At 38.9% G+C, this 72,089-nt stretch overlaps 2 protein-coding genes and 1 non-coding gene across 4 annotated transcripts; 2 read left to right on the top strand and 1 right to left on the bottom strand.

Annotated features, from left to right (window-relative positions):
* The first annotated feature begins 25,485 nt into the window (after positions 1 to 25,485).
* Positions 25,486 to 25,592, top strand: LOC145123068 (small nucleolar RNA R71). The gene has a single exon (XR_013714948.1). It is a non-coding gene; the product is annotated as a small nucleolar RNA R71 (small nucleolar RNA).
* A 17,078-nt stretch (positions 25,593 to 42,670) lies between these two features.
* LOC145121903 (uncharacterized) lies at positions 42,671 to 43,024 on the bottom strand. The gene has a single exon (XM_079057586.1). It carries the CDS (start codon positions 43,022 to 43,024, stop codon positions 42,671 to 42,673), a length of 354 nt encoding a protein of 117 aa, XP_078913712.1.
* A 4,478-nt stretch (positions 43,025 to 47,502) lies between these two features.
* On the top strand, positions 47,503 to 49,284 carry GRP4 (glycine-rich RNA-binding protein 4). Of its 2 annotated transcripts, none has more exons than XM_079054429.1 (5): positions 47,503 to 47,648; positions 48,339 to 48,495; positions 48,574 to 48,642; positions 48,789 to 48,895; positions 49,004 to 49,284. In XM_079054429.1, the coding sequence occupies exons 2-5, from the start codon at positions 48,363 to 48,365 to the stop codon at positions 49,115 to 49,117; spliced, it is 423 nt and encodes a 140-aa protein (XP_078910555.1). In that variant the 5' UTR covers positions 47,503 to 47,648; positions 48,339 to 48,362; the 3' UTR covers positions 49,118 to 49,284. The 2 variants fall into 2 exon arrangements, with proteins under 2 accessions (XP_078910555.1, XP_078910556.1); XM_079054430.1 differs by having other exon boundaries at positions 47,517 to 47,648; positions 48,358 to 48,495.
* The last annotated feature ends 22,805 nt before the right edge of the window (positions 49,285 to 72,089 follow it).

Genomic DNA, 72,089 nt, shown 5'->3' with positions numbered 1-72,089 from the left:
TTATGACCAATCGAAGATCCGCGACAAAACCGGCACGGCGCCGAATGACGTAAAAAGTGAGTTTTTGATAAGCTACTTTTTAGCCTTGGTGATCTAAATGAAAGTCGTTGTATTTGTTAAACCGAGAATTTTCATAAAAAGAACGCCAAAATCTGACTTCGTATGAGGAAGTTATGATTTTTCTAAGTTTCAGCTTAGCAGTAGACAGCTAAAAACTCGAATTTTAGATCGAGTGATTTTTAGCCGACACAACCTAAACGAGAATCGAAGGTCTCGTCATTAGCAGTACAACGGTAAAAAGTCTGACGAAAACGGACGTCGGATGAAGAAGTTATGAATTTTTAACGGATTTACCAGACCCGGTCTGTTAAAAATAATAATAATAATAATAAAGTCAAAATTTTCCGACGAAGTCTAAACGAACGTTGTAAAGCATAATTTTCCCTACGCGTGCATATAAAGAACGTCAAAAACGGAGCTCGTATGAGAAAGTTATGGATTTTACAAGTTTGGGCACAATTTCCGAGAATTTTCGCATGGATAAGATCCGGAATAGGCCACGTCATCCGATTTCGGTGAGTCATGCGCGCCACGTGTCCGAGCTGAAGACCCAGCTGATGACGCGTCGCCTTCTGATTCGTCCGAACAGCGGTCCAATGTGCGTCCGACGCGCCTCGCACCAGATGCCTCGCATCCGAACTTGCTTCCGTGACTCCCGCATCCGAGCCATCTGTTTCGCTCCGCGGTCACCACCTGGCCTTCGCTGCTGCCTACCACGTGCCTTCGCTGCCACCTCCTTCTCGGCCAAACCTTCGGATCTCACCCTATAAATAGGAGGGCTGCGAACCCTCCCGAGAGAAATGGGAAATTGGCCATTTTCACCCCCCTTTTTAATATTTTCATTATTTTGATATCCCCCGAAGCCCCGATATCATTTTTAGCACCCGAAACACGCCCCGAAGTGCCCGTGAAGCCCGAGAAATTTATCTTTTCGGTTTGAAGCTCTACTTTCACAAGGCCCGGTTTTTCAATAAATCTCCCGGTTTTCAACGAATAAAGTCATATTTAGAGCCGAAATGCTGCACAAATTATTATTTTGACCCCCGGTTATTTCAAGGTGAGTTTAATAAATAGTAACAATTGTATGTTATGTGTTATATGTGCTATGTGCTTTTCCATGTTATCATCTCGTGTTATTATTTCTGCTATTTTTATAGCAATGCTATACCTCTGACCACGAAGTGTATGACATAGGCATCACTTGGGTGTTGGTATGTACCGTTGACCATGAAGTGTATGACATAGGCATCACTTTGGCTTCGGCAGTATGCTAAGATAAGGCTGAAAGCCTGAATATTCTAGCAAAATGATATTCCTGAGTATTTTCTGTGCCACTTGTGCTGAAACTTTATTGATTGTATATCAAGTATGAAAATTGTTATGTCTCATTGATTGTATATTTTTGAATCAAATCAATGATTGATATGGAAAGTTTGTCACATGATTCACATATGCCTTGTTGTTGTTCGTTCCTCTTTGCTTCTGCCATATTGAAGTATATATATGGCATAACATTATATTGTATCTATTATTGAACTCACTAAGCGTCACCGCTTACCCTCTCAATGTTTAACAAATTTGCAGGAGATAAGTAACCAGTATAGTCATATACTGTTGAAAGGTTTAGAATAGTGTAATATTACTTTTGTATTTAGGGATCATGTATGTATAAAAGTATAGTATCCTGGGTAGTTGTGTAATATATAACACTTTGTAATAGTCGGTTTGTATCCAGTCGTTTGTAATCACTTTATCAATGTAAAATATTGTTTTTATGAATATGCAAATAGCATGTTTTGGAGTAACTATATTGTCAAGTATGAAAGTTTGGGTCTTTCAGAAATACGAAAGTGAGGGTCTTTCAATCATGGTATCAGAGCGGTGGTTTAAATGGACTAAATTCCATGGATTGGTATTTAGACTTAAGCTATTGGAAGTTCAATATATGAACTGAATCATTGTAAATATATGGATACAAACCATAGGAAATACTTAAGTGGGGTATTGGGTAGTGATAAACCCTAGTATTCTAAGATATTAAGTTACTTCAAAATTTTTAGAGAATTAGTTTATGTGAACTAGGAATTTTGAGAATTTCTAGATTTAAACATGGACTGTTAAGTAAAGATGATACGATATGTATCTAGTATACTTTAGGTTGAATATCTAATGGGGACAAGCACTAGAATATTAAGAGGAGATATGCCTTATATTCTATTAAGTGCTAAGTAAATATAACATGCTTTAGGTTTCATAGCTATATTGTTATTATTTGAGAATGTTTAAGGTCTGTTGCCGACCTTGGTTTAGAAAATTTTATGTTCAGAATTCTAAGAATTTTCGTAATAGAATTTACATGAAACTTTTCGAAGTGATAAAGAGTCTTATGATAGTTGACATCGATAAGTTTATAAATAAACGATCACGGGATATCGTAAAATAATAAATATGAAGTGTTATCGTAAATAGTGTATTAATACCAATAGAGTGGTAATATACATTTAAAGTATGTTTGATATATAATAACATCTTTGGAAGAAATATGTGCGTTTGAAACACGTTTGGGTGAGATAAATGTGTTGGTACAAATCCATGAAGTTGTTCCATCGCTGTTCCGATTGAAGCAGTGATTGTTTATAGAGTCGGAAGAACCGAAGCTGGTGATAAATACTTCGACAGTATCGAAATTTATGTGGTACAAGATTTAGAAGAATTAAATGAAGATCAAAGGAAAGGCTAATGAAGTTTTCAGTCTCAATAAGCCAAGACTTTGTGATGTAGTATGTAGTTCAAGTAGTAACTTTATACAGGATGCTCAGACTTAGTATTTAATAATATTGAGTGATGATTGACTTCTATCACATCCTCATGGAAGTTCCATTGTGTGTTAAGCCGACTTTAACATACATGATTAGGATGGTGAATTAAGTCATTTAGTAATAAAAGGTTAAGTAACTTACTTGTTTAAGTAAGGTAGAATGCTTAGTTGAAGAAACAATACACCCATAGTATTGTATGAGAAGAAATGTTGTAGTTAGGAATGGTAGAGAACCAAGTTGAAGCTAGTAGAGCTTGCTGAGATGCAGCTATAATGCAGACTTCTTAGGATAGACTCCTATGAAGTAGACTTAGACTTACTCAGATACAAGAATAATGACGTCATGGAAGGATAATGAAACCAACAAATGTGCATGGTGAATTACATAAGTTAGAAGATGATGCAAGTAGTTGAAAACCGTTTGTCTCTACACTGGTAGAGTAAATTTAGGGTGTAGTATGTCTTGCAGAGTAGACACTACCCGAGAAAGAATTTATATGAAGAATTGGAAGTAAAATTCTATCGACCTATGAAAAAGTGAATATGCTAGATCGAGCATATGTGTGAGAAGAATCTTAGAAGACGAGTATAAGTAATCCAAGATATGTTTGATAGAAACGCGAAAACCCTAGTTAAGTCTAGGAGGAATTGTTGTATGTACTTGTTTGAACACACTCAGGTGTGAAAACTTTTGAATGGTGACTTGGGAACTGCGAGACAATACTTGGACGAGTATGAGTAGGTGTGAATAGTAGTAGAGGCCTATACTACTGGAAGCACAAGACTCACGCTTGGATCAGGAAAAGTCACAAGGTTACCAAGAAGCTAGTAAATGATTCCGTTTTATTCATGTGTGTCGTTACCTTTGTTTCGGTAATGACAAAAAAGATAATTATCGTTCAAATCTTAATGTCATAAAGAGTGGAGTCCGATTAATATAAATCCACAAAGATAAAGTTGATTGGTTTAGAAAGCCATGTATTGAGTAATGACGAAACTTCAGTCAAGAAGGAGATGGTCGATAGAAATATAACGATCTTTATTAAAGAATTGAGCAACCATTAACTAGAGATGTTACCTGTTATGAAGGCGATGAAGAATTTAGTTATTCATGGAAGGATTACAGTATGAAATCTGTGATTTAGTAATCAATCGAAATATTCTGTCATTTGACAAAATTGATGTGTATGTCCGAAAGCACGAATTAGAGATACGTGGTGCTATTCTTTCTGTTCCGAAGCATCCACGTGTTGATCAACCTCTTTTTGTTTTCTTTATTCCATCAGCTCGATTTATTCGATCTGATTCTAATACAAGAGTTTGGTTCGTTATGTGTCTTATGCGTTATAAAATCAAAGGTCATTAGAATAAGACCATCCGAGTTGTTGTTATAGCAAAAGTAAAGGCCTTATCTTGGGTTTAGTCTATAAACCAAGAAGGAGCAGGAGTCTGCAATGAGAATTGAGTTTTAACTCAAAGATTAGGATCGAAGGCCCAATAGAGAATGATGAGCAGGTGCAGATTTGAGCACCGCTGGTAACTAAGAAGTTTGAAGAGTTTGACAATCGTTTGGCAAACCAAAAGTTAAATATCGTACGTTTTAGATTACCACAGAAGAAGTAAGTTAGGACTCGAATGTTGTAACTAGTAATTTTCTCGTAAACTTTAGATCTGCTCACATCTTATTTGATTGTGATGCCTCAGATTCTTTCGTGCCTTATAAATCCGCACATTCTTTTCAAATTGCTTGTTACGCAATTGTCCAATCATTTCATATAGATAACATAGGAAATATATCATTACTTGCTGATAAAGTCTATAGAGATAGTGTCATAGGAATTGAAAGTTATAATCTTCTTGCTAACCTAATTCCTATCTTCTTTCCCAACTTTTATATTATTCTCGACATGAATCGATTGTCAAAGAACTACGCAGAACTCTTGTGCTACGAAGAGATGATATGCATCCCTATCGAAAGGAAGGATTCTATTTAGGTCTATGGTGAAAATAATAAATTTTTTTCTTAAAAACTCGTAAATTTATATCGAAGGGATACTCTACTTATCCGGCTTATACAGTTAATACCTTGAAAGAGGAGAAGAAAACTGTGAATGATAGCATTTGGATATTTATCGACCGGCTGATTAATAGTGCATATATTCTCGCCATACGTGAAACGGCTCCATTGGAGAAATACGCATAAGTTTACTTAGACGAAATCATCGCGAGACATGGTGTGCCACTAAAGATTATTTTCGATCGTGATACTCGCTTCACTCCTCACTTTTGGGCGAGTATGAAATGTGAATTGGGATCTCGAGTTGCTCTCAACACAGCTTATGATCCCCAGACAGATGGTTAGACGGAGAGAACAATCCAAACAGTAGAAGATATGCTTCGTGCATGTGTCTTAGAGTTCGGTAGTAACTGTGAACATCATTATGTTGGCATAATGTAGGACAGAAAATACTTGGAGGCCCTCGATTGATTTAATATACCACTGATAAGATTCAATTGGTATGAGAAAGAATGAAAGTGGCCCAGGATCGACGAAAGTTCTATGCAGAAAAGAGAAGATGACCCATAGAATTCCAAGTGGGTGATACTGAAGGTATCCCCGTGGAAAGGTATTATGAAATTTGAGAAGAAAAGGAGATTGAGTCCTAGATTTGTTGGACTTTTCAAAATTATCTAGAGAATTGGTCAACAAGCATACCGCTTGGAAATTGCTTGAAGATTTGGCAGGTATTCATGATGTATTTCATGTGAGTTATTTGTGCAAATGCTTGAGCGTATATGATGAAAATATTCCGTTATCCTAAGAGAAATTGGATAATAAGTTAAGATATGTAGAAAAACCTGAAAATATCGTAAATGAAAGAACGACTAATCTACGTAATAAAGAAGTGAAGTTGGTGCTTGTCAAGTGGAAACACCATCGAGGCCCAAACTATACTTAGGAAAATCAGAATGAGATAAGAGCGAAATATCCTCATTTGTCCAAATCGTTGTGATTTCGGGGACGAAATCCTCAAAAGGAGGAGTTATTTGTAACATACACGTTTTGAAATCGTGTTATGTAATTTGAAAATTTAATAATATTATGAAATATTATGTGAAATTGAGTGTTGAGTTCTAATGGATAGTTTTTACTAGAAATGAAGTAAAACTATGTTTAGAATCACTCATAAAATATTGGAAGTCTTATGATATTCCAATTAAAAGCCAAATAGTGAAATTTAGCGAAAATACAAAATTTGAAATAAGTAAAATTTTATTATTTAAAGTTGTAAATAATCTCGTTAGAAACATTTAGGCGAAAACCTCGTCGAAATCCGAGTTATAACGAAGAAGTTATGACCAATCGAAGATCCGCGACAAAACCGGCACGGCGCCGAATGACGTAAAAAGTGAGTTTTTGATAAGCTACTTTTTAGCCTTGGTGATCTAAATGAAAGTCTTAGTATTTGTTAAGCTGAGAATTTTCATAAAAAGAACGCCAAAATCTAACTTCGTATGAGGAAGTTATGATTTTTCTAAGTTTCAGCTTAGCAGTAGACAGCTAAAAAATCGAATTTTAGATCGAGTGATTTTTAGCAGACACAACCTAAACGAGAATCGAAGGTCTCGTCATTAGCAGTACAATGGTAAAAAGTCTGACGAAAACGGACGTCAGATGAAGAAGTTATGAATTTTTAACGGATTTACCAGTCCCTGTCTGTTAAAAATAATAATAATAATAATAAATTCAAAATTTTCCGACGAAGTCTAAACGAAAGTTGTAGAGCATAATTTTCCCTACGCATGCATATAAAGAACGTCAAAAACGGAGTCAGTATGAGAAAGTTATGGATTTTACAAGTTTGGGCACAATTTCCGAGAATTTTCGCATGGATAAGATCCGGAATAGGCCACGTCATCCGATTTCGGTGAGTCATGCGCGCCACGTGTCCGAGCCGAAGACCCAGCTGATGACGCGTCGCCTTCTGATTCGTCCGAACAGCGGTCCAATGTGCGTCCGACGCGCCTCGCACCAGATGCCTCGCATCCGAACTTGCTTCCGTGACTCCCGCATCCGAGCCATCTGTTTCGCTCCGCGGTCACCACCTGGCCTTCGCTGCTGCCTACCACGTGCCTTCGCTGCCACCTCCTTCTCGGCCAAACCTTCGGATCTCACCCTATAAATAGGAGGGCTGCGAACCCTCCCGAGAGAAATGGGAAATTGGCCATTTTCACCCCCCTTTTTAATATTTTCATTATTTTGATATCCCCCGAAGCCCCGATATCATTTTTAGCACCCGAAACACGCCCCGAAGTGCCCGTGAAGCCCGAGAAATTTATCTTTTCGGTTTGAAGCTCTACTTTCACAAGGCCCGGTTTTTCAATAAATCTCCCGGTTTTCAACGAATAAAGTCATATTTAGAGCCGAAATGCTGCACAAATTATTATTTTGACCCCCGGTTATTTCAAGGTGAGTTTAATAAATAGTAACAATTGTATGTTATGTGTTATATGTGCTATGTGCTTTTCCATTTTATCATCTCGTATTATTATTTCTGCTATTTTTATAGCAAGGCTATACCTCTGACCACGAAGTGTATGACATAGGCATCACTTGGGTATTGGTATGTACCGTTGACCATGAAGTGTATGACATAGGCATCACTTTGGCTTCGGCAGTATGCTAAGGTAAGGCTGAAAGCCTGAATATTCTAGCAAAATGATATTCCTGAGTATTTTTTGTGCCACTTGTGCTGAAACTTTATTGATTGTATATCAAGTATGAAAATTGTTATGTCTCATTGATTGTATATTTTTGAATCAAATCAATGATTGATATGGAAAGTTTGTCACATGATTCACATATGCCTTGTTGTTGTTCGTTCCTCTTTGCTTCTGCCATATTGAAGTATATATATGGCATAACGTTATATTGTATTTATTATTGAACTCACTAAGCGTCACCGCTTACCCTCTCAATGTTTAACAAATTTGCAGGAGATAAGTAACCAGTATAGTCATATACTGTTGAAAGGTTTAGAATAGTGTAATATTACTTTTGTATTTAGGGATCATGTATGTATAAAAGTATAGTATCCTGGGTAGTTGTGTAATATATAACACTTTGTAATAGTCGGTTTGTATCCAGTCGTTTGTAATCACTTTATCAATGTAAAATATTGTTTTTATGAATATGCAAATAGCATGTTTTGGAGTAACTATATTGTCAAGTATGAAAGTTTGGGTCTTTCAAAAATACGAAAGTGAGGGTCTTTCACTAGTATTTTAAAAGTATAAAATACACCCTTATACTATATAAAATTAAAAGTCTAATATATTATATCTGTATAAGTAAATGTCAGTCTTACCGTTAGTAGGCCTCATTCACGAAGCTGGTCTATAAGGGGTGTTTAAGGAAGCGGCCTGTAAAATGACCTCCATTGGGTATCCACTCTTACCCACCGCACCCTTGACTAGTGGAGGGTCGTTAGCCGAACGGGTAGGATATGACACAACCTTCAATTATAAGTATAATGAAATGCAAGTAGCTAAACACTTTTATAAATTCCCAAATATTAGTTACTTTAGGAAAAATCTGGTGTTGGTGCTAATCCATGAAATTGCACATTGCACCGTGTTGGTCGTTAGTGGAGTGTGTGTGGTTAACCGGCACACTAATATGGGAACAATGAAGGATGGAAATGGGTAGCTCGTAGATTATCATAGATCAATGGAGTGTGTGTGGTTAACCGACACATTGATTAGGTGATAGACATCTTCGAGAGTACCAAGCTATTTTGCATGGTAATCCACACCTTGTTTGTGATCCTTGGCATCCCAGTCACAAACATGAAGGGCATAATCGAGATTAAACATGCCATTGAAAAGTTCAATGAATCTCAAAAGATCTAGGAGTTTCAATTCATTTAAAATCTAATTTTCTTTTTCGTTTCTCATGGTGGAAATTGGTAAATCGTCATTTACCTACCTTCAAATATTCTGCAATTGGATTAAGACATCCTCTTCCGAATTGTATAATATTGTGTTGGATCCTAGCCTTAATATTTCATTTGGGTGTTATATTAAGGATTGAATCAACTAACTTGGATTTCTCCCGTTTTGTAGATGTCAAATTCTAACAACTATGGTCTTCCTGAATCCTTTGGAAAAAGTTTTCCACATGAAGATGATGTTCCACGATTCGATTGTGGAAATAGTAATCATGCTTCACTTCCTCCACCTCCTCCAATAATTCTCCCTGACCCACGTGTTCGAAGACTTGAAAAGTTCAAGGTCACTCAAGCCCTATTGGCAAACAAACACGAAGATGGAAAGTATGTATGTGCTCATGTCTTGGATATGAAGTTGCATATTGATAGGTTGGGAATGTTGGGTGTCGATGTCTCAAGGAAGTTGGTTGTTGACTTGGTTCTTCAATCACTTCCCGAATCATATGGTGAGTTCATTATAGAGTACTATATGATGGAACACGACATGACCCTCATTGATCTTACCTATTTGCTTATTGATGCTGAATCAGCAATGATTTGGCGCACTGGTCAAGCAAATTTGTTGGGTAGATCAATCTCCCAAACTTCCATGGACAATGGCAACATTGGAAGTCCATAAAAGTCTTCTCTTCCCACTGGAAAGGGATTGGCCAAGGTCAAACCGTTTGACCGGATGGTAAAGAGAAAGGCTGAATTTGATATTGTCCCATGTGCTATTCCGAAAGAGTCTGTTTGTTTCTACTGCCAAGAGAATGGGCATTGCTTATGAAGCTGCCATACTTACCTGAAATATCGCGACGATGGGAGAGTCAAGATGTATGACTCTGCTTCAGGTAAATCCACTATCTAATTCTATTAAGTTCCTATTTGTAGATTCTTAATACATGATGTGATAGGATTGCATTTTGATGTTTTGTAGGATCGAAGAAAAGAAAGGAAGCTTAAAAGAAAGAGTGAGCTGAGTCTGATCACAAAGAAATGGATTTCGATCGCATGGTTCGAAGATCGAATTTTTGAGTTGCTACTTAGAAGAGTTAGGATAGATTGTTTAGGAATATTTAGTAACATAGTTTTCATTTGATATTGCATTGTAAGGACAAGTTGTTACCTCATTTTTATAAATAAAATAAATTTTGTTTTGTCTTATTTCCTTGCAATGACTTTTTGTGAAAATTGATGTTTGTATGTTTTTATTGTTAGCAATATTGAGAAATGGATGTGATTGTTAGTTATGTTATTTGTGGTATTGTCAGAAATTTTCCAAATAAGGAAAGATTCTCATCACCCAAGTTTCAATTGGACAGAAACTTGGAATCATACGACTTGCATTGTGTGATGAATGAGAACATTAGTATTTGGGAAATTAAGACTAATTCCTTGTTCACACAAGCATGTGAATCAAGTGAATGACTAAAGGGTCTAGTATACATTGTTGTGTATTGGTCAAGTCCACCACAAAGAACGATAAGACTTTTCGTCATGACTTACTAAAAGTTTAGTAAATGTGGTTATGCTTAAAAGATTAAGTATGATTTTGAATCATTGGAAAAGTTTCAATAGCAGAACGAAAAGAAGAATCAATTAGGCAGAAAGATAAAAGTTTCTCCAATCTAAAAAGAAGGGAGAGCACTTTTGTATCGTGTTTTATGATCATCCTAGTGATTATGAAACCATATCGCAATTGATCCTCCAAGGACAACTTAGTGCACTAGTATGGCTAAGAAGAGGAATCGGGAATTGTTGAAATGGTTAAATCAAAAGGATGAGTCATACTTCGTTCCAAAATCGAGTCTTAGAGTCATACTCTAAGATTGCGCGTTGAGTGACACATCTTTAGTAGGTTTATAATGCTCATCAAACGTGGAGTATAAAGGTTTCTTACTCTTGTACATTTGAAGTTGGTAAGAATATGAAGTGTTTGTCTTGATAAGAATCCGCACTAACTCTTGAGTATTTGTTTGTCGAGAAATGTGACTTGACAAGAGAATCTTATATGTCAAGAGGTCAGTGGGAGTCTTAATGATCTTGAAAGGTTTCAAGAACTGATCAAGGGTAAACCTATTGGTAATTACTAGCACACGACTTGAGGTTCGTAACCTATCGTGTTGACAGATTCTTGTTTATGTGCCATTCCAATTATATTAGCTATGCATGTGAGTTCTATGAGTTCTCATTTGACTGCAAAGCACCTTGATCAATGAAAGTACATTGATCTGTAAAGGTGAGCTGATGAACAACTCTGAAGCAATGGTGGGCACTCATGCTGCCATGTGGCAAGAAATTAAGATTGAACAAGGTTCAGTCCATATGAGTTTGGATTTGCCACAAACATTGTATTGTGATTATGGTTATGACAAATTCACATGGATAGGAACACATACACCATAAAATCTAAGTGGCAAGGTTTCTCTCCGCTTCAAGGAAATGATTGTGAGGAAACGCTTTCACTAAGAAGATTTTAAGGAGATAGCGATTGTGTAAATTGCATTCTCAAATTCGATTATGATTACGGCATCCCTCTTTATAGTTCGAATTGTGAGATTTGGCAATTAGTTTGAACATTCGAGACTTATTGCTATAGGTTCTAGAATTGTTTAGACACGCATATGAGTTATCTAAGGAAAGGTGTGTGAGTTTGAGAAGCTTAGATAAAATCATATCGAAGCATCTCGTATCAGAAATATGAACTTTGGTAAAGAAAGTCAATAAGTATTGATTTCTAGAAGTTCAGTTGTTTTCTGAATACATGTCAAAGCTAGTGGGAGCATGAGTGTTATGCTGGTAAAGGAATAATCATCATGTTAGTGGGATCATGATTATTATGTTAAGTATTGTGAGTTAGCAATATTAATTATAGAAAACAAAAGTTTCAATTCGCAAAGTTGTAGAGGTTGAAAGGTTGTTTTGCTATAATTAAGGGAGAGAACATTATATTTTATTTCAAATCTAAAAGCTTAGATCGAGAAATTTAAATCAAATTTAGTAATATTATAGCAAGAGACTATTAAAGTACCATGTCTTTATGTAAGACATTATGTATCGTATCCCATACGCTTGGGGTATAGGATCAATTGCATATGTTGTAATATTCAACCGTTCTAATTTTTCCAAATGCCTAGGACATTATGAGGGGAAAATGACCAAAACCGGATATGACTAAAATAATTAAACAACTGTCAAGGACAATCTAAGGTTCGCTGAGAATTGGTCTGTCACATCCAAAATTTTACACCAAATTTAAACTTTTCAAGCATAATAAAACCAAATAGTAATTGTTTACAAAAGTGTTTTCAATTCATTATTCAATCAAAGTGTCCCAAAAGCCAGATCATAAGGATGAGGAGTGGTACGGTCACGCCTTCGCCTTGCCATGAACTCCTGAAGTACCTGAAACAATAAACTGAAAACTGTAAGCCCGAGGGCTTAGTGAGCTACCCCCAAAATACCAATACCACACTGATAATACCATATCTGTAATAATCAATCAATCATCATGCATACTGGGCCATCGGCCAGACTGGACTGCCCTATAGGGCCTTCAGTTCAACTGAATCTATATCGAGCCTTCGGCATGAATGGACCGCCACGTAGGCCTACAGTCTCCCCAGACCGCTCATAGGGTGTGTTGGCCTTCAGCACAAAGAAGGACCGCCTCAACCCAAGCAACAAACAAATAACCATGTGCGCATAACTAACATCTACTGGCATATACAAACAACGAACATATTTATCTCACTGATTACCAACATATCAATTTCTCATAACTAGAGCACTGACCTAACAGGTCACTAACATATCAATCCCTACGGATCATAAAAGCATAACGTACTGTCTTTCCTAATTCCGATCTAACAGATCATATCCACATGTAGCATACCATAACGATAACAACTAAAAGGGCCGGCCTTGGTGCCTTAGACCCTATCGATATAGTGAGGATAACTCACCTTGCAGATGCCGACTCGGTAGATAAACTTCAACCCTCGGATCACTTGACACAGGCTCCACCACCTATTACCATAGTACAATATACTCATAAGTCCTTAACCTTATAAGGTATTCCATAACCCACTAGTCAACCCCTGGTCAAAGTAAAAGTCCTCAGTCAAGGTCAACAGTCCATGTTGACCTTAACTCGCCGAGTTCCTTGAAGCACTTTCCAACTCGCCGAGTCATCGAGGTGACTCGTCGAGTTCCTCCGATTCTCGATCAAACTTTAAGGTCACCCGTCGAGTTTCCTTCTTGCAACTCGACGGATACACACGCATACATATCCTGTAGAAAACTCATCCGACTCGCCGAGTTGTTCATACAACTCGCCGAGTCTATGGCAATCTTCATCGGACTCGCCGAATTGCTCATACAACTCGCCGAGTCTATGGCAATCTTCATACGACTCGCCAAGTCAACCTTGCGACTCGCCGAGTTCCTTCAGCCCTTAAGCCATACAGACTCATTTAAGCCATGCAATGGCTCCAAATTACAGATCCAAGCTTCTAGAGCATGCTTTTCACGTAAAGTTGCAAACTTTACATGTATGCATGGCTAAAAAGGCTCTTAATGGCAATTCTAAGCTCTTAATGGGGTTTCATGCATAAGAAGGGTCTCAATCACCCCCAAACCCACAACTTTATAACTTTAGGACTTAGAAGGGTCCAGATCTGAAGTTACAACTTCGGATCTAGCCCATAGCTCCCCATATCAACTCAAAACCCATAAAACCCTAAAACTCATCCAAAAGAAAAGAGATCTAGAAGGAAAGGGAAGTAAAGATTGCAACTTGATACCTCCAAAAGATGCTAGCTGAGGTAAGTTCTGCTTCCCACACCTTCCTTGCTTCAACTCCTTTGCTCTTCAATCTTTTCCCTCCTAGCCAACCTTCTTTCCAAGGCTTAAATCACACCAAGAAGAGTACCACACGAATTAGGGTTTTCACTGAGCTCTCAAAGACTGTAAAGAGGCCAAAGGAGGCTGAGGCTCCTTTAAATAGGGTGCAAAACCCCGGGATTTAGGGTTTCCTCTGCCAGCTCCTACTCGTCGAGTCCCTTCATGGACTCGGCGAGTAGGTCACTAAACATGCGTATCAAACCCGTTGCTACTCGACGAGTACGGCAACCAACTCGTCGAGTAGGCCTTGAAACCAATTAAATTCTTATTTAAACAATACCTGGGAATCGGGGCGTTACAATTCTCCCCCACTTGAACTAGACTTCGCCCTTGAAGTCCGCTGGAATAAACAATGCCGGGTAATGCTCCCGCATTTCCGCCTCCGGCTCCCACGTCCACTCGGATCCTCTCCGATGCTCCCACTGCACTTTTACCAAAGGTATCTCTTTATTCCGCAAAATCTTCTTCTTCCTTTCCAAGATGGCTACAGGCCTCTCTACGTAATTCAGGCGCTCATCGACCTGAATATCATCCATCGATACTACTGCCTCCTGGTCCATAATACACTTCCGCAATTGCGAAACATGGAATGTACTATGAATTCGGCTGAGCTCCTCCGGTAGCTCAAGCCTATAAGCCACCTTGCCCACCCTGGCAATAATCCTGAATGGCCCAATATAACGGGGACCTAATTTTCCCCTCTTCCTGAAGCGGATCACACCCTTCCAGGGTGAGACCTTCAGAAGTACCATGTCACCAACCTGAAACTCTAAATCTGATCGGCGTCTATCAGCGTAACTCTTTTGCCGACTCTGAGCGGTCTGCAGCCGCTGTCTGATCTACTGGATCTTTTTGGTAGTCTGCAAGACTACCTCTGTTCGACCCATCACTCTGTGTCCAACTTCACCCCAAAAGACCGGGGTTCTACATCTCCGACCATACAACAGCTCAAAAGGTGCGGCGCCAATGCTGGAATGATAGCTGTTGTTGTAGGCGAACTCTGCCAACGGTAGGTGAGAATCCCAGCTCCCACCGAAATCAATAACACACGCCCTCAACATATCCTCGAGGGTTTGAATGGTCCGCTCGCTCTGACCGTCGGTCTGCTGGTGGAAAGCTGTACTAAAGTGCAGCCGCGTACCCAGTTCCTCGTGGAACTTCTGCCAAAAACGGGAAGTAAACCTGACATCCCGATCGGATACAATGGAGACTGGAACCCCATGGCGAGAGACAATCTCGCTGACGTACATATCGGGCAATTTCTCGGCCGACGAACTCTCCCGTATGGCCAAGAAATGGGCACTCTTGGTCAATCGATCCACGATGACCCATATAGCATCAAGCCCCTTCGCCGTTCTCGGCAACTTGGTAATAAAGTCCATCGTGATCTGTTCCCATTTCCACATGGGAATCTCCAGGGGATGCAGTTTTCCATGCGGCCTCTGATGCTCGACCTTGACCATCCTACAAGTCAAGCACCTCTCGACGTACCAGGCGATTTCTCGCTTCATGCACGACCACCAGTAGCTCAAACTCAAATCCCGGTACATCTTGGTGGCCCCCGGGTGTATAGAAAAGTGAGACTTATGAGCCTCCTCCATCACTGTCTGCCGGATCCCTCCGGTCATCGGAACCCAAACCCGACCGTGTCGGGTCAATAATCTGCGGCTATCCTGAACAAACCGGGCATTCTCGCCCTTAATCCGCTCCATCTTCCAGTTCTCTGGTCTCATGCCCTCGACCTGGGCATCCTTAATCAAGCTCATAAGCAGGGAATCCACCGCTATCCTCATACAACTTGCCGGGGTAGAAGACCCAGCTGACTTGCGGCTCAAAGCGTCCGCAACCACATTCGCTTTACCAGGATGGTAAAGGATCTCACAATCATAGTCCTTGACTACATCCAGCCACCTGCGCTGCCTCATATTCAGGTTCGGCTGATCCATGATGTGCCTCAAACTCTTGTGATCCGTGTAAATAGTACATCGGACCCCGTACAGATAATGCCTCCAAATCTTGAGAGCGAAAACCACCGCTCCCAACTCAAGATCGTGCGTAGGGTATCTCGTCTCATGCGGCTTCAGCTGCCGCGATGCATAGGCTATCACCCGTCCCCTCTGCGTGAGGACTGCCCCCAGACCTGTGATGGACGCATCACAAAATACTACGAAATCCTCGACTCCCTCGGGGAGCGTCAACATTGGCGCCTCGCACAAACATCGCCGGAGGGTCTCAAACGCCCTCTGCTGCTCAGGGCCCCACCGGAAATCCACCCCCTTCCTCGTAAGACGAGTGAGGGGTACTGCGATCTTGGAGAAATCTCGAATAAATCTCTGGTAGTACCCTGCTAAACCCAAGAAACTCCTGATGTCTGAGGGAGATTTCGGAGTCTCCCACTGCATAACCGCCTCCACCTTGGCCGGATCGAGCAAAATCCCCTCCTCGTTAACAAGATGTCCGAGGAACTGGACCTCTCGTAACCAAAACTCACACTTCGAGAACTTGGCATACAGCCGTTCTCACCGCAGAACCTCCAGCAGCTCCCTGAGATGCTCCTCATGCTGCTCTCGGGTCTTGGAATACACCAATATATCGTCTATGAACACAATGACCGAGCGATCGAGCATCGGTCTGCAGACCCGGTTCATCAAATCCATGAACACTGCCGGCGCGTTGGTGAGCCCAAACGGCATCACCATGAACTCGTAATAACCATAACGAGTCCGAAACGCGGTCTTCTCCACGTCTTCCTCCCTCACCCTGACCTGGTGATATACGGACCTCAAATCGATCTTGGAAAACCAAGATGCACCCTGCAGTTAATCAAAAAGATCATCTATCCTCGGGAGTGGATAACGGTTCTTCACCGTTAACTTATTCAACTCCCTATAGTCAATGCACATCCTGTGCGAACCGTCCTTCTTCCTTACGAAAAGGATCGGTGCTCCCCAAGGTGAACTACTCGGACGAATAAACTGCTTACCCAATAGTTCCTGCAACTGAGATGACAACTCCTGCATCTCTGGCAGTGCCAGTCGGTACGGCCCCTTAGCGATAGGGGCCGCCCCTGGCACCAGATCAATCCTGAACTCCACCTGCCTCTCCGGAGACACTCCAGGTAACTCCTCCGGAAACACGTCAGCAAACTCTCTAACCACCGAGACCTCTGAAACTGAAGTCTGATCCCTGACCCGCGTGTCCACCACACACGCTAAATAACCTGCACATCTGTGCTGAATATACTGTCGTGCCCTGGCGGCCGAACAAAACCCTGATCCTACTCTGGTGCCCTCGCCATATACCACCAGTTCTCCCCCACTTGGGGTTCGAACTACTACTCGTTGTCCCTCACAGTCGATCATGGCGCCAAACCGGCTGAGCCAATCCATCCCTACAATCACACACACTTCCCCCATAGGAATAGGAATCAAATCTATTGGGAATGATACCCCAAAAATCTCCAGCTCGCATCTCCGGTAAACTGAAGAAGCAGAAATCCCGTGCTCGTTGGCGATCGCAACTCGCAACGGACACTCAAGCTCATCTACCGACACACTGAACTCTCTACTGAAAGTCTGAGATACAAACGACCGACTCGCCCCCGAGTCAAATAAAACCAAAGCAGGCAAAGAGTTTACTAAAAACGTACCTAAACACAGGCACCAATGATAAGCACAACATAGATAAAATGACTAAAACAGAAAATAGAAACATACCAGCAACCACATCCGGTGCTGCCTTGGCCTCCTCGGCCGTGAGCTGGAAGGCGTGCCCCTAAGCCTTCGGAGGCTCCGCCTTGACTGGCCTCCCATCCCCAATCCTCAAAGTAGTCGGTGCGGATCCCTACGCTGGCTTGGCGGCGAGCTGCGGACAGTTGGTCTTCACATGACCAACCTGATGACAATGGTAACAAATCCTCATATCTGCTGGAGGGGCGGACTGACGGCAGTCCCTGGCATAGTGCCCCTCCTTGCCACATTTGTGGCACCCACCTCCTGCTCGACAAATCCCCGAATGACCCTTGCCACACTTTCCACAAGTGCGGCTCTGCTGATTCCCAGTCCGAGTATCAGCGGTCTTAGATCGCTTAGGCGCCGGCTGAGACTGTGCCGGTGCCTGACGCTGCTCCTTCAACAGCAGCTCTATCTCCAACTCACTCCGCCTCGCGGCTTCCTGGAGATCCAGGAGGGTATCACACCGCTGTGTAGACACAAACTGTCGAATATCAGTCTTGAGCATACTCAGATAACGAGTCATCTGGGACTGCTCTGAAGCAAACTCCGGGCAAAACATAGCCCTCTCCGTGAACATACGGGTAATCTCCATCACAGACTCCCCATCCTGTCTCAATGTCAAAAACTCCTGAGCAAGCCGCTCCCGCTCAACGCGCGGAACGTAGCGGGTGCGGAACATATCCCTAAACTGCTCCCAAGTAACAGCAGCTTGCTGATCATCCGTGTACGGCCCTGTCGTCAATCTCCACCAGTCCTTTGCCCCAAGCCTCAGCAGGTTCAGGGCACACCTGACCTTCTGGTCCGCGGGACATGAACACGTGAAGAAACATCCCTCCACGTCAAATAACCACCTCATAGCCCTCATCGCATCCTGCGTACCATCAAACGTCGGGGGCTTCGTATTATCGAAGTCCCAGTACTGGAAAGCCCTGCTGGCTCCTCCTCCAACCCCTGCCGCAGTTACAGCCGAAGTGGCTGCAACGGCAGTTGTCTCTGCTAGAGCTGCATATCGCTCATCAAAGTACTCGACCATCACGGTCTTAATCAACCCAAACATCTCTGGCAGCTGCGCTCGGAACACTGCAGCAATCTCTTCGTGCAAAATCTCCCGGATCCTGGCATCCAACTCCTCGGTCCCTATCTGTACCACGGGCTCAGGTGCTATCGGCACCTCTGACCCTCCGTCTCCCGATCCTGATCCTGATCCTGATCCGGATCCAGAAGCAACACGTCTCGTCACCACCATACTAAAATATATATATTCAAGTCATCAGATTAATAACATAATATCGGGAGACCAAAACCCACAAACCCTAGGGGTTGTGACTTCCTTGCTACGCGTATGGGCCCTGTGCTTTCAGTAGTACGGGCCCATACTACCTTCCACACCTACCCATATTTGTCTCAAGTATCACCACACCACCCTAACACTATCATCAACATAATATGCGCTCAACCCTTAATCCTAGGGAAACATCGCCTATCCCCCAACTGATCTCACAGCTCCTCACAACCCACACATCCATGAAACTTTCATCATCCCCTGCAGCGCTAGTGTATGCTAGCTGCACATAACGCCGGACCCAATAGACTTTCCAATATCCAATCCTACCCGAAGGCCGAATCAACATTCTCAGGCTATAAGGTCTTTATTATGCACAGCCGTGATGCATACACTAAACATCTACAGTTATGATGTCAATTCCATATACAAGAAACCCTAGGCTAATAGGCATCATATAATCAGTCAAATCTATCATGCGATTCCTGAAGATCCCTAGCCTAGCACTAGCATGCTGTTCTAACATATCAAAATATCAAATAACTGTATGGTATTTTGGGGTTCACTTACAGGCTCTTGCTGATCGTACCCTCTGCATCCTCCATCCTTTACTTTGAAAACCATTTTAAATATTTTACTTTCCGAAAATATCCTTGATTTGAGACTGGATTCACACGAGTGTTCCTCCAATTCGCTCAAACCAAGGCTCTGATACCAACTTGTCACATCCAAAATTTTACACCAAATTTAAACTTTTCAAGCATAATAAAACCAAATAGTAATTGTTTACAAAAGTGTTTTCAATTCATTATTCAATCAGAGTGTCCCAAAAGCCAGATCATAAGGATGGGGAGCGATACGGTCACGCCTTCGCCTTGCCATGAACTCCTGAAGTATCTGAAACAATAAACTGAAAACTGTAAGCCCGAGGGCTTAGTGAGCTACCCCCAAAATACCAATACCACACTGATAATACCATATCTGTAATAATCAATCAATCATCATGCATACTGGGCCATCGGCCTGACTGGACTGCCCTACAGGGCCTTCAGTTCAACTGAATCTATACCGAGCCTTCGGTATGACTGGACCGCCACGTGGGCCTACAGTCTCCCCGGACCGCTCATAGGGTGTGTTGGCCTTCAGCATAAAGAAGGACCGCCTCAACCCAAGCAACAAACAAATAACCATGTGCGTATAACTAACATCTACTGGCATATACAAACAACGAACATATTTATCTCACTGATTACCAACATATCAATTTCTCATAACTAGAGCACTGACCTAACAGGTCACTAACATATCAATCCCTACGGATCATAAAAGCATAACATACTGTCTTTCCTGATTCCGATCTAACAGATCATATCCACATGTAGCATACCATAGCGATAACAACTAAAAGGGCCGACCTTGGTGCCTTAGACCCTATCGATATAGTGAGGATAACTCACCTTGCAGATGCCGACTCGGTAGATAAACTTCAACCCTCGGATCACTTGACACAGGCTCCACCACCTATTACCATAGTAAAATATACTCATAAGTCCTTAACCTTATAAGGTATTCCATAACCTACTAGTCAACCCCTGGTCAAAGTAAAAGTCCTCAGTCAAGGTCAACAGTCCATGTTGACCTTAACTCGCCGAGTTCCTTGAAGCACTTTCCAACTCGCCGAGTCATCGAGGTGACTCGTCGAGTTCCTCCGATTCTCGATCAAACTTTAAGGCCACCCGTCGAGTTTCCTTCTTGCAACTCGACGGATACACACGCATACATATCCTGTAGAAAACTCATCCGACTCGCCGAGTTGTTCATACAACTCGCCGAGTCTATGGCAATCTTCATCGGACTCGCCGAGTTGCTCATACAACTCGCCGAGTCTATGGCAATCTTCATACGACTCGCCGAGTCAACCTTGCGACTCGCCGAGTTCCTTCAGCCCTTAAGCCATACAGACTCATTTAAGCCATGCAATGGCTCCAAATTACAGATCCAAGCTTCTAGAGCATGCTTTTCACGTAAAGTTGCAAACTTTACGTGTATGCATGGCTAAAAAGGCTCTTAATGGCAATTCTAAGCTCTTAATGGGGTTTCATGCATAAGGAGGGTCTCAATCACCCCCAAACCCGCAACTTTATGACTCTAGGACTTAGAAGGGTCCAGATCCGAAGTTACAACTTCAGATCTAGCCCATAGCTCCCCATATCAACTCAAAATCCATAAAACCCTAAAACTCATCCAAAAGAAAAGAGATCTAGAAGGAAAGGGAAGTAAAGATTGCAACTTGATACCTCCAGAAGATGCTAGTTGAGGTAAGTTCTGCTTCCCACACCTTCCTTGCTTCAACTCCTTTGCTCTTCAAGCTTTTCCCTCCTAGCCAACCTTCTTTCCAAGGCTTAAATCACACCAAGAAGAGTACCACATGAATTAGGGTTTTCACTGAGCTCTCAAAGACTGTAAAGAGGCCAAAGGAGGTTGAGGCTCCTTTAAATAGGGTGCAAAACCCCGAGATTTAGGGTTTCCTCTGCCAGCTCCTACTCGTCGAGTCCCTTCATGGACTCGGCGAGTAGGTCACTAAACATGCGTATCAAACCCGTTGCTACTCGACGAGTAGGGCAACCAACTCGTCGAGTAGGCCTTGAAACCAATTAAATTCTTATTTAAACAATACCTGGGAATCGGGGCGTTACATGGTCGCTTGTGAGCAGTTGGAAGTATAGTAAAGGATGGACCATATCGACATTATTATGAATAGATAGGTATCTATTTGGAATGAGTTGTTATATGGAAAATATGGAAATGTTTCCATAATGGGAGTTGGATATTAATAATCTATGTAGATTAGAAACTTTTATGCAAGAAGGATGTTCAAAAGAATCTACTTTGAATGTGAGACTTCATATCTATGGAGTTGTCTTGTAACAATCTCCAATAGAGCACTTTGTGATTTCATTGGCAAAGTCTTAGTGACCTTGGTGCTATGACGTTACAAAATGATCATTGCATAAAATGTTTGAATATAACATATTCTAATAGTGGCAAGAATTTGGTATTCTTACACTTATGATAATGATTGGGAAATGTGAAATGAGTGTCATTGGAAATGTGTTCAAGTGATCTGTTTCACAATGTAAGGACCATAGGTAAACATAGTGTGTTTGCTTGGAGCATGGGATAACTATTGTTATAATTCAAGTATTAAGTTGATTATCTGAAACATTATACAATGAATAATGTGTAATCAATATGGTGATTCAATAAAAGGAGTTTTATTTATACTCAAGAGTCTGAGGCCGTATTGGATTCGATTATTGTTGTGTTTCATTTTGCATGTTTTGACTTCCCGAGTGACTAGGTTATTCTAACTTTCCACAATCGATCATACTTTGGAGGTAGGTATGAATGAAGATTGTCATGAATCCGACTGTAGATTGTCTAAAGCGTTTAGACATAGCAAAAGTCTGTTGCAGTGCTCATGAGTGCTCCTGAAATAAAATTTAAGTATTAGATTAAACCCACGCTCACTTGAATCACTTCATGGATTTTATCATGAGTGATTAGTGAGACAATAATATCTTATATTCTTCAAACGGAGACATATAGTTTCAGTTTACGAGTCGGTTGCTCATTGATAATATGTAAACGCACCAGTAACTTGGTGTTATAAAACATATTATTGTGTGTGATTTGATGAGTAAATAGAGCAAGCATATGAGTCGAAGTTTATCCGTTCCTTTTATCCAAAGTGGATAAAAGCGATATCTGTGGGCCCCTCGATGATTTAGTGAAGACACCCTAAAGCGCTTGGCCAAGCGTGGACTAAGTTGATGTGTTCAACTGAAGTCTATTGTCATTCATCTTAAATCGGAAATCGGGAAACAACACATGAATAGAGAGTATGATTAAAATCCATGTCTCAGTTCATACGATATCTAGAATGGAGGAATATATGATTCCTTATCTAAATGACGCGTTGCTGATAACATCAGAGTTCAACATCGGCTTTTGAAAGCTACGATTGCTAATCAGGTTCTGAAGTCGTACTTGCAAAATAGTTATTAGACTTATCCAAGTGGGAGACTGTTGGATTAGGTGTCTAAGCCCATAACTATTTTGGTATGTACTTGACCCGATTATGAGCATGGTCCTTTTGGGTTGCCTTCACCTTAGCAACTGATAGGATGAATTATGGAGAAAGAGGATTAATTATGATTTATTAATATATTATGTGAATAATATATTAAAAGAGAAATCATATTGTTTAATTAATATTGATCAAGAATTAATTTAGAATTAGTTTTGTGGTCAAAAGAGATTAATTAAATTAAGGGGACTGATATTGTAATTATAAGATAGTTACAAAGTTGGGCTTAGGATCCATAAGGAAGCAATGGACGAATTCTATATGGGAGTCCATATAGAAATCATCCAAGGGGCCTTCTAGAAGGATCCTTTGGGCTGCTTAAGGAATAAGCAATTGGATTAGGGTTTCCTAGTTGATAAGCCTAGAAGCCTAACTATAAAAGGAACCCTAGGGCTCCCAAAAATCGTCCCTAACCCTTCTAAGAGTGCCTTGGACGATTCTTGTGCTTCCTCCTATCTCTCTTGTTCTTCCTTGTTACTGGTGGTGTTTGTGACTCCATTAGAGGTGCAACACTTGGGGCACTAAGCTTTCAAGAGTCAATGACTTTGTGGATTGTGATTGTTATTGCTACATAACAATCAATGTAAGATCTAAACCCTAAATCAGATGTGATTTCGAATTTGTATGATGGACATTAGGGTTATTGCTTTGGTATTCAATGTTGTTATGTTCATAGTTGAAAACATAGATCAAAGCAATTAGGGTTGCATGAACACCATAGGATTGATGTTATGCTCATAACCCATCATAAACAAGTTTAGGGTAATATTAAGATCAAGAACAGCGTCAACAGTTGAGTAAACAATGATGACGGCTAAAGCAAGATCCAATAATAGCGGAAACCCTAAAAGCTCTTTTAACAGAAGAGATACGTTAATACACAGTCTCCTGCTCTAATACCAATTGTTAGGATTGAATCCTTATAAGATGGATTATATTCAAACAGGTAATAAAAATAAGAACACAGAATATGGATCAGGATGTGCTTAATGATTAAAAGCCACAGCCTCAGAAGAGCTCGATGAACAACTGCTACTATAGAGGCATGTAGGGGTTACAAGAATGAACGATTTACTTCGGTACAAAACATGGTGCATGCATGCACCTTAAATAGTAAAACCCAAGAAATAAATAATGGATGGACAGGCCCAACCCGGTTACAAAATAGACTATACAAAAAGCCTAATGACGCAACACCTTAATAACCCAACACATATGAATCGTCATTCTAGTAGCCTTCAAATTTGGAAGATTGAGCTTTTGATAAAACGAATAAGGCATCAATTTATACTTGCTCCAGAATCGACTAAAACAAAAATCTTCATATCATTTCCAAATTCACATGGAAGTGTAAGGCGTCCAGGATCTCCCATCTTCTTTGGTATTTCTCCCATAATAACCATGGAACTTTGTTCACTAAGGACAACCTTGGAGGTCTTCTCTAGTTGTTGGAGAGTGTCGAATAAGTCTTGAAGAAATTTGGCATATTCGGGCACTTGTGCCAAAGATTCAATAAAAGGAGTATTGATAGGAATACCCTTAACTTGCTTCATAAACTTGATATGCTCTTGCTCCAATGGGTGAAATCTAGCTCGAGAAGGAAACAGTAGCGGAGGACGAAAAGCTTGAGTATCAGTAAAATTTTCCTGTTCAGACCGAGCACACGTCGTGAGGATTGAATCATCACGTTGTGAAAACGGTGGTTCAACAATAATTTTATCTTCGACTTTTGAACTCTTTGGTTATGGTTCAGGCTGCCTTGGCTCTTCTTCTAAGGCTTCTAAGAAATCAGAAATAGTGTCTTCTTTAGTCTCGATGGCCATGACATGCGGTTGTGGTTTATCATCAAGAATTTATGGAGGTAATCGTTCGTTAACCAATGTAGTTAGTTGACCAAGTTGAGCTTCAATATTTTGGATTGATGTTTGATGATTTCTAAGTAAAGCTTGCTAGTCTCTTATTGCTACATCGATTTCACCATGTCGTTTTTCCGAAGACTCCATAAATCTAGTCAGTATGGACTCAAAATCAACTTTCTTTTCAGGTTGTGTTTGTTCTTTTTGGTTTAAGCATCTCCATGTTTGCCTATACTTCTCTTCTTTTTTCTTTTTGTACTCATCGTAAGGAAACCATTATTTCTTTGGCTCCCTCCAATCTTCATCATAGGGGTCTCCACTTGAGTAGCATATTTGAGATTTCATATTCCCGTTTTCGTCCAAATGACAATCTTTCGTCAAATGTGGACCATTGCACTTTTCACAACCCATACGTATAGCATGTATGGATTGATCCATCTTCGTCCTTCTTCGATCAATATTATTTAACATAACCAAAACAGCCTCCATGCAGAAGTGTCATTCCTAATTCTTTTTGCTCCATCATTTCGAGGATTGTGATACTCACGCGAATGCTTAGAAAACTCTTTGATTAGCTCCTTAATTCCAGTGAGATTTTTCTTCGTTAAAGGTCCTTGAGAATCAAGGATTTGCCTTGTCATTACATTTACCCCATCGTAGAAGATTGAGACTTCTTGTTCCACATTAAGATCATTTTGGGGGCAATTTCGATGTAATACTTTGTAGCGCTCCCATGCTTCATAAAGTGACTCTCCCGGTTGTTGCTCAAAGTTAGCTATTGCCTTCTTGAGTTTGAACACTTTTGATGGTGGGAAAAATTATTATAAGAACTGTTCACGCATTTGTGCCCATTTAGTAATTGCACCGGGTGGAAGTGCCTTTAACCAATCTTTAGCAGCTCACTTGAAAGTGACTGGAAGCATTCTTAATAACACTGTCTCGCATGGAACATTCGAGATGTTGAAGTAATCAGCGATGTCATTGACTTAGTCAAGGTGTTTGTAAGCATCCTCATGATCTTTCCTGGAAAATGGAATATCCTTAAATGCGGAAAGAATATGTCCTTTTAGCTCGAATGTTGCGGTAGCGGGAATAGCGGGTTGCACTAAACCTGGATCGGTGTCCTCTCGATTTTTTTTGTACTTCTCCATCGAAATGTCGGCAATGTCTGCCATGTTGTTTCTTGGCTCGCTTTCGTGTTCACTACTTTTGTCTTTTTCATAACTAGCTTCCTTTTTATTAGTATTTTTCTTAATGCCTTTAAAAGTGCCTTCGTCTTCCAGGGTGTTGCTTGATTCTCCTACGTGCTTGCCCTTCTTTTTACGAAAAACTAATTTTAGATCCTTCAATAGTGATTTCCTTTGTGTGTTTGATTCTCCTACGCTCTTGTCCTTCTTTTTATGAAAAGCTAACTCTGGATCTTCAAGTGGTGGTGTCAAAGGTGTGTTTGATCCACGGGTTTGTAAGGGTTGAAGACCTGTTGTAATATGTCGAAGACCTAAGTTTATTTTACAAGGCACATTTGTAACGAAGCGTACTGTTTAGTCCTTGTAATTTTTTTGTGTGCTTTCTGGTTTCCTATAAATAGGAACATTACTTAGAGTTAGATAAGAGTCTTTGTACAACTTGTCTATTTTTCTCTCTGTAACAGTTGAAAGCATAATAGAGCTGAATCCAGATTATATTTACATCGTGTGTTCAATCTATATTCATATAACTCTGATTTGATTCATACTTGATTCCACAATTCATCAATTGGTATCAGAGCAGGAATCATCATCTGCGATCTGATTTTCACTCTGATTCAAAAGGTTTTTGAATCAAATTTCTGGTTCAAAAGTTCTGCACCTTTTGACGTGAAAAAGCTTTCTAGATCTTTAGTTGTGATTCGATTCTGCAACTGATTTGTTGAATCGAGTATTGTACTTGATATTTCTGATCAATTCAGCAATTTGCTTTCAAATTCTCTTTGACTTCTCAAAACTCTCAAAAATTTTCTTCCGTACAACAATGGCGAACTTCAATCTCAACTCGATGACTTCATTCTCTCACTTGCTAGGATCTTCAACTAAGATTCCTATGCTTATTCTTGAATATTATGATCAATGGGCGGATCGGATACAAGATTACTTGAATAGAATCGATGAAGAGCTTTGGTCATGTATCTCAGGGAATGTTACTCTTTCGACGAATCTTCAACCAATTGGATCGTCATCTAGTACTACGAGTGTGGAAAATCAAGGTGATCGAATGAAGAGACTTGAAAAACGATGCATAAGGGAGTTACGTGGTGTATTGCCTCCAGTTGTGTATAACTATGTTAGGAGTTGTACAACTGCAAAAGATATCTGGAATAATCTCAAAGACAAGTTTCAGGGCAGCGAGAAGACCAAAATCAATTCAGTTAAGCAATGTTTGATTGAATTGAAGGATTTCAAGCAAAAAGATGGTGAAACGATTGAAAGTTACTATGATAGGCTGAACGAACTGATTTACAAATGCAATCGTTATGGAATCACGAGGACTGCTATGGAATTCAATCTCATCTTTGTTATGGGACTCCGTAAAGAATGGAGGAGTGTTAGTATGATGGTGAAGAATCAGCAAAGTTTCGACACATCTTCTCTAAATGATTTGTACAATCAACTGAAAACACACGAAAATGAAGTAAATGAAATAGCTGAAGAGTCGAAGCTTAGTCTTGGAGGTCCATTGGCACTTGTCTCTAAAGTAACTGAAAAGGAAGCAGTGGAAAAAGGTGATTCTGATGACGAAGAAGGGTTTATCATGAATTCAGATGATGAGGCAGTAGCATCTTATTCAAACAATAGAGTCAAAAAGTTTTTTAAGAAACCGTTTGTTTCGAAGATGAAGAATGATGGAAAAGGAAATTTCGTGAATAAAGCTGCTGGAGAGGAGAAGAAGAAGTATGAGAAGAATGATGTGAAGGGTACTGGGGAGAAGAGAGAGAAGAAACTGAAAGGAGATTCTGGTATGGATTGTCATTATTGCAATGGAGCCAATCATCTAGCAAATGATTGCATGCTTCGAAAGAAAGATGAGAAAAAGAATAGAGTGAAGGATGAGGCATATTATGTAGAGAGGTTGGAAGAGGTGCGTACGAAGGCGAAAAATTTGTCTTTGGTGGCTCAAGGTGAACAAGAGGATGATGTCACGTATCAAATCTGGTCTTCGGGCTCAGCTGATGAGGAAATGCGTAATCCTACGCATGGGGCCATGTATGCAAAGCTGGAGGAAGATTCAGACGAAGAGTTCAAGGGCCGATGCTTTGTGTCGAAGTCTGCTGATAAGTCTCCAATGACAACTAAGGTACGCAATATTCTTCAATCTTTCAATATTCCTCTGAGTGCATATGATTCTGAAATTGTTGCTTTTGATGATACCGTTGCTTATTTTGATAATTTGGTTGTTTCTGCTAGCAATGAAGCTAAGAAATTAAGCAATCAGTTGTTAGAGACTCATAAGAAGTTAGATTCGAAAGTTATCAAGATAGAACGTTTAGAATTGCAAATAACAAACATTATGTGTGATCGAGATTCGTTGTCTAGTGATAGAAAACTCTTGTTAGCTCAACGAAATATCTACTACAATTCTGCTAAACGTTTATATGGCAAGTTAATTGCATTGCATCATTCGTGTGATATTAGCAAGGAAAAACATAGAAAATTATTACCTTTTCTGGCATATGAAAGAGTGAAGGTTGATAATATTTCATATGATTGTGAGAAAAATATTGTTGAGTTTGACAAAATTCCTGATGATAGATATGCTTATGGAATTGTCAAAATTGACGAATGTCTTGACACAAGTGAATTAGCTAACATTGTGAATGATACTTTAACAAAATCAGAAAAAATCAAAATTTTGAAAAAGACTGAGAATTCGACATCTGATTCTCAATCTAATTTTGCCGATATTGAAGATAACTCTGACAATATTAGTGATATTGAGGATGTTGATTGTTCTCAGTTGTTTGTCATTAATGTTGCATCAAAATCTAAAGGAAAAGAAAAACTTAAGGATCGGAAGGTTAAGATTGACACAGACAAACCTTCTACTTCGAAAGATTGTGATTTTGTGGATATCCGAGATAGTCAAACGAATAGCAGTGATGATGAAAATGATGACGAAAATTCGAACAAAAAGGTCTCATCTAACAAAGATTCGAAAGAAAATGAAATTCCACGTGTGGTTGTTGATCAAGTGTTAGGGGACACTGAGAATTTCGACAAAGTGTTGTCTGAAAAAAGAGCCCATTATTTGGAAACAAATCAAGTGGTGTATCCGATTTTCAAGTGTACTGATGATGTTGTTTTTCCAAATCAAGTGTTTGTTACCACTGGAAATGTTGAGAACATTAAACCAGAATTTAACAAAATGGTCGAAGATGACAACAAGAAAACAACAGACGAAGGGTTCTTTTCAAATCAAAGCACTGTTGAAAATAATCTAACACAAAATTCGTATGTTTTTCAAAGACAAAAACCACAACGCAAATGGGTTGAAAAATCGAAAATTGTGAAAGAAGTTACAAAAGAAGTTATTGTGGAAAATGAAACTGTTGTTAAATTCCAAAGAATTTAAAGAACAAATTGACAAGTTTTCAAAAGAAAATTCAATTTCAAAAAGACAAGCTCGAAAGAAGATTTTCTGGCAAACCGTAGAGTTACGAAAGCAACAAAATGGTTTGACATTAAAAACAACTGAAAACACAAAGACTAAATCTGTTGAGAACAAGTCTTCACATTCAACAATTTATTCAGATCAAAAGAAAAATCCCGCTCAAACAAATAAAACTAAATCTGAATTTCATCCAAAACCAAATTCATCGAAAGTTTCAAACTCATCATTTTCTAAAGATAACAAAAATACCTCAAAAAGTGTTCAAAATTAACCATCACCACAACGATTTTCTTCTAATCACCAAACAAGGTTTTCTCAAAAACAAAAATCTCAAAATCGGTTTTCTCAAAATAAAAGTGTTGGAAAAAATGATGGAAGTCGATACGCTATGGTATTTCGACCTAAATCAAATGTTGATTTCGTCCCACAAAAACCTAATTTTCCAAATCATACAGGCAAACAAACCTTAAGAGTCTCATATACAAAAGGGTTGTCTCGTGATAAAAACATCGATCATTGGCTTGAAGGAAAAGGACGAATGTATCAATCAAGGAAATATTCTCAACAAAAAATTCACGAAGCCTATGAGAAATATGTGAATACTTCGTCAACTGAGAGCTCATCTTCAAAAGACTCAAATGTTTCAGTGAAAACATGGCAACCGGTTTCGAAAGAAAAGCATGTACCAACTCAATCTAAAAAGATGAAGGCATGTGTCAGTGACAATCCCAAACTAACAAAAACTTATGTTTCTGTTCCTTTACCTAGTGATGTGGACTTAATTGATAGTCTCAAAACTAAAGTTTGTGACTGGGTTAAAAGTTATTCATTTCATTATGTTTTCAAAACTAATTTCCAAGGACCCAAACAGCCTTGGGTACCTAAGTTCTTTCATTGATCGCAGGTACTATGTGACGAGCAATATGATGAGAAATGGTATATCGATAGTGGTTGCTCACGTCACATGACAGGACGAAAGGAAAATTTGAGAGATTTTCGAAGCTTGGAAAATGCAAGTGTTGTGAAGTTTGGAAACAATCACAAGTCCCAAGTGAAAGGTTATGGCAAAGTCACGAATGGAAAGTTTACTGTTAATCGCGTAGCGTATGTCGAAGGTCTTCAACATAACTTGATAAGTGTTTCACAACTTGTTGTGGGTACTGGCAATCAAGTGGTGTTGAACGAAGAAGGCAGCATCATTTCGAATGTGGAAACTAACGAAGTTTTGCTCAAATCCAAACGACATGGTGACATGTTTACTCTTGATATCAAACCAATCATCGGCAAACCCTCAGTATGCTTACTTTCGAAAGCTTCCTCAGACATCAGCTGGCTATGGCATCGTCGTTTGTCATATTTAAATTTTCGCAATTTAAATAAGTTGGTACTTGATGATCTTGTTCGAGGTTTACCTGTATTAAAGTTTGACAATGATACCTTGTGTGCAGCTTGTGAACAAGGAAAACAACACAGGAAAGGACATCCAATTGTGATAGATTCGAAAATTGTGGAACCGTTGGAACTTCTTCACATTGACCTTTGTGGACCATCAACTGTTGAAACTCTCAACAAGAAACGACACATTTTAGTTATTGTTGATGATTTTTCACGATTCACTTGGGTGTATTTTCTCAGGATAAAATCTGAAGTCGCTCAAACAATGATTGATTTTATCAAGAAAATTGAGATGAGTCTGAAGAAAAATGTTCGAAAGATCAAAAGTGATAATGGGTCTGAGTTTAAGAACAAAGTGTTGGATTCGTACTTAATAGAATAAGGAATTTCACATAACTTCTCTTCGCCCTATACACCTCAGCAAAATGGTGTGGTTGAAAGAAGAAATAGATCACTTTGCGAAGCAGCAAGAACTATGTTGACATATGCAATCTTCCTCAATATCTATGGGCTGAAGCAGTTTCGACAGCATGTTTCACTCAAAATCGATCTTTCATTCATCGTCGATTTAATATCACTCCGTATGAAATCCTAAATAACCGAAAACCTAATGTCAAATTCTTTCATGTTTTTGGTTGCAGGTGTTTTATAATGAATCTTAAAGATAGCCTTTCAAAATTTCAAGCTAAAGCTGACGAAGGCATATTTTTGGGATATTCGCACAATTCGGTTGCGTACAGAGTGTTAAATAAGCATACACGGAAAGTCGAAGAGACATTCAATCTTACTTTTGATGATTATTATGTCAAACAAGTTGAAAAGCAATTTGAACAAAAACCAATTATTAATGAATCATCTGATGAAACAGAAGAATCGAATTCATCTGACTTTGATTATGATTTAATTTTTGGTATTCCTGACAGGGTTGTGGATGCTAAAGTTCATGCGAATGATAATCATCACTATGAAGCTTCAAAACATACTGATGATTTGGAAATCCCTCAAAATATTGTAGATGATAATTCAACAACGAATTCTATAGGAGTTGGCAAAAGTATGCATAATAGTCCAGAAGAAGGAGAGCATTTGGATTCAAATACTCTGGTTGAGGGGGAGCATTCTTTCGAGGGGGAGAATGGGAGAATGGATGATGTTGTTGAGGGGGAGCATCAGAATGATATTTCTGTTGAAATTGAACGAAATAATAATGATTTGATAAGTCTTGATGAAAATGATGAATTTCACGAAATTAATGATACTCTTTCTGTTGCAGGATCTGAACATGAAGAGATGTATGAAGATGCACCTTTGGAATTTGATCCATCATATCCACCATTAGAGAAATGGACAAGGACTCATCTGAAAGATCAAGTCATTAGGAATCCTCAAGATGGAGTATTAACAAGAGCTCAAATTCGTGCGAAGAATGAGGTATTAAATACTCATCAAGAATTTTTCATGTTTAATGTTTTCATCTCGAAAATTGAACCAAAAACAGTTAAGGTTGCAATGGAACACCTGATTGGGTTGTTGCAATGCAATCTGAACTAGCTGAATGCGATAGAAACAAGGTATGGAGATTAATTCCAAAACCTGAAAATGTTTCGATTGTCGGGTTAAAATGGATTTTCAAAAACAAAACCGACAAGGATGGAAATATTGTTCGAAATAAAGCACGACTTGTTGTAAAAGGGTATTCGCAACAAGAAGGGATTCATTATGAAGAAACTTTTGCCCCTGTTGCAAGACTCGAGGCTGTTCGAATATTTTTAGCTTATGCAGCTCATAAGGATTTCGATGTCTATCAAATGGATGTGAAATGTGCTTTTCTCAATGGTGAACTTGAAGAAATTGTTTACGTTGAACAACCTCCAGGTTTCTTAAATGAAATGCATCCTGATCATGTGTACATTTTAGATAAAGCAGTTTATGGGTTAAAACAAGCACCAAGAGCATGGTATGCAACTCTTACCAGTTTCTTAAAACAGTCGAAATTTAAACAAGGATCAGTTGCCCCACATTATTTCGAAAGAAAGTTAGGAATCATCTAATGCTTGTTCAAATTTATGTCGACGATATTATTTTTGGCTCTATTGACCCTGCTTTGTCTAGTGAATTTGAGAATTTGATGAAAAGCCAATTCGAAATGAGCATGATGGGTAAAATCAATAATTTTATTGGCTTAAACATTTGTCAAAGCAGAGAAGGCATTTTCATCAATCAGGAAAAGTATACAAGGAATTTGCTCGAAAAATTTGGAATGACTAATAGCACGAAGCTAAGAGTACCAATGGCAGTTGGAACAAGGCTAGCCCCTTCGTTAGAAATACATGCGGTTGATCTTACCTTATACAGTAGCATGATAGGTTCATTGGTTTATCTTACTGCAAGTAGACCTGATATCATGTTTTCTGTATGTAATTGTGCTAGGTATCAAGCAAATCCACGAGAACCACATTTAACTGTTGTGAAGAATATCTTTCGTTATCTCAAGGAAACAATTTCGTTAGGATTGTGGTATCCTTCGAAAACAGGGTTTTTCATTCAGGCATTTTTAGATGCAGATCTTGGAGGGTGTACTTTGGATTGAAAAAGCACAAGTGGTGGTTGTCAATTTTTGGATGGAAAGTTGGTTAGTTGGCAGTCAAAGAAGCAAACATGTGTTTCGATTTCTACTGCTGAAGCTGAATATGTTGCAGCTGTTGCTTGTACTTCACAAATTATTTGGATTCATAGTCAGTTGAGAGATTATGCCATTAATATGAAAAAGATTCCATTGTATTGTGATTCACAAAGTGCTATACGCATTTGTCATAATCCAGTACAACATTCAAAAACAAAACATATTGCTCTTCGTTATCACTTTATCAAAGATCATGTGGAAGATGGCAATATAGAAGTCCATTTTGTAAAAACAACGGATCAGCTTGCTGATATTTTTACAAAAGATTTGGATGAAAAATCATTTGTTCGAATTTTAACAGGATTGGGAATGATCGAAGCAAGTTCAGTTTCAGGAATGATTTCGAATATATAACAACGAAGGGTTATATAAATATGTCGATTCAGAGGTAATCATGACTCATTCAGAGGCTGAAAGTCAACCATTCAGAGGTTACTGTTCATAGTCAACGCTTCGACATGCTTCGACTTCGTGACATTGAGCATTTTGGTTTGGTGTAACACTTTTCGTTAGATTTCAAAAAAAAAATTTGTATCTTAGTTTTATTTTCGAAAAATCAAAAACTACAAAAAGATTTTATCTCTGTTTTGTCATTTTATTTTCGAAAAATCAAAAACTACAAAAAGATTTTATTTCTGTTTTGTCATTCTATTTTCGAAAAATCACAAAATTCAAAAAGATTTTCTTTTGTTTGTTAATTGTTTCTTTAAGAAAAATCAAAAACTCCAAAAAGATTTTTGTTATTTTGTTCTTTATCTTTTGTTTGTACAGATTTCACGAAGGACATACAAGGGTCATGTCTGTGTTTCTCAGGGAAGGTACATTTTCGACAACTTTGTACTAGTTAGACTGTCCCTAGAAGCATGCTGCAGCATGTCGACCCAAGCCTCCAAAGACTCAATGTGTGTTTACGAAAGCCTTAATGAAAATTTTCATACGAAAATTTCTTCCCAAGACGGGCTTATATTCACATTAGTCGAATGAGCTACCTTACTCTTCTCAAATGAGTTAAGAGTTGTCTGTTTGGTCCAATTATAACAGAGGTACAAGTGTTTTCGCGAACCAATCTTTTTCATCACAAAATTCTAACACATTTCACACACAATGACATATGTCCGAGAGGTCATCGATCAAACCAATTATGACTTAGGCATATCAAAATTCTGTGTTAATGATCTGACATCATGAGACCGTGATGAAAGTGAAACCCAACATTCTATCTTCGTAAGGAATTGACGGGGAACTTTGTTCCAGTTTTGACGAAACATTTGTTTCAGTACCACTTTTTGAAACTCCAAATCATATTCATTTCTTATGAGTAATCTTGATCAAACTATCGAAGCCCACGATGTTTGTTACCCAACAGGATTCAGTTTCAATTCTTTCATGAATATGATTTCCGTGTGAGTTTCATTTGCTTTCGAAGTCACTTTCAAAAATAATTCAAAGCATACTTGTCACTGACTACACTGGTCAAACAGGTAATTTCGGTTACAATTCCTCACCTTATGTTTAGGATGATATGTAACGAAATTTTAAACCACCCACGAAGCCTTATAAAAGAAGCCCTTCGATAATTCTCTATAAGTATTCGATTGAAATTCACGGGAACATACACAAGCAGTTGATTATCTCTCTTGATGATTAACGAAGTAACCTTTGCCCGGGGTTCATCTGCTTTTGTGTCGAAATTTTTCTGACATCACATATCCAAATTTTTGTTAATTTGCTTCTTATCTTTTCTTTGGCACACTGCACTCACGAAATCCTTGAGGTTCTGAGTAACACCAACTCAGGCTGATGATTTCAAACATCTGGCAAATGACTTTGCTTTTTATCACAAAAGTGAAAGAGCCTTACTTCCTTCCGAAGGCTGGTGACGGTTACAATTCAATTGGGATATACGATCAGACTGTTTGAAAGGACGTTCTGTATTCAGTCCGGGTTTCTAGGTGATGTGACAACTACTTTTTGACGCATGGCTACTTTATCGGCAGTATGGTGCGAGATTCAAGGTGCCACGTAGGATCTCAATTAATGTCAATCCCGCTTCAAATTCAAACACTAAGGTTATATATAAAAAGGGGAATCAAAGCGTGTTCTCAGTTTACGCTTTCAAACGAAACATTCCCAACTTTTCTCTGCAAATTTATGCTTGTTCTTCAAAGCATCAACAAACCCTAATCATGGCTAATTCTGCTGATGTCGTTGTTCAATCTCAAAACATTGAAGATGTTACTTCTCAACCGATCATGAAGATTCAAGGAACAAACTATCAAGTTGAAGATGATGTTTCTCTCTATCCAGACGAATTGAAGATGTTGGTTGTCGCATTGAAGAGTTCTGTTCTTTCCACTGCAATGTTCAATTCGTTTGCAGTTCCACTGTCATGGCTTTCTCCAGCAGGTTCCACTGCTACATACAGCAAAGCGATGGATATCATTACTTTTCAACTGATGAATGACAAGAAGATCCGATTGTCCAAGAAGATCTTTTGTCAGATTCTTGATATCCCTAATTCTCCAATCAATACTGATCTTTCTTTTGCACAAATCATCCATATGTTCAATGAGATGAGTTATCAACCCCCACTCACCAAGATCAGTGACTTCAAGAAGTCAGGACTTCCAACTGTTTGGAATTTTCTCTTCGGGATCTTTCTACGCTGCTTGACTGGTCGCAGTGTAGGTTTAGACAAAGGTCGAATGGAGGTGTATGCAATGGTAGCTGGGCTGTATTATGACATCAATGTGGATTATTCTACACAATTGTGGAAGGAATTTCAAAAGAGTGTCGAAAACACGAATGTAGTTCAAGGAATTTCGTGTGCTAGGTATTGGAGTTTAATCTTTCGATATTTCTATGCCAAAGAGGGAATTGCAGTGCCTACTGATGAGGAGACTGCTGAATTCCTTAAGTATCAATTTACGAAGGAGGTTACGGATGATGCTGAGATCTTTACCCACATTGCAAGAATTCCAGATGCAATGTTACAACGTGTTGATCCAACGAATTTGGTTCTAATGGAGTACTTGGAAACAATCAATCCGGATGATGGCTCTGGGAAGTTGTTACCAAAAGAAACAGCTGGTCCTTCGAAGAAATCTCGCAAGTCAAAGAAGGATGTAACAATTACTCTGGAGAAACCAGTCAAAGAGCCAAAGCAAAAGAAATCACCACCGAAACAGACGAAGCCAGATGCACAAGTTTCGACTGTTGTGGTTGACACGGTTGAGCCTGTTGATCATACTCAAGAAAAGGAAACACTTCCATCAAAAACAGGTATTTTTCGAAGGGTTAAGAAAGAGTCTCGTAGATCACGAAAGCTTTCTGATGGTTCATTCAAGTCTTCTTCTATGGTTTGAAAACCATATTTGAATCACCAAGGCATTCTCATTCGTGAAGTTCCAGCTCCTGTTTCTCCTTCTTCCAAGAAACGAAGAGTTGAAGATGTTGCTACACACCTTTCGAAGAAGATGTTGCTACACACCTTTCGAAGAAGAAGTTGAAGAAAAGAAAAATGGTTCTTCAAGCAGAATCATCCGAAAGGGAGAAAGTTCCTGAAACTCCTGAAGCTACAATTCTACAATCAACCTCACTTCCTGAGCAGACTAATGTCACACCACCCGAAGTTTCGTTAACCGAATCAATTCTTGAGGAGGTTCGAACTTCAGACATCAATGCACACGTATCTGATACGGATGTAAATGTCAATATGGGTGAAGGAAATTCGAATCAAGAAATTGTTGTTTCTACTTAAGGTATTCTTGCACCTTCTGATACTTGTGTTTCTTTACCTCCATTCATTATTCCGATTTCGAACACTACCAATTCACCTACCTTTGAAACCATCCTTACCCAACCCATCACTACTTTGTTCTCATTGCAAACCACTGATCCACTTCCAAATACTGAGGATACTGATGTTGACGAAGGGGGTTTTGGGGGAACATTTGAAGAAATGGAATTTCACGAAGAAGAAGAAACTTTTCCTGACAATATGTTAATGACGATGAAGCAGTTTAAGATTTTGGATAAGAAGATGAATTCTATTATTCAATCTCAAGCTGACATGGGGGGAAGTCAATCTCTTTCAAGTTTGGAACTTGACGTTATGCTCAAAGCATTCGAAGCCAAGATGGTTAGTAAAGTGTCTGACATGCTTAAAGATTCTAAATCTAAACTCATGAAGAAGGTGGATCAAAATGCTAAGGATAATGAGTTAAGGGTGAAGTCTCAATCTTTGAATTTTATCAGTGAAGTTCAAGATTTACGAAAGGTGGCAAAAGAAAGACATGTTTTTTTTTGTTAAAGATGTTAAGCAAGTACGCAAAGATGTCAATTTCAAGCTTCAAGAACTTCGTGAAGACATGATCAAAGAGCTTGCTAGTTCTCAGCAAGACTATGCATCTCTCAATCAAAAAGTGGATGTTATTTATGATGCTGTCACGAAATATGTCAAGCTGTACGAAAGCTTGAGTCCTCAAGTCACTCAACTTTCTACAGATAACAGTCGAAGCTTTGTGGAGCTTACTTCTTTGTTAAAGGAGTTGAAAGATTTGTCTACCACACCTGTTGCCTCTTCGATCATAACTCCAGAATTCTTGTCTCAAATTTTTTCTCAGTTCGAGGCTGTGCTACACAAACAATTGGCTCCATTATCCAAGTTTTCAAGTCTTCTACCAACGGATGCCTCACCTGCTGTCACAGGGGTGCAAGGGGGAGAAAAGAAGGGTGGCAATGCGAAAGTTAGTGATGTTTCACATGAAGCTGTGAAAACTGTTGGAAATATTTTTCAAACAACAATTCCAGTATCAAAGCTAATTATTTCAACTGCTGGGCCTGTTACTTCGACTGTTGTGACAACAATGCCAATTTATACGAAGCCAACTCCAAGACCAATTTCTAAAGGAATTATGATTGGGGAAGGTGGCAGTAGTTCCAAGCCTAAAGAAGTTGATAGTTCTACGATCAAAGACAAAGGGAAATCAATTTTGGTCGAAAAGTCAAAAGAAGAGAAGAAAGCTGAAGTTGAGGCTGAGGTAGAGAAGCTTAGAGTTGTACAAAGCATTTTAAGTCTTCGTGCAAGTGACCCACCTGGAATGAACAAGGGTGATCCTGCGAAGCATTACAACTACGGAACAATTGAAGCAAGAGTTGCATATAACCATATGTATGCTTTTGAGAAGAAGCCAAAGCAAAGCTATGCAGTTGTTAATATGGATATGAGACAACTGGATTTCCCAATCAATGAAATGATGTTTATCATGGCTCAGTACAAAATTGCTGAGAAGTTTGATAATGATGATGATTACACATACATGAAGCTTAGGTTTCATGCTGTGTTAGGGAAACTTCCAGAGGAAATTTGGTCACTCGTGAAGATAAAGAAGGTGATCAGTATTAAGAGGGATGTTCTTTTCGAAGACATGATGCAGAACCTTCGATTTTATGTTGCAAGGGCAAATGGTCAAGAATGCAATTTCTCGATAGCTTATTTTCCATTAATGAACTTGTATGATCTTATACAAGTTGCATTACTCTTGAAAGACAAAGATGCTTCATACCTTCGAGAAACTGATCCAGAAGTTTTTCGTCTTGGTCTAGCTCACATCAAAATATTCATAGATAACTACTATGAGTGTTTGGCCCTAACAGATGTTGAGTTAGCTACTGCGAAGGGGTTAGAAGTGAAAGTACCCATGGAACCAACGAAGACTCAACCTGAGTTGAAGAAGTATGCTGATGGGGAAATATGTTTGAAGCCTTTTGGCATGGTCTTCGCAGGAAAAGACAAAAATGGAAAAGCCAAGAGATTCTTGTTCCAAGCTTGCGAAGTGGAGAGATACACAACGTCCCAGTATACGAACTTCATTGTTCGTATGAATAGCTGCAAGAAGAATAATGAAGGGGACAAGAAAGAGTTAAAGAAGATTATTTATTGGTACTCTGAAATTCGAAGGGTGATGCTGTATGCGATACAGATTCTTTTGAACTGAAGATGGTCGACATTATTACAAAGGGGGAGAATGTAAGGGTCGAAGACCTGTTGTAATATGTCGAAGACCTAAGTTTATTTTACAAGGCACATTTGTAACGAAGCGTATTGTTTAGTCCTTGTAATTTTTTTGTGTGCTTTCTGGTTTCCTATAAATAGGAACATTACTTAGAGTTAGATAAGAGTCTTTGTACAACTTGTCTATTTTTCTCTCTGTAACAGTTGAAAGCATAATAGAGCTGAATCCAGATTATATTTACACCGTGTGTTCAATCTATATTCATATAACTCTCTATTGATTCATACTTGATTCCACACTTCATCAGGGTTATAAACTACTGCAACAAAAACAAAAATAAAAACGTAAAAATGAACAAAAACTAATTAAAAATTACTATTGAACGTTCACCGCGACGTGGTAATGATACCACCTCGTGTTGAAGCAGATAAACTAAACAGAAAGCAAAAACAAACTAAAAACGCGAAATAACTGAGTTCACGTCGTGCGCATTAAGAGCTCCCGTCGCGAGTTTAGTAATTCAGAGAAACTAATGCTAAAAATTATTTTTTTGTAGATTTTATCCCACAAAAATGATCGATTAACCTAACACAGTTAGATCAAAAACTAAAGTAGCCGATCCCCGATAATGGCGCCAAAAACTCTGATGTGCTAGAGATATCACCTTATCAAGCTTTAAATTTATATCCTAACTACTTATCTACTATTGCACCTATAGGTAGTGTACCTGGTCAACGTATAGTATAGTAAAATAAGTTAGGATCGAACACAGGGAACATATTTAATTAACTAATTTAATTGCTAAAAATTAACCTAAAAACAAGCAAAAGTTTAAATGGTTTTTATCTGATTTTTCAAGTTCATACAAACTTAAACACTTAACTAACGATTTCAATCAATTTACTAAAAACACTTTCGTTTAGTTCGAATCCACTTCTCTTCTATGGTTAGTTACTAATTATGGATTATTAAAGTTGGTTACCAAATATTATGTTATTAACAATTCAAGTCTAAATTTACTAATTTTTTCACCAATTCATGAAGTACCTTGTATGGTCATACACAAGCAAACACAAAATTTGTTATTAATTGTAGATAAGTTATGTAAGATTTATCTAAACAAACACAATTATGGTCATAATTTATGTTCTACAGCACAGCTAAATTAGTTACTTTTATCACTTATCTAAGATTTGGTCGATCCTAGCTCTAGTAATTTAATAGTCACTAAACTACTAGTTATCAAGTTCATGTAATTTAATGGTCACTAAGCTACATAAAACCTGAATTCAAGCAATCAAAGCATCAAATATTAACATGCTAGGTAATGAAAATCAAACACAAGCATAGAACCAACTATTAAAATCGATAAATTAGATAACTAAATCATAGAGTTAAAGCTTCATCTAGCTAAACGAAAGCAACTAAATTCAGCTACTCATGGCTGAAAACATAAACACAATCTCAATAGAAATTGACATAATTAAAGTATACCAAACCAATGTAATGAATGTGTTCTTCAATCTCTTGATCTCCCAGTAAATCTCCTTCCAAGAATGTTTTGTGTACATTCTGGACTCTAAATTTGGTTTCTCAGAATATTTCTACTCCAGAAAACTCTCCAAAAGCCCTCCCAAATCGTAAGAATGAAGGAATATTTATTGATTTAGTAAAATCGTTGTTCACGTCGTGAGAATTGATGTCTCATGTCGTTTGGTAGTAATCCTTATCTTCCAAGGAAATTAGATCCTGTTTGCTAATCTTCTAAAACTTGATTCTCACGTCGTGAGATTTGATCCTCACGTCGTAAGCTTGACTTTTCAGCTGGAATTTTTTCTTTTAAGCTCCAATCCTCCAAAGTTCTAATTCTTGTTAATTTTGGTCATTTATCTTTAAGAGTATTCATTTTGGCTGCAAAATACAATTTAATCTAATAAGTATCATATATCTTTGCATTTAACCAAAATATTAATTAAAATGTATTAAAATATTTCCTGAAAATATGTATAAATATGGATATATATATATATATATATATATATATATATATATATATATATATATATATATATATATATAACGAATAGTAAAAAGATAAAGAAAGAATTATGTCACAAACATGCAGTGAGTAGTGACACCATTTGAAATCATTTGAGGGCATGCATCTCAACTCCTTTTAGCTTTCGAGTGTTTCTTATTAAAATTTGTTAGGTTTGAGGGAATGCTAGAACTCTTAGTATATTGTCTATTTTTTTATTTATTTTTTTTTTATTTTTTTTTTGTATAAAGTCACATAAGCTTGAGCATGTGTAAGAAAAAAAAATATAGGGAGTGGTAATGTGCTATTTTAATAGGTCATTTTGAGAAAAATATATATATCAAACACCAATCACAAGCCGTATCTCCACTTTAGCGCCTCCCTTGAGACTAAGGGATATGATCACTACATCGCAATTAGAAAAGTGCTGCCGCATCTGCGCCACGTCATCTCCACTACATATTCACTACCACACTAATACCCATTGGAAATGGTTACCGGTCCACATTTTTTTACATTACGTTAAATAAAAAAACACATATATTAAACATAAATAAATATTTTAATAAAAAGAAAGTACATTAAATTAAATAAAAAACATAAGTTTAATTTTCAATAAACATTTTACTAAAAAAAATACATGAAACATTAAAACTATAAAATTTAAATCTACATTACAAACTGAAAATACATAAAAAAAAATAAACTTACATTACTAATAAAAAGCACTAAAATTAAACTAGCAAATAGAAAATACTACTCTTTGTCATTGTCATTGTGCTCATCGTTTGTGTCCTCATCCTCATTCTCGTCATTGTCATTGTGTTGTTCAAATTGCCTTTGCCATATGTGCTCAGTCAAATCGTGATGTAGATTGTGATGTGTTTCACTACTTTGTATTTCCAAAAACCTTATGAAGTATGCTAGGATGCTAACTTGAATAACTACAAGTGGATTAAGTATATCGTCCAGACTATACGTATAAATAGCCTTATGCTCTCCTATTATTATCATGTTATGTAAAATAACACAAGCAATCAACACCTTCGTCAATTTTTCCTTATGTCATGCTTGTGTCGGATGTTTGATTATGTGTCACTGTTGTTTGAGGACTCCAAAAGCCCGTTCCACATCCTTCTTTGCATATTCATGTGCTGACTTGAACATTTTTTGTTTTTCATCCACCGGATATGAGTATGACTTGACAAATATAGCGTAGTTTGGATATATCTCATCAGCAAGGTAATACCCATAATTATATTCATGTCTATTCACAACATATGACATGTTTTGTTCTTTATTCAAAATGTCGTTAAATAGAGGAGAAGCTCCAAGCACATTCATGTCATTGTCTAACCCTGCCATACCAAATAATGCATGCCAAAACCAAAGGTCCCTTGAAACAATTGCTTCTAATATAACAGTCGACCCACCATGATCAGCTCGCATGAATTGACCTCGCCACGTATCGAGACAATTTACCAACTCCCAATGTGTATAATCAAGGCTACCAAGCATTCCTGGAAAACCATGTTTAGCATGATATGCGTCATACAACTGTTAAACATCACTTCTAGTCGAATTTTGCAAGCATATGTCACTGTAAAGCTCTATAACATACTCACAAAAAAGATATGCACATTCTCGACACGTCCTCTCAAACATTTTCAAATACTCATCAGATGTGTCTGCAGCTATGTCGTATGCCAAATGTCTAAGGTCTCGTTTGATAGTTGTTGTCCGAGAAAGTGTTGTATACGAAAGTTTTCTGACTAGGAAAGAAATCATATTGGTTGATTGTACATCTGATTGACTATACTGAACGATGAAAAATAACCATATTACCCAGCTGTTTTATACTGTGATGGAAAAAGTTGTTGTAACTATAAAAACATACAAATTGTCATATAAAATTAGAATTATTCAATAATAATTTAAAAATCCAAATAGAATGTCGATTAGGTTGTTTTTAAAATATATTAGGATGATGGTGGTGTTGTAAAAAAAGAATTATTCCAATAAAAATAAATTAATAATACAATAAAGTAATATTTATTAATATATAAATATTATATATTATATTTAATATTTATTAATATATAATAATCCAATAAAAAGAATTAATCCATAAAAGGGAAAATAAAAAAAGAATTATTTAAAAGAAATTAATAATCCAATAAAATAACATTAGTTAATATATAACTATTATATAATAAAATTAATATTTATTAATATATAATTATCCAGTAAAAATATAATAATCCAATAAAATGAATTATTTGTTTAAAGGAAATAATAATCCAAGAAAGAAAAAGGCGAGGTTTGGGACATAATTGTCTTTACAACTCATTCAGCCAGAAAGATATGGTTGTGAGGCTTTCTAGAAAAGACATATCTTACCAGAAAAAACTCATTTTTTTGTGCAAATAAAACAGTCTTTCCGGTTCATTATGCTAGAAATATCTGTTTGGACTTGGAAAAATGTCTATCAAACGGGGACTAAGTGTTGTTGTGCATTTTTTGTATTGTAGTAAAACCATGTTTACCTCTAGCATCCTATCTCAATTGAAAAAAACTCATAAATGTGTGTTTATAGTGTGAAAAAAGATGTTTACGTGTTTGTATGTATAAGTAAACTAGTTTATAACCCGTGAGAACCACAGTTACAAAGTTAATTAAATTTTCATGGTAAAAACTCAAAAGTATTAATAAATTATTTTAAGTAGATTATTAATTAAGGTATATTTTTTAGTTATATAAAATTATAATCGTTGATTTAAATAAATACATGAAATTATATCACCTTATAATCTGTATTTATTTTATTTTAATTTTCATTTCAATGTTATAATTTAATATAATTAGAGTGAGAAATTTAAAATTTAAAAATTAAAATGGAGAATCAATAGATCGACAAGTGATATTATATTAATTAGAAGACATAATAGAGTGACACATGACAAAAAAAACTATTCTTTTATTAGAAATTAGAATATGAAGATGGTTGAAGTTTGAGTTCTTTTTAATCTATTTATTATTATTTTTTAAAGTTTGCCGGTGTACACAAAGGTGGAAATGGTCAAAAAATGCTCAGCCAATCACATTTCTTATGAAGACCCGTAAGCCTCTCCAATCGGTACCACCCCTACGCACCAATAGGGCGATGTTCATACGTAGACCTTGTCTCTATGTCAGCTCCTTATGGGCATACATCTACACATACATGAAGTCCTTACGCTTAGGCTAAAGGGAGTGGTAACACTCCTAACACATTGTCACGTCAACTTTTTGAATGCCACCTCATTATTTCTTCATTTAGCACCCAATCTTAACATTCGGTAGGGAGGAGTAACACTCATAACACTCTATTTTTTATTTTCTTTTTTCTAATTTAATTTAATTACTTTATTTTAATAATTTTTTTTAATATTACACAAACATTTGTTTGATTTAATTAATATTACATAATTTTTTTTAACGATACACACTTATATTAAATAAAAAGGATTACAATAATTTAAAGCACAACTTAATACTACTTAAGACCTAAAAATGATTCAATACTACCTAAAACATAATTTAAAATGTCGATTTAATACTACCTAAACGACCTAAAACTTACTTAAGACATAAAACACGATTTAATCCCAGTTATATTGTTTTGCAAGGTCCTTTCTTGCATTGTTGAACACCCGACGATCATCATTTGACAAGTTTTTCCCTAGTTTTAACCACAACTTCAATGCACGATTTCTTTCTTTTTCCTTTCCCAATTCTAAGAAAACATCAAGCTTATTGTACGACCTTCGGAGATCGTATCTAATATCCTCCACTTCACTCAATGAGCTTTGAACACCTTTGAGCTTTCTTTTTGCTTTGTCTCGTCCCATTGGACGAGTTGGAACTTCATATGACTTATCATTGTTTAGGTCAATCCCTCCAATATGCACATCGGGAGATTGTCTGTGGGTTGACTCCGAAGTTTTGCTTCGTTTGGACATCCCCATGTAATCATCGTGACTTTTTAGATCTAGCCATTTTCGATTGCCCTTAATAACTCCCGAAAACGACTCGTTGGCAAAAGCGCTTCCGAATTTCGCCTTGTAAATCTGACGAACTTTATCCATGACATCTAACTCAGTTGCACCGCTTTGGGGGTTGCAGATCGTGTTCAAGTAGATGCCGCTGAACTCAATTGTGGCTCGGTTGGCGGTCCTCCATTTCGAGTAAAGTGATTCGGGATTACGGTACTTCATTTTCACGCATTGACAAAATTAAACCAAACTTTTGCTTTGAAGGTTGTTGAGTCTTGGTCGTTACCGTGGATCAGGTCCTCCGACACATTTAGCCATGATTACGCTAGTGTCCTCTCTTCATCAACGGTCCACCCTCTATATGGAGCCCTCCATTTTCCTTTTTATTGTACTTGTGGTTCAACTTCGGGCTCTTGAAATGACTATTGAACGAGATATTCAACGAGGCCTTCATTGGAAGAATCAGTTGATTCGTCGAGTACGCAGCGTGGTTGAGATTGAAAATTACTTTGCGGTTGAGGCTGAGAAAAGAATTGAGTTTCTTGAACTGTTTCAAACGAATCAAGATCGATATTAGGACGAGGTGTTGATTGAGATTGGTTGTGGTAAATTGTCACTGGTTGAGAAGAGAACGAATTGAATGAAAACATTTGCGGAGTCATTGTAGGAAAGTAGTAGCTAGAGGGAGAGTGAACTGGTTGATCAAATGATGGTCGATAACATGGTGGTAATGGAAGGTTCAGTGATTGAGTGTTTAGATGTGGAAGGTTTAGTGATTTTTTTTGAAACAAACAATTGTTTTTATTAATCAGAGACATATTGTACTTTCACAAAATAGAAGAAAGTATTACATAGACGTAGCGGGTGAACGAGCATCAAGTTGTGCCACAACCCATTTTGGATGACAAAACTAATTCTTTTAAAAACATCTATAGATATCGGGGTTATAACATTACTATGCATGACCCGTTGAACTCTATTGAGTAGCTCCGCAGCTTCTGGCGCAAGGAAACCGAAAGTGTCAAATGCAAAAGGTATAAACGTGTGTTGATTTTCCATGCACGTTTTCTCATATTTTGCCACTTTGCATGATGCAACTTTTAAAACACCTTGCCCCATAGTGAAAACCCAACTCCCTAAGCCCATAAGAGGGGAAACCCCTGTTAGATCTATGCATGCATGCTTCCCTCCAGCACATCCAAATACTAAACATCAGTTGGTCTAAGTATTGATCTTCCTTCCAATGAGTCAGTCAGAAAGGTCATAGGTGCCTCTTTCTTGGCAGAAACCCCAACGCGTCTAAATATGTCGAAAAAAACATCCCTAACCAAAACTTCCTTCCAATGGAGTGTTTAGTGATGAAATGTTTGAAACTTTCTTTTTGTTTGTTATTGGGGTTTTCTTTGTTTGAGATGAAGACATTTTTCTTTGGTGAATTGAAAGAATTTGTGAAAGAGATATAATATTGTGTGTGTAAATTGTTGAGAGTGTGGTTTGATATAGTAGTTGAATATATTTTTTTATTAAAATCGTTTTTTAATGAAAGTTGGTAATAAGTTGTTGAAATTAAATTCAACAATTGAATTCGGTCAAGCAGCAAGCAAACCGGGTCAAACACACTCCAGCCAATTAAATTCGTGCATGGCTTTCTCTTTCTTCTCGCCAAAAGCTTGGCGCATCTCCGGTTGCGACCCCCTAATGAGAACTAAGGGGTGGTGTTATAGCGAACATGGTGAGGTTGACAAGTGCCACTCCGCTTAGCCTTATAAAACAAAAGTTAGAATATTGCATCATATTTTTGTTCAATATCTTTGAAAAAACTTATTCTTTGTTATAACCTAAACCGTGCGGTGCACAGTCTTCACAAGGCAATAACGGTAACAAAGCCGCACAAGTTTACAACTCCAAAAGCATAAGCTATACCCATTTGCGAACGGCGGCTTTTCTTTATATAAATAAGCAGATAAACCCTATTTCACCACTCCAGTGCCATAAACCCTAGCCGCTTTCTCTCTCCTTGAACCCTAATTACTTCCAAGGTACAGCAACTTCTCCTTTCTTCTTGATCTTCTTCGATTTTGCAAGTGATTTATTTATTGATCATGGAAAAATTACCGTCTATATGATCGATCCTTCAAGTTTTGACAAGATCTCTCATCTTCATTAGCGTCTCTTTGTTTTTATTTACTTGTTATGTCTCATCGTTATAGCATGGTAGTCTTTATAAATTATACTTCTTTATATCGTAGTCAGCTAATTTATTTTGGTAGGATTTGTACATTAAAACCTCTTCGTTCGCCAAATTCATCTATTTAATTAAAATAATCAGATTCTGTGTTTTATGTTGTTCGGTGTTATAGTTGTTCAATTCTTGAGTCGTATGTGTTGTTCTTCCAAAGGCCGACATGATTTATGTCCATGGCTGCTTGATTTCTCCATGAAACAGAGACAAGTGTCTATGGTATAAACAGGGCAAAATTATACGTGCAGATTCATTCCAAATTTTGTATTTCGAGTTAACAAAAATCTTTACTAAAACCACGTACTTATAGTTTTAAAAGTGATTAACACTTATAACTTGCAAAAACTGGAAGGTTTTCACAATGGTTTTGATAATTAGATTGTTTTTGAAAGTCAGGTGATCAAATTAAAATCCGTTAATATTAATATCGTACTCTTTTCTTTATGATTCAAACCTTTTACTCAATATACAAAATATTCATGTGCAGATTCTTTGAACTTGAACAGTTGAAATGGCTTTCTACAATAGAATCGGTAGTCTCATGAAGCAAACAGTTTCCCAAAACTCTGTATCAAATGGACAAATAACAGGACCTTCAATGTTCAATGCTATTCGCTGCATGTCTTCAAAGCTTTTTATTGGTGGTATGTAACTCTAATAGTCCTCGACTCACTTCTATTAATGTGATCACGAAATATAATAATCACTTATAAATATTGCAGGTCTTTCTTATCAGACTGATGATCATTCCTTGAAGGAAGCGTTTTCTGGATTTGGTGAAGTTGTTGAAGGTAACAATGATCCAGTAAACTATAAATGGATCTTTCTTATTTCACTTGAAAGTCTTAATAGCCTTTTTGTATTAAGTCTTAATTTATTTATTTCTACATTTCATAAAATATCTTTTTAAATATCATTTTCTTAAATATTTTTTCAGCCAGAGTTATTACTGACAGAGAGTCAGGGAGGTCTAGGGGATTTGGTTTTGTTAGCTACAACAGCGAAGATTGTGCCAAGGAGGCTATGACAGCCATGGATGGACAGGTTAGAAAATCAAGATTGCAGTGATCTCATCATCGAAAATAGCCCTAGAAAGTTTACACTGTATTTAAAGATTACAAATCTAACTTTTAGCTTATTTTGCTTGTTTAGGAACTTAATGGGCGAAGTGTTCGTGTTAGTCTTGCAACAGAGCGCGCTCCACGTACCGGTGGATTTGGAGGTGGTGGTGGTTATAACCGTGATGCTGGAAATGACCGCTACTAAGAACACTATGTTTTTATGCAATAACAAAGTTAAAGTTATATCTCGTATTATCAACACAAGATTATTGATTTTTTTTTCTTTTTTTTGCAAGGAGTTATATGAACTGATTAGTATTATTAGTATGTAATCATGTAATCATAATCTTTTGTGTGCAACTTTTATCTCCATTCAGATGTGTCTTGTGTCTTTTTATGAGAGGAGTTAATATGAACTGGTAGGTGGTGGAAAGGCCTCCATGTCAAACAGTCTATCGTATTGATAGATTGGTTGAATGCTAGTTTTTTGGCATTAGGTGTATATATATATACATGTATATTTTTAATGGCAGAAACGTTAATTACATTTTGTAATACAATGGGTTATCAACCCATAAACCCCATATCAAACCCCTACACCATTTTGATCTAAACTTAAGCCACAAAACACCGTAGTTTTGACATCAAAAACCAAGTCGTTCTGTAAGTCCAAATGACCCATAACAACGCCCTTGAGATGGCGTCAGTACCTTCGTACAATTTAGGTCGCATGACCAACAATTAAAGTCTTTCCACCAGTCGAGGAGTGAGGCTCCAAGAACAAAAGCAAAAAAAGGTGATCTTCATTTTCTTGAAATGCATTGCATATACGGCACAAAGCATTTGTTAACAAAACATAATTTAGACTAACAAACATATTCAACTCCAAATATTCAACTCCAAATATCACGAAGATTAACAAAGCAACTTGTAATTAATTAAAAGTGGTCGATTAGATGCTTAGATAAGCTTTATATATACAACGTTAAACTTGTTACAAGTATGATCACACTAATCAAGAAAGTATATCAAGAACACAAGTATAGGTGGGACCTTACTCTCAAATAGGGAAAAACTATAAGGGATAACTTGGTATATTAAGGCAACTTGACTAGGGATGAGCGTGAGACGGAATTGGTACCAATTGGTATCGTTTTCGATTTTTTGAAAACCGAATTTGATCGAAAGTCAATCTCTACTACCGAACCAAATTAACATTGCCGATACCGATACCGATTTTCGGCACTACCTGTAACGCCCCGATTCTCGAATATCAATTTATGGTGATAAATTCTCATGAATTCAAGGTCTACTCGACGAGTTGGTTGCCTGACTCGTTGAGTAGCAGCGGGTTAGGCCGCGCACTTAAGTGACCTACTCGCCGAGTCCAAGAAGGGACTCGACGAGTAGGAGCTGGAGGAAAAAACCCTAATTTTCGGGGTTTTGCACCCTATTTAAAGGACCATTTTCCCCTTAGCCTCCCTTTACTGCCTCTTGAGAGTCCAGAAACCCTAATTCGTGTGTGTGCTCTATTGTGTGTGTTAAGCTTTGGAAGAGGATTCTTGGGGAGAAGAGCTTGGGGAAAACAAGTGGATTGACGCAAGGAAACTCGTAGGAAGCATAGATCTACTCCATTTGACACCCTTTTGAAGGTATTAGGCTGTTACCTTGACCTTCTCTTAGTTAGATTCTCCTATGTTTGAGTTTTGGGGCCTTTTTGTCATTTTGGTACTTCATTTGAGTGGTGAACCAAAATCTGAAGTTGCAACTTCAGATCTAGGCTCATCTTGGCCCTTACAATCATAAAGTCTCAGCCCTTAGCATGCTAGTGTGATCCCTTGCCTAAGAACCACTTCTTTAGCTTGATTTAAGTCATTAGCACCTTGCATGTACGTAAAGTTTGCAACTTTACGTAAGAAGTATGCCCTAGGAGCTTAGATCTGCAATATGGGGCCTTTGCATGACTTAAAAAGCATCTGTATGGTTGAAGGATTAAAGGGGCTCGGCGAGTCGCAAGGTCGACTCGGCAAGTCATATAAAGATAGTCATGTACTCGACGAGTTGGATGAACAACTCGGCGGGTCCGTTAAAGATTGCCTTGGGCTCGGCGAGTCAGTCGAATGACTCAACGAGTCGGCTAGGGTTTTTCCCCAACCCTTGGACACGTATGAACTCGGCGAGTTGCGGGGAAACTCGACGAGTCAACCAAGGATTTCACGACTTCTCGAGTTCAGGAAGGACTCGACGAGTCGGTAAAGTGCACTCGACGAGTCGGGTCAACATGGACTGTTGACCTTGACTGTTGGCTTTGGCTTTGACCAAGGGTTGACCAGTTGACCTCTGGGGGTATTTTGGTAATTTGGAAATTTATGAAAATGGGTTTTATGGTAACTGTAGGTGGTGGAGTTCGTGTTGGTGATTCGAGAGTTTAGCCTATCACTCCAGTGTGACATTTGGGAGGTGAGTTATCCTCACTATATCAACAGGGTCTAAGGCACCAAGGCCGACCCTTTATCGGATTTGTATCCGGGTATTTGTTGATATGTTTATTGATCTGCTAGATCTGCATCCTGGTAGTTAGGATGGTATTATGTTAGTGACCTGGTTTAGGTCGGTATCCTGGTATATAGGATGATGTTATGTTAGTGACCGGTTAGGTCGGTATCCTGGTTATAGGATGGTTGCTATGCTAGTGATCTGTTAGATCGGTATGATTATCTGTTATATACATGCTAGCGAATGATATTTATGTGCACATGATTGTTTGATTGGTATGGGGGAAAGGGTTGAGGCAGGTCCTGCTGTGTGCAGTAGGCCAAGACACCGTGGGCGGACCGGGTAGACTGCAGGCCCGGGAAGGGAAAATCTAGTCAGGCCGAAGGCCCGGCGAGCGGTCCGGATAGGCTGAAGGCCCCGAGAGGGCGGTCCAGACGTGCCGAGGCTCGGAGAGTGGACCAGATAGACTGAAGGCCCGACGTGGGCGGTCCAGTCAGACTGTAGACTCAGAGAGTGGACCGGGTGGACTGAAGGCCTGGTGCGGGCGGACCAGTCACACTGTAGACTCGAGATGCATGGCTGTTCTGTGTTTGTTATATGATGTGTTATGGTTGTATGAGGTTGGTATCTTAGGGGTAACTCACTAAGCTTTCGGGCTTACAGTTTCAGTTTATTGTTTCAGGTTCAGCAGATGACCGTGGGAAGACGAAGGCGTGACCGTACACTTCCTCGATTTATGATTATGATTTCTGGGAACTTTGATGTCTAAACTATTTTGAAAACAAACCGTAATAACTGAATGGTTTTATATAATTTAAAAAGTTTTAAATTGGCTCAAATTTTAGGGGTGTTACAAGTTGGTATCAGAGCCTTGGTTTGAATGAATTGGAGGAACACTCGTGTGAATCCAGTCTCAAACTAAGGAAAATATTTTTAAAATGATTTAAATGGTTTTCAAAATAAGAAAGGAGGCATGCGAAGTGTACGATCAGCCGGAGCTAGTAAGTAGACCCCAAAATACCATACAAGTTATTTGATATTATGTGATATGTTAGAACAGCATGCTAGTAATAATATAGGAATCCTTAGGAATCGTATGATAGAATTGCTTGATCTTTGATGCCTTATCCTATGTAGAGTACCTCATTGGTTGTTTGTGACCCTTTCGTGTGTGAACTAACTATTGGGTGAATACTCTAAGTCACATGCTACATGGGTTAAATGGTCTTAGGGTAAGGGATTTGGCCCTGCTGCGCAAATCTTGTCTGAGTCCAACCGTTGTGGGATTAAATATTTTAGTCTAAGATTATTTAAGCCGTGCGGTATGTGATTGTATTCGTGCAATAGTTAACTGGCACCAAAGGAGGGTCGTGTGGCAGTTGGTGGATGGGTGGGTAGTGAGAAGCCGGAAGGCTAGTTATGAGATATTTATCATTCCTCTAGAAGTGAGGATTTAACGGTCGCTATGTATATGTATATGGTAGGGTGTTGTGGTGATACTTGAGACACATATGGGTAGGTGTGGAAGGTAGTATGGGCCCGTACTATTGAAAGCACAGGACCCATACGCGTTTCAAGGAAGTCACAACCCCTAGGGTTTGGTTGGGAGTAGGTTCCCCGTCATGTATGCGGATTATCTGATATCTTCCTGGTATATGTTCAGTATAGTGATGGCAAATCGATTTGAGGCGGGATCCGGATCAGGATCGGGAACGAGTGGCCAGGATAGGCCAGTATTGTCCGTCGATCTGATACGGGAGATGATTTCCGTGGAGGTTTCTCAGATTTTGCGAGAAGAATTATTCAGTTTCGTGGACCGAGTCACCACCAGGGTGATCGCCAAGTTCGAGGAGCAAGTTGTAGCGTTGCAATCTGTGAGAGATGTTGCTACCGGGATGACTACTGGGGGAGTGCCGATGGTGGGGTCACAACTAGGAAAGAGGAGGAGGGACTGTTCAGCAGAGGACGAAGAGTTGGAGACAACTAACTTAAGTACTGGAAGTCAGGAGGGTCACGAGGTGTGTGGCAAGTGCGGGGGAACCTACAGATTTGCTTGTCACAAATTCAGGTGCTACAAGTGCGGGGAGAGAGGGCATGTGCAACGGGATTGCAAGAAGGATCAAATATGCTTTCACTGTCACCAACCAGGTCATTTCAGGTCCAGCTGTCCTGTGTTGAGGACGGAAGGAATTCAGATTCCAACGATCATCGTTCCTCAGGAGGTCAAGGTCGAGCCGCAAGAAGTCTCTGGTATGTAATTGGAAAACCCCATTCTGTAATAATATTGTGCTCAAGTCGTCCGTGATCGGTATTTATTCTGTCTTAGAATATTGTTGAGTATGGATAAGCAGTAAGTTCGAGTTAGTTGCATGTTCTGTCTGATCTATGTGTTGCGGAGTTTCATGAGTTGTTAGGCCATTGGAGGTGTCAGGAGAAATTTATTATCAAAGGATTGTAGGTGATTAGAGTTCAGGGATTCTTTAGAGGATGGGAAGTAGAGTGGTTGATTAGAATTCTTTTTTTTTTCATCTATGGCAAGGGTTGTGCCCTTTTAGTTTTTCGAGCTCAAAGGAGTGAGCAGGCTTGTGACCCCAAGATCGGGCTGTATTCCAGCTCGGGGTCAGTTGGTTGCAGGGATTGGCGATATTAATTCAGCGCAGATGGGTCTATGTGACATAAGTATTTTGTGAGGTCCGGTTTACCTTGGAATTCTTGTATCAGGTGGTAAGGATTGATAGTGCGACCTATTGCAACTTTGGGATTATAGACTATGTCTTGGGAATATTTTGTAGCCCGGTTTAGGGAAGAGGTTGCTTCAGCTACTGCAGTTCAGCTGTGAACGTTTGAGCGGGAAACTTGTTTGGAACACCTTTGGAAAAAGGTGCATTACATGGGAGGTCTGCGGACAGGATCCACAAAATGGTTATTCAGCATTGTCAGGATTCAATGGTTTTAGTAACCGTCATGGGTTGGCGGGCGAAAGCACCAAGGGAAGTAGCTCGTCGCCGAGGTATTAGTTGGAGCGCTAGTTAGAAGAGTTGGTTGTTATCGGATCGATCGTTGGACAGTGAGAAGGATTGGGAATTCTCCAATTTTCATGTATTGTGAAGACTTAGTCGAATCTAAGTGGGGAGAATCGTCCCGGGAGAGGTTTTGAAACGGGGATAAGTTTCACAACCCGACAGGGAGAATGGAGGCCCCAGTGGCTGCTTGGTTTGAGGGTTGTGTCGGTTGGGGGTTCGGTAAAACTCCCCAGCATAAGAAACACGTCTTCTTGGTGCTGATAGGCCAGTATTGTCCGTCGATCTGATACGGGAGATGATTTCCGTGGAGGTTTCTCAGATTTTGCGAGAAGAATTATTCAGTGTCGTGGACCGAGTCACCGCCAGGGTGATCGCCAAGTTTGAGGAGCAAGTTGTAGCGTTGCAATCTGTGAGAGATGTTGCTACCGGGATGACTACTGGGGGAGTGCCGATGGTGGGGTCACAACTAGGAAAGAGGAGGAGGGACTGTTCAGCAGAGGACGAAGAGTTGGAGACAACTAACTTAAGTACTGGAAGTCAGGAGGGTCACGAGGTGTGTGGCAAGTGCGGGGGAACCCACAGATTTGCTTGTCACAAATTCAGGTGCTACAAGTGCGGGGAGAGAGGGCATGTGCAACGGGATTGCAAGAAGGATCAAATATGCTTTCACTGTCACCAACCAGGTCATTTCAGGTCCAGCTGTCCTGTGTTGAGGACAGAAGGAATTCAGATTCCAACGATCATCGTTCCTCAGGAGGTCAAGGTCGAGCCGCAAGAAGTCTCTGGTATGTAATTGGAAAACCCCATTCTGTAATAATATTGTGCTCAAGTCGTCCGTGATCGGTATTTATTCTGTCTTAGAATATTGTTGAGTATGGATAAGCAGTAAGTTCGAGTTAGTTGCATGTTCTGTCTGATCTATGTGTTGCAGAGTTTCATGAGTTGTTAGGCCATTGGAGGTGTCAGGAGAAATTTATTATCAAAGGATTGTAGGTGATTAGAGTTCAGGGATTCTTTAGAGGATGGGAAGTAGAGTGGTTGATTAGAATTCTTTTTTTTTTCATCTATGGCAAGGGTTGTGCCCTTTTAGTTTTTCGAGCTCAAAGGAGTGAGCAGGCTTGTGACCCCAAGATCGGGCTGTATTCCAGCTCGGGGTCAGTTGGTTGCAGGGATTGGCGATATTAATTCAGCGCAGATGGGTCTATGTGACATAAGTATTTTGTGAGGTCCGGTTTACCTTGGAATTCTTGTATCAGGTGGTAAGGATTGATAGTGCGACCTATTGCAACTTTGGGATTATAGACTATGTCTTGGGAATATTTTGTCGCCCGGTTTAGGGAGGAGGTTGCTTCAGCTACTGCAGTTCAGCTGTGAACGTTTGAGCGGGAAACTTGTTTGGAACACCTTTGGAAAAAGGTGCATTACATGGGAGGTCTGCGGACAGGATCTACAAAATGGTTATTCAGCATTGTCAGGATTCAATGGTTTTAGTAACCGTCATGGGTTGGCAGGCGAAAGCACCAAGGGAAGTAGCTCGTCGCCGAGGTATTAGTTGGAGCGCTAGTTAGAAGAGTTGGTTGTTATCGGATCGATCGTTGGAAAGTGAGAAGGATTGGGAATTCTCCAATTTTCATGTATTGTGAAGACTTAGTCGAATTTAAGTGGGGGAGAATCGTCCCGAGAGAGGTTTTGAAACGGGGATAAGTTTCACAACCCGACAGGGAGAATGGAGGCCCCAGTGGCTGCTTGGTTTGAGGGTTGTGTCGGTTGGGGGTTCGGTAAAACTCCCCAGCATAAGAAACACGTCTTCTTGGTGCTGATAGCAGAAGTTGGGGAAACCAGGTTGGAGTTCTAGTCATGAATTGAGTTCACTTCGAGTATTCGATCGAGGGTGTGCTCGACTCTGAAGGTTTTTGGATTGATAGATTGAGGGTTTTGTTAGCTGCCCGGGGCTCGACAGTACATTCGGCACGGGTGTGCGGGCTATTTAGCGTATGTGGTAGATACGCGGGTCAGGGAACAGACCATGGTTTTCCGAGAAGGTGGGCGATCGACATGAGACCTAGGGTTAGGCTGGGGTTAGAGTCCACGGAATGGATCAGGAGTTCGGAACCCCAAGTGGGTGAGAACACTCCGCATGAGAGAGATCATCAGGATGGGTGGTCTAGGGAGATGCTCAACAGGTTAGAGCGGTCCGGATAGACTGAAGGCCGATGGGGCGTACCAGTCAGGCCGAAGGCTCAGGGAACGGTCCAGACAGGCTGAAGGCCCAGAGAGGCGGTCCAGACATGATGAAGGTTCCGAGAGTGGTCCAGGTAGACTGAAGGCCTGGTGAGGCGGTCCAGTCATGTTGAAGACTCTGGGCGCGTGTGTTTGTAGATCTATGTGCGAGTATTGAGTATGCTGCTATGTTATAGCAATCAGTAGGTCTGTCCCCAAGTATTGAACATGCTGATGGAGTATGCTGAAGACTTTGCATGGGTTTTGTTAGTTTCATGATTAGGTTCTGAGTTTATATGTGTGTTACGGGGTAGCAAACTAGCAACTTGTTCTGCAAGTGGATAGTATAGGGTGAAGTTTCAGCACTGTGACGCTTGTTGGAGTTATAAAGGACATCGATTAGGTTTTCTTGGGTAATGGAGGAGATAAGTACCTCCAGGACGGAGTGCTAGACATCTGAAATGTCGACGGCGATGTCGATGGGTTATCGGGAGCATTCCAGTCATGAGCTGAGGGCCGGAGAAGGCATACCAGACTCATGTTGTGGGCTCAGAGGCAATCCAGACCTATGCTGAGGACCATGTAAGGGTATTCCAGTCATAGGCTGTGGCATAGAGATTGTGTTGATTATGTCTTTTGTAGGAGCGCGTTCGAGTTAGATTTTTCTCCTGACCGTCTATGGCGACACATTATATGTGGGAAGGGTTGAGGCGGTCCTGCTCTATGCAACATGCCAAGATACCCAATGCGGGCCGACTGAAAGTAATAGGCACGGAGGCTCAAGAGGAGCGACAGGGTTGAGGCGGTAGGCCAACAAACCCTGGGAGTTTCAACTCGATGGTTGAATTGATTCGACATGTTGGTAGATCAATCTAGGGTATTCCATCCCGAGGATGACCGGACCCTATGATCATTTGGACTTGGCATATTGGTATTCCCACCCGAAGGGTGGTATGGGATAGATATGAGTGCCCTGCTGGTGGGCCGATAGTGGTAGATATGTTGTTGGTGGTAATCGATTGCGGGGCTGTATTCTATGGATGGGGTGGACGACAAGGAGCAACATGTTGGATGATCGTCGGTACTGTGTGGACATTTTATCCGGATGGGCTATTAGGTGGCATGTTGCACTTGATCGGGCTGAGGTGGTCTTGCTCTATGTAGTAGGCCAAGGTACCCAGTACGGGCTGATGGTAGGTCGTAGGCACAGGGGTTCAACGGAATGTGATCCATAGTTCTACTTTCGGGTAGGAATCTTATAATCCCGAGGTTGAATAATCCGTTAGTGGTGTTGGGAAGAGAATTAGCGATGGTTAGTATGAGTGGTCTGTCAGGGAGCCAGACCAGATCCAGGTTCCAGATTGCGAGTTAGATAGAGTAAGGTTGTGTTGGATGACATTCAGATCGATGAGCGCCTGAATTATGCTGAGAGGCCGTGGCCATTCTGGAGAAGAAGGTGAGGGTTCCGCAGAACAAAGAGGTACTTTTGGCAAAGGTACGGAAGAAACACCGATCAGGGTCTACGTGAACGTGGGAGCTCGAGGCAGACTTCAAGGACGAAGTCTAGTTCAAGTGGGGGAGAATTGTAACGCACCGATTCTCGAATATCAATTTATGGTGATAAATTCTCATGGATTCAAGGTCTACTCGATGAGTTGGTTGTCTGACTCGTCGATTAGCATCGGGTTAGGCCGCACACTTAAGTGACCTACTCGCCGAGTCCAAGAAGGGACTCGACGAGTAGCAGCTGGAGGAAAAAAACCCTAATTTCTGGGGTTTTGCACCCTATTTAAAGGATCATTTTCCCCTTAGCCTCCCTTTACTGCCTCTTGAGAGTCCAGAAACCCTAATTCGTGTGTGTGTGCTCTATTGTGTGTGTTAAGCTTTGGAAGAGGATTCTTGGGGAGAAGAGCTTGGGGAAAACAAGTGGATTGACGCAAGGAAACTCGTAGGAAGCATAGATCTACTCCATTTGACACCCTTTTGAAGGTATTAGGCTGTTACCTTGACCTTATCTTAGTTAGATTCTCCTATGTTTGAGTTTTGGGGCCTTTTTGTCATTTTGGTACTTCATTTGAGTGGTGAACCAAGATCTGAAGTTGCAACTTCAGATCTAGGCTCATCTTGGCCCTTACAATCATAAAGTCTCAGCCCTTAGCATGCTAGTGTGATCCCTTGCCTAAGAACCACTTCTTTAGCTTGATTTAAGTCATTAGCACCTTGCATGTACGTAAAGTTTGCAACTTTACGTAAGAAGTATGCCCTAGGAGCTTAGATCTGTAATATGGGGCCTTTGCATGACTTAAAAAGCATCTGTATGGTTGAAGGATTAAAGGGGCTCGGCGAGTCATATGAAGATAGTCATGTACTCGACGAGTTGGATGAACAACTCGGCGGGTCCGTTGAAGATTGCCTTGGGCTCGGCGAGTCAGTCGAATGACTTGGCGAGTCGGCTAGGGTTTTTCCCCAACCCTTGAACACGTATGAACTAGGCGAGTTGCGGGGAAACTCGACGAGTCAACCAAGGATTTCACGACTTCTCGAGTTCAGGAAGGACTCGACGAGTCGGTAAAGTGCACTCGACGAGTCGGGTCAACATGGACTGTTGACCTTGACTACTGGCTTTGGCTTTGACCAAGGGTTGACCAGTTGACCTCTGGGGGTATTTTGGTAATTTGGAAATTTATGAAAAAGGGTTTTATGGTAACTGTAGTTGGTGGAGTTCGTGTTGGTGATTCGAGAGTTTAGCCTATCACTCCAGTGCGACATTTCGGAGGTGAGTTATCCTCACTATATCAACAGGGTCTAAGGCACCAAGGCCGGCCCTTTATCGGATTTGTATCCGGGTATTTGTTGATATGTTTATTGATCTGCTTGATCTGCATCCTGGTAGTTAGGATGGTATTATGTTAGTGACCTGGTTTAGGTCGGTATCCTGGTATATAGGATGATGTTATGTTAGTGACCGCTTAGGTCGGTATCCTGGTTATAGGATGGTTGCTATGCTAGTGATCTGTTAGATCGGTATGATTATCTGTTATATACATGCTAGCAAATGATATTTATGTGCACATGATTGTTTGATTGGTATGGGGGAAAGGGTTGAGGCAGGTCCTGCTGTGTGCAGTAGGCCAAGACACCCTGGGCGGACCGGATAGACTGTAGGCCCGGGACAGGCAAATCTAGTCAGACCGAAGGCCCGACGAGCGGTACGGATAGGCTGAAGGCCCCGAGAGGGCGGTCCAGACGTGCCGAGGCTCGGAGAGTGGACCAGATAGACTGAAGGCCCGACGCGGGCGGTCCAGTCAGACTGTAGACTCAGAGAGTGGACCGGGTGGACTGAAGGCCCGGTGCGGGCGGACCAGTCACACTGTAGACTCGAGATGCATGGCTGTTCTGTGTTTGTTATATGATGTTTTATGGTTGTATGAGGTTGGTATCTTGGGGGTAACTCACTAAGCTTTCGGGCTTACAGTTTCAGTTTATTGTTTCAGGTTCAGCAGATGGTACCGTACACTTCCTCGATTTATGATTATGATTTCTGGGAACTCTGATGTCTAAACTATTTTGAAAACAAACTGTAATAACTGAATGGTTTTATATAATTTAAATTTTTTTAAATTGGCTCAAATGTTAGGGGTGTTACACTACCACCAATACTGATGGTACCGAATCCCGAATTTTGTGATTTTATAGTACCGAGTATAGACATATATGTTTAAATTTGGTACGTTCGGTATCTGTTTCGGTACTGGATAGAGATTTGGTACTAACTGCTCGCCCTAAACCCGAATACAAAGGAGTAGGTTACATGAGTGAAAGTTACAAGGACAAGGTAAGATCCTTATTAGGGAAAAACCATAAATCACAAGTTGGTATACTAAGGAAATTTGACTATAAAGGAGTAGGTTACACATATGACCATTAAATTGGTTTTGATTGTTTACAAAATACCATTATAATCAACTCTTGTATGTTTTCCAGCCTAAGATGTTGGTGTATGTTTTCCGGTCAACGATGTCAAGAACCGAGTTCATAACTTACATGTAACATCCCAAAATTTGAGACTAAAAATTACGTTTTTAGTTTGACAATTCATAAAACCAACAGTAATAAAACATCCATAATAAATCCCATGCCAAAACCAAAGTGTCAATCATCAAAACAAGTTATCATAAAATAATATCAGAGTGTAATCCCAAAGATCTCATATGCGGAAAACATAGTGTGATGCGCTGCGATCGAGCCGACTCCTTTCCTTTAAAAATGAAGTACCTGAAACCAAAACTGAAAACCGTAAGCACAAAGCTTAGTGAGTTCCCCCATCATACCAAATACCATATAACAAACATACTGCCAGACAATTCTGGGGTGCCCGACCTACCCTGCCAGGCAATTCTAGGGTGCCCGACCTACCCTGCCAGGCAATTATGGGGTGCCTGACCTACCCATGTCAAGCAATTATGGGGTGCTTGACCTACCCTTCCAGGCAATTCTGGGGTGCCTGACCTACCCATGTCAAGCAATTCTGGGGTGCTTGACCTACCCTGCCAGGCAATTCTGGGGTGCCTGACCTACCCTCCGATTTATCTCAACCGGCTACGGGGACTATTTCACCCCTACCACTACCACATAACAACATAACAAAAAAATATTGTCAGACATATCTGGGGTGCCCGACCTACCCTTCGGTCCTAACGACCGTAACACGAGGACTACTCCCCAGCTACTACCATTATCACATAACAACATATCATGCTAGCACATCAAACATATCAGGTAGTAGCAAACCTAGATAATTATCACAAAGACAATCATCTATCAACAACTCCTACTAGTGGGCCAACATTGTGGCCGTAGACCCACTTCTACTGAAAGGTAACTCACCTCGTACTGCTGAAGTCCCACAGACAAAACCCTAGCGGCTGGATGACAGATTCCCGAACTGTCAACAAACAAAACAACACCCAATTAACAATTGGGTCCCAACACATAACCATATGTCCTTGGAGTAAAACTACTTTACCCCATCTTAGCTTGATTCAAGCCTAAGGCCCAATCCAAAGGCCCAAAGGTCAAACTAGGAATCAAAACCCAACATATGGCCCAATTTTCCAACTTGGGCCCAAACCTTTACAAGGTCTTACCCTAAGGCCCAAGCATTTATTCCAGTTCAAACATTTGGCATTTTAATGACCCAATATCTCATAATCACCAAGGCCCAATTTATGTGTCACACCCCCGGACCAGATGGCGGAAAGTTTAGGTGTGGGAGGGGTTTATAGTATCCTAAAATACTCCTATAGTATTTTAAACTTAATGTTCGATTCTAATATTCTCTTGTACTCATAGTTGGTAGGTTTTAGGTTTGTTGCAACACCACCATCACTCCCAAGCACATGTTGGTCATATCTCAAATAAATATGGTTGATCAGGCTATATTTATCCCAGATATGATTACATAACTGCCTAGGTTTGACTGTAGCATTCAACCTTTAGTTACTTTTGTTTTCTTCTCGTTATGATACTGTGTTAGTAGATATGTATACTTTTATAAAATACTTATCTTTTTAAAGTATACTTTTAGGCAGAGTGTGTTTTAGCCCCATTGTATTTATAGTTGTATATCTTGTATGGCTAGATATACCAGTTCACTATAAACAATGCTATGATACCAATCTGTCACACCCCCGGACCAGACGGTGGAAACGTCCGAAGGCGGGTGACTTCATTGTGGAGTATCATAACAATTGAATATAAATGAAACAGAATAAATCCAAACATCATACATTGAGATATCAAACTTACATTGTTTACATATTGTATTTGTCCTTCAAATTGCACAAAAGAGACACAAGTAGATAAATTCCAAACTACAGCAAAATAGTCCTGCATCAGCGTCCCTTGTTACCTGCTTACTAGATCCCTGAGAATACAAGTCGTTTTGAAAAGCGTCAAGTAAAAAGTTGGTGAGTTCATAAGCATTTTTGTATAAAATCGTTTTACACTTGTTTAGAATCGTTCTCATTGTACTGTCAGAAAATTCGATATTTTCTATGAAATCGTTTGAAGCCTTGCTTTGAAAATCATGGATATATGTGTACATGTCGTTACTTATGTTCATCCTTATAAGGAGTGATTTTGAAAAGTAGTGTAATTTGTAAAGGCGAACTGTGTTCGAGAATAGTTCTTTTGAGTAGTAATAACCAACCGTTTCCAGAAAATCACCTGTTTTCCAAAAAGAATATAGTTGTAAATCTTGTTTTTCTTATCAGGTATAATTGAGTGTGCGTTCTAGTTTATCATCATCGAAATCGTATAAAATCGTTTTCTCCAGAAAATCCTATATTTTCTGCTATAAAATATTCATAAGTTCTGTTTCCAACTGTGTAAACTTGCATATGTGTGTGTTAGTTTATCGTTTTCAAAAATCGTATATAAACGTTCTCCATAAAGTCCTACGTTTTTCTGATTTGTAAAATAGTAGTATTAAGACTCTAATACTTGTTAGGTGAAAGAAATCAACATGGCAATTGTGGACATTCTACGCAATGAAAGAGGACAGTCAACAAAACAAATACAGACCATCACTACCGTGCGTAGAGCAGTCAACACAACGTGCCAAAAATTATTTATGAGGTTTTCCTTGCATAAATTTCTAGATAACATAACATATTCTAGTGAGTCGTTATAACCATACTAATATGACGGAGACCTGTTTTGGCGTTTCTTAGGCGCCCTCGTTTTGATAAAGACATTTGTCACCCTAGACTGGCCGGTCTAGCTGTAGCGAACAACAAACGTGCGGGGTGTCAAGCCCGTATAGATCTATACACAAATTCCCGCTCTCCCTCCAGGAGACTCTGGCTATAACTACTTACAGGACTTTAGACGTACACTAATATTTTTATATTTAGGTACTTTTGAGATTTGTCTGACTAGAATATTAACAACCTTTTTAGAAATCGTTTGAGATCCATTATTTGTTAGATAAATAATGAAATTCGTACTCATTGAATAGAAATATCATTTTCATTCCATATCGTTTATTGTGCTTGTTAACAGGGTGCTCGTTTTCGTTCCGTTTCGTTTATTGAAAAATAAGTCATTTTGAACGTTTATCAAAATGACCCAACATTATCGGAATTGGCAAAAATGGTCTTTCTTTTCTATAAATTGTCGGCTCAGACCCATATTAGTCAAGAGAAAAGTGTCAAGTTATAATTTGTGTAAATTTATGACTGCAGGTTATGACACGCATTTTCTGTTTTATGACATATAGAACATTACTTATGTTCCTGAAGGTTTTACGACAGCAGTTTATGACATGCAAATATTTTTGTCATGAAAACTCTGTTTTCGTATATTTTTCTTGATAAAATTATTTATATTAAATATTTATAAATAATCACAAATAGTTTGTTAATCTGGTAAAAAGTCATGAGTATGACATAATATTCCAAGATAACCCTTGTATTTATGTTTGGCCAAAAGTGATCCAAAATATTTTTATTTCCATAATTTAATCACTTTCAAAATATTTTGTCCCATAACTTGTTTAAGTAAATCTTGAAGCAAATCCTTATAGTTGTTGTTATAAAAATTTGTGACTTATACTTGGTAACATACTAGTTCTTGTTTCCAAACGTGATTTGTGAGATATAATCCAAACTCTTGAGACTTAACCAAAATCTCGAGTTTTTGGACTATTTATAAGGGTTTTCATACTTAAGCACATGTAAGATGGCATGCATACACAATAAGCAAATAGATCATGATTTACACAAGACTTTGACTTGTATTCTCCCCCAAAAACAATAGAAATCTCGAAAAAGTAGGGGTATGAAGCTCACCTTGGTTTAGCTTGCTGGGTGATTAGAAGAGATGTTGAGGAGTTTCCAAGTTTCAACACTTAAGCACATGTTAGCTTGCCATCTTACATTAGGATGCTTTATCCAAGACGACAATGCCACAAGGATGCTTTATCCAAAGTAATAGAAGAATCAATGTGAAATACATTATTTCCTAAATTGTCTACAATCGACACAGTTTCATATACACCATCACAAGGTAATGCTTTAAAATAAAACACATCATTATAAAAAGCATCAATAGAACCATTTTTATTATCAAATGAAAATGTGAATCCTTGCTTGTACAAACTATGAAAGGAAATAATATTTCTCGCCATTTCTGACGAGTAACAACATTTATTCAAATCTAAAGTTAACCCATTATTAAGCAATAAAGAATAAACTCCAATCTTGGTCACAAGTGATGCTTTCCTATTGCCCATGATTAAGTTTATCTTACCGTGCTCCACTTCTTCACTTCTTCTTAGGCCCTGCAAATCAGTACAAATGTGAATACCACAACATATATCAAGTACCCAAGAGTTAGAACACAATGAGTTATTAGACAATATAGTATAAATACCTGCATGGGTGGGTTTAACTTTCCCACCCTTTACATCCTGCAAGTATTTGGGGCAACTTCGTTTCCAGTGCCCCTTTTCCTGGCAGTAGAAGCACTGTGCTTCTTTAGGGTTTGAAGAAGGAGGAATGGAACCTTTCTTGGTTCCACTTGAAGAGGAGCCATCAAGGGACTTTCCCTTGGTACCCTTCGAAGGGGTCTTCCTCTTCTTCCTTTTTCCTTGCCCAATTGCCAGAACAGGGGCAATAGTAGGAGTAGGAGTAACAACTGATGTACTTTTTAGGCCACTTTCAGCGGTCCTTGAAAGTCCTTGAAGCTTGCTGAGTGTGACTTCCTCCTTGTTCATATGATAAGTCATGCGAAACTGATCATAACTTGGAGGTAAGGAATGGAGAATGATGTCAATCGCCATGTCCTCAGGGAAGTCCACATTAAGATTCAGTAACCGGTCCACGAACCTTTGCATTTTCTGCAAGTGACCGGTGAGGGATTCTCCCTCCTTCATCCTAGCTGTTATCATTGAGGAAATGATTTCATACCTCTCCTGACGAGCACTCTGATGGTACCTATCCATTAGATCCTGGTGCATCTCAGAAGGGTAGAAATCTTCATAGGATTTCTGGAGTTCTGCTGTCATTGTGGCCAACATGATGCAAGACACCTTAGTGGCATCTTTCTCATGGGTAATGTACTCAGCAACCTCCTCAGGAGTAGCAATCGATTCATCAACAACCTTCAGTTATCTGTCAAGGACATACTCCTTTCCCTCATAGCGAGTAGTCATTCTGATGTTCCTAATCCATTCATTGAAATTTGAACCATCAAAAGTGACTTTCCCACACAAGTTCATTAAGGAAAAGGAGCCTGTAGGCTTTGAGCCAGTAGCAGTGTTGGAAGACATCTGAAAGAAAGAAAGACAAGTTTTATTAGATAAAGAGTCCTTAATAAGTCACCCAAATGAAATATTAAGGCTAGGACCCTACAACATATTTATAACTGGAAGAGGGATGCCGTAATCCAAGTTATAAAATAGTTGAAGGTAGGTAAATGACGATTTACCAATTTCCACCATGAAAAAAAAACGAAAAAGATTATTAAGTTTTTTTTAATTGGATTTGAAACTCCTAGATCTTTTGAGATACATTGAACTTTCAATGGCATGTTTGAATCTCGATTGTACCCTCTCAAGTTTGTGACTGGGATGCCGAGGATCACAAACAAGGTGTGAATAACCATGCAAATTGACTTGGTACCCTCAACTTAATCACCTAATCGATGTGCCGGTTAACCACACGCGCTCCACCGATCTATGATAAAATCAAGTTACCCTTTTCCATTCTTACTAGTCCTTATTAGTGTGTCGGTTAACCACACACGCTCCACTAACGACTTTGTAAGGTACAAAGTGTAATTTCATGGGTTAGCACCTATTTCACATTTTCCTAAAGTAACTAAGATTGGGAATTAATAAAGGTTTAGTTACTTTATAATTTCATTATACTTTTAATGAGGATTAAGGTCCTATCCTACCCATTTGGCTAACGACCCTCCACCAGTCAAGGAAGTGGTGGGTGAGAGTGGACACCCATTAAGCTGCCATTTTATAGGCAACAGCCTTACACCCCCCTTATAGACCGACTTCGTGAATGAGGCCTACTAACAGTAAGACTGACTTATTCTTATACATATATATAATAATTAAACTTTTAATATTATAGAAGTATAAGGGTTGAATTTTAAACTTTTAAAAATCTAAGGTACAATTTGGAAATTAAAGTATTAATGTGTGAGACTTTACAAATTCCAAACTTGAGGGCAAGTATTGAAACTATTCAAGACTTTTCATTTCATAACTTATGAGTTTAATGGTCCATTAAAATGAAGACTCTTCACTTTATGTAACCTCTTATTCTTTAATGACAATTTTAAAGAAGTGACTTTTGGTTATCCATAACTTGAGGATAAGTTATCGACTCCATCATTAGGCATTAAGATCAAGAATCATTCATCAAACAATTCAGCAAATAATTCCTATGATCTAACCATAACTCATAAGAACATGAACATTCATATCAAAATTTCAAGAATCATATTAACACATATAAAACATGGAATTTTGATATTAGCCATTGTAAATGGATTAGCATAAGCATTACACCATCTAAAACAAGTTTTAAAACACCAAAGCAGTTTAGGGTAATGTTTCTAGTCCATTTCCAGCAGCAAAACTCGAAAATCTGCATTCAGGGGCTTCTACTCGTCGAGTGCAAGAACCTACTCGACGAGTAGGATGAATTATCACATGGACTCGTCGAGTCCCCCCATGGACTCGGCGAGTTCATGCTTCAGAATGCAGAAAACTGAGTTTTTTCAACAGGTTTGCATCAAGTATCAAGAAAACAAGCCTAGGCTCTGATACCACTGATGGGTTTTGAGCATTCTAACACTCCTATGGTGTACATGCAACCCTAGAAACCTTGGATCTATGTTTTCTCTAAAATACATGCAAATTTGATTTCCAAGGTTTACAACCTAACTAGTATGTTATGGGGTACTTGTAATACAAAACTTTAAGTAGAATAACATACCTTTCTTTTGTGGTTGATTGCTTGAAGTTTTATAGCCTAGGACCAATAGTGTGGATGCCTCAAGTGGTGTCACAAATCACCCAAAACAACTTGGAAATACTTGAGAGAATATGATGCTTGCTAAAATCGGCCCACCCTTGTTTCTCACACACTCTAGTGCCAATTCTAGAACCAAGGCCCTCTTTATATAGTATGGAGGATTAAGGTTACACCCTAATACCCATGAATCTTCATTTACCTAGGATCCATGGGTTAAAAGCTCCATGGACTATCCATGGACTTCCATATACTCTTAGCCCATCCTAAATAAATCTTACTCCATTCCATATATATGCAAGAGTCCATATTTAATTAGTTCCATTTGATCATTGAATTAATTCCATAAATCAAATCTTGATCAACACTAATTAAATAATATTAATATATTATAACAAATAATATATTAATGGATCATAAACATCTTATTCTCAAAAATATATCCATACAAATTGTTAGGTGAAGTACAACCCAAATGGACCATGCCGGGTCGGGTCAAGTCATACCAAATATAGTTACGGACTTAGACACCTTATCTAAAACACACAACAAGGTAAACACACACACAACCACCCTTGTGGTGGCCGACAGTGGTACATGGCGGCAGCCACCACCTCATGTGTCACAACTAGCATTTTAGCTAGGAAATTCTATTATCATGTAAACATTCATCTAGTGTAATAACTAAATGAATATCATACTCTATGCTCATTCAAATACATATCATATATTCAATTAAGGGTTGGAAACCCTAGAAATCCCGGTTCCAGTTTAATATGAACTAGGATTCTCTTATTGGGCCTAATGGACCAATAAACCTTCAACTTGACTATCTTGGGCATAGAAACCCTAATTGGGCTCTAAATGGACCACATTCGTAAAACTTTAGCATTTTGGACCATGTGGGCCTAAAATAATCCATTTTTTAAATCTCTAATAGGTCTTGTTGGGCCATAAATGGTCTCATTTGCATTAATGGGCCGTAAACCCTTTTTATAGGGATTTATTGTGACGTGAACCTTAATAAGGGCCCAATGGGCCGAAAATTTATTTTTGGGCTTCATGAATTCATACAATTCAAGTAAAGTCTCAAATCTCCTCAATTTATTTCTTCCTAGCCCAAATCTCGGACCAACTCACACTATGCATATAAACAAAAAAAGAAGAAGAAATGAAGGAATTATTTGGCTTTGACACCTCATGTTTGCATGGTAGGTATCCATGCAAACATCACTTCAAATTTTCTCTTCCCCCCTCTCCTTATTACCCTCAGCCGAAACCCCCATCACAACACCTCCATTTTTCTTCCAAACAGCCTCAAACACTCTCAAGAACTTCTCCTCCTTCCTCCCAATTTTTCGAGATTTGTGGGTATTTCCAAGAAGGGTTTTCACCAAGATCATCATCTTCAGAAAGTTCACACTTATATCTATGGTTTAGCTTCTTGATTTCTTCAAAAATCTCTTTTTAAACCATAACATCTCATGATTTATACATCTTTGCTTCATAGAGTTCGAAAATCCTTCTCAAGAAGCTTCCTAGGGCCGAGATCTACTCATTTTACCACCAAGAACCGAAAACATCAAAGCAAAGTGAGTTCATACCCCTTGTTTTTCGGTTTTACTTTGTTTTTGGGGGAGAATACAAGTTGCTATTGTTAGATCTATGTATTTGTGCATGTTTATGTGTGTTTTATAAGTGTATGTTGTGATGGTGTAAAGAACTCCATAGATCTAGACAATATTTGGAATCTACAAAACTTTATACAACTTACTATAAGGATAAATGTACTAAACATGGGAAGATTCATGAGAAACTAAACAAAAATCTTGAAAAATGGCCATTTTTGACAAATAACCAAAAAGATGAGACTTTCTTGGCATTTACGGTTTTACAAGGACTAAAGGAGCCATTTTCATAAAAGAAATGGATTTTTACGATATTTTGGTGATGAAGGGGCCAAAAACGTAATTTTTTGCATAATGGGCCTTAAAAATGGGCTTTTCGATTTAGTGGGCCAAAGTTGTAAAAATTCCGATTTTCATGGATTAAATTGTTAATTTACATAAGTTTGAGGCTAAAATGTAAAACTTATGGTTTTATGGGTTGAAAATGCCACATTATTTGGATTTGGGCTAAAAATGCAAAATTTTCCAAAACTTGGACCGAAAATGCCATTTTTATCAAAAATGGGCTGAAAATGTAAATCTTGGTAAAAATGGGCCGAAAATAATATTTTATATATATCTAAAAATGTCAATTTCTATAAAAATGGGCCAAAAATAATATTTAATATATATATATATATATATTTGGGGCCATAAAAGTAAATTTCGTGATATTAGGCCTAATATATCCATTACATGTCCATTTCGGCTTTTGTGGCCCGTTTTCATGTTTTTTGGGCCTAATATGATTACCACATGTTAATTTGGGCCTTTGTGACCCATTAACATGCTTAATGGGCCCAGTTTATACATCACATGCTTAGTGGGCCATAGCTGCTTCCTTACATGTTTGTTGGGCCTTATACGTTCATATACCTATTTTTCTGGGTTTTGCAAATCTTAACTATATATACGAAAACATTATACATAGCGTAATTCAATACTCGTGTGAAAACAATAAATGATCTAGTGAGACTTGTCGATTGACACCTCTAGAGTGTATGATCGTAGCCTGTAGTTATAACCAGAGTCTCCTGGAGGGAGAGCGAGAGTTTGTGTATAGATGTATACGGAGCGACTCCCCACACCTGATCTGTTCGCTACAGCTATACTAGGCCAGTCTAGGGTGACAAACCTTACCGTAAATCAAACCGGCGTCTAAGAACGCCACGACAGACGAACTCGTCAAAAATCAAGTATAGTTAAAACGACTCACTTAGAAATCCTCTCAAACATAATTTTATAGAATACCTATAAAATCTTGTGGATACAAAAACATACATATACTGTTATTCGGTCTTAGGGTTGAGACCACAACACTTTTATAAACAGAAAATATCGGATTTTCTGGGGAATACCCGTTGAACAATATCTTTTATGTACTACAGAAAATACAGGGTTTTTATCTGGATTACATTTTTATACATTCCAAATACAGAAAACACACATGCATTAATACTTGATTTTGATACATCACGTTCAAACTATTTTAAGAAAATATCGGATTTTCTGGTGTTTACAAACAATTCAAAACTTCTCATTCAAATATGTTTATGAACTCACCAACATTATATATGTTGACGTTTTTTTTTAAAAATAAATTGTATTCTCAGGGAATCGTTAAGAAGAAAGGTCAGCAGGAAATGGTGGAATTTGTTATATTTTGTTATCATCATAAATTAAATAGTTTGAACATGTAATTTATGATATTGTACTTGATGTAAACAATGCTAGTTGTATATTGATATGTATGATGATGGTGTTGTCTTGTTTCAATTATATACAATTGTGATGATATTACAAGATGAAGTCACACGCAAGCCCCCGGACGTTTCCGCCGTCTGGTTCGGGGGTGTGACATAACAGTGGTGGCGGTGGATTTGCCGGTCAAAAGTCACACATACAACCCATGGATACAAAACACATCTTATACACTTGAACACACACCAAAACACGCACACAGCCACTCCTCATGGTGGCTGGTGGTGGCAGAAAAGGTATAGACGGCGGCAACCACCATGGTTGGCTGCCATGGTGGTGCTCTTGCTTTCCGGCGACACAAACACTCTATACACACGTATACGATCGACATGATATAGCAGCACACACACTCACACAAACACGAGCAGGAACACCCGTACTCACGTGAAACACAACGCGACAGCCAATAGCTTGATTCTTCCGATCGCTTGCTGTCACAGCACCCATCGGCGACCCTTGTCTTCAACAGGAACATCGCAACGATGGTTGTTCGTGTTGGATTAGGTGTCTAAGCCCATAACTATTTTGGTATGTACTTGACCCGATTATGAGCATGATCCTTTTGGGTTTCCTTCACTCATGCAACTTGATAGGAAGACGATAGGAGAGAGAGTAGAATTTATTATATGAATAATAAATTTGTACTCAAAATGGTTTTATTAATATATTACAAGATTAATATATTATTTGGAAATCATATTATTTAATTAGTATTGATCAAAAATTAATTTGGAATTAATTTGGTGATCAAAAGAGACTGATTAAATAAAGGGGACTGATATTGCAATTATCTGATAGTTGCTAGTTGGGCTATGGATTCCTATTAGAAAGGGATTTGACGAAATCTATGGAGAGTCCAAGAAGATTTCGTCCAATGGCTTTCTAGATGGGCTCCATGGATTGCTCAAGGCCTAAGCAAGGAAGTAGGGTTTCCACCTTAAAACCCTAATAGC

This window comes from Lactuca virosa, chromosome 6 (assembly GCF_052849685.1).
Source record: "Lactuca virosa cultivar CGN04683 chromosome 6, Lactuca_virosa_CGN04683_v6, whole genome shotgun sequence".
NCBI classification, from domain to species: Eukaryota; Viridiplantae; Streptophyta; class Magnoliopsida; order Asterales; family Asteraceae; genus Lactuca; species Lactuca virosa.
This window is presented reverse-complemented; position numbering and strand designations above follow the sequence as displayed.

Bases quoted from the DNA above. Each gene is read 5' to 3' on its own strand.
- LOC145121903 (XM_079057586.1), bottom strand. From the start codon at position 43,024: ATGCGAGCTGATCATGGTGGGTCGACTGTTATATTAGAAGCAATTGTT.
- GRP4 (XM_079054429.1), top strand. From the start codon at position 48,363: ATGGCTTTCTACAATAGAATCGGTAGTCTCATGAAGCAAACAGTTTCC. The intron at 48,496-48,573 runs GTATGTAACTCT...TAAATATTGCAG, and splicing joins TTCAAAGCTTTTTATTGGTG to GTCTTTCTTATCAGACTGAT. The intron at 48,643-48,788 runs GTAACAATGATC...ATATTTTTTCAG, and splicing joins ATTTGGTGAAGTTGTTGAAG to CCAGAGTTATTACTGACAGA.